The following is a 72,089-nucleotide window of genomic DNA, read 5'->3' on the forward strand; positions in this document are numbered from 1 at the left end:
AAACGTTTCCCCATGACTGCTGGGACCCACCAGCTACATCTTCGCATGCAAGGAAGTGCGTCCGAGCAAAAAAAAACGATTCGCCCCCCTAACTGCTGGGACCCACCAGCTACATCTTCGCACGCAAGGAAGTGCGTCCGGGCAAAAAAAATGATTCGCCCACCTGACTGCTGTGACCCACCAGCTACATCTTCGCACGCAAGGAAGTGCTTCTGGGCAAAAAACACGATTCGCCCCCCTAAATGCTGGGACCCACCAGCTACATCTTCACAGGCAAGGAAGTGCCTGACAGTCGGGACCCACCTGGTCGAAGTGTACGTAGCGTTGTCATTCTGGTCGCGAACGTGTACGTACATATATACTGGTCGATGTAGAGGCACGCACGTGTCGTAGTAGAGGCGTGTACGTGTCGTAGTAGAGGCACGCACGTAGCATGTACACGTACGTATAGTGGCCAGGGTGCAAGAAAGAAAATACGGCCACGTACGTACATACGGGCAGGGTCTCGAACGCCTACTCGCGCATACGTACATGGCTGGGTCGAAACGGAGAAACATCGTCGTCGTCGTGTTCATGGGGAGCTAACCGGCTGGGTCGGAATGGAACGCGTGGTCGTGTTCATCGGCAGGGCTTGGACGGAACAGGCGATGGAAATGAGGCCTGGCGTACCGCAGAACGGAGGAAACGGACCTCCTACATTCGGAACGGGGTCATGTTGATCGGGAGGGGTGTGGCGTACCACAAAACGGAGAAAACGGACCTCCTACGGTCGAAACGGGGGTCCTATTGATCGGGAGGGGTGTGGCGTACCGCAAAACGGACGAAACGGACCTCCTACGGTCGAAACGGGGGTCCTGTTGATCGGGAGGGGTGTGGCGTACCGCAAAACGGACGAAACAGAATTGTGTTGGAGCGCTACGGTCGAAACGGGGGTCCTGTTCATCGGGAGGGGTGTGGCGTACCGCAAAACGGGACTCCACGGGATACTGTTCATCTCCACCGTCGACCTCCTCCAGCCTCCACGGGCTACTGTCGACCTCCTCCAGCCTCCACGGGCTCCTGTTCATCCAGCCTCCACCGCGCGCTACTCCACCGGCTACTGTTCAACCACCCCTCCACCGTCTACTGTTCATCCAGCCCTCCACACCACGGGGTCCTGTTCAACCACCCCTCCACGGGCACCACTCCATCGTCTACTGTTTATCCAGCCCTCCACCACACCACGGGGTCCTATTCATCCAGAGGCAACGCCACTGCTCACTGTTCATCCAACCCCCCCTGCAACACCCATTGTTCATCCAATCAATCGGCTTCAGTTAGCAGCAGTAGCGAAGGAATCGCTCGATCGGGTTCAGTTAACAGCCATTGATTGATTGCTCGGGTTCAGTAACGCGTAGCCTATAGTGCAGTCGCTCGGGTTCAGTTAGAGCCCAACGCCTCGCTCGGGTTCAGTTAGAGCCAACGCCTCGCACGTGTACGAGAGAAACGTGCATCGCTCGGCCCCCGACCTCCCATCGTAACCGGGAACTCCCCGAAATTTTCCTCCCCCTCGCTTCTACCACGGTTTTTTCTGTCATGGACGGCCCAAAGAATGTCATGCAGCTACGTCTTCGGCCCGCCCAGGACGAAAAGCCCATTTTCTGTCATGATTTTTTGTCATAGAAGTAGGACCCCACCACATCTATGATGATACCGGGTTTTGTCACAATTATCGTCATAGAAGTGTCATATGTATGACAAAAAAAATTCGTTCGGCCCAAAATGTCACGGATGTGTCTTTTTTTTGTAGTGATGCCTGGGTACGAGATTTTTCGCTTTTTGGTTGGTTGCTTCTCAATCTTTTTGCTAGCCTTCATTTTGCACCAAGTATGATCACTACTTGTGCATCCAAAACCCTTTAAACTAGTTTTGCCATATGAGTCCACTATACCTACCTATATGCGGTATTTCTATGTCGTTCTAAGCAAATTTGCATGTGCCATCTCTAATGTTCAAAATAAATTCTCTTTTGTGTGCTCTACACTCGCGAAGCGGTAAAGGGTAGCCAATATTTTCCATTCTAGATGTGTTCTTCTCACGATGAGTGTTTATTCACTTGTCATTGCACGAGAGTATGGCAAAGGTACTAGGGATGCCTAGTCCCGAAATGAATAATGAATTTACTTTATGTTGTCAAATAATAAATTCCTTGTAAAGTGTTGGTCTGGAGGGCACCCGTGGATACGGTTAGCCATGGAAAGTGAAAGTTATGGTGGAAAAAGGAATAAACTTTATTTTCTTTTTGGGAACCACCTATGATGTATCTAGCATGGAAAGTGTTGGGATGCTCCAGGTCGTTTTCGTTGGTGGTAAAAGTATGCCTCTCAAAAATAATTTTTATCTCTCAATTTAAGCTTTGAGATCTGGCACCTCTACAAATCCCTACTTCCCTCTGCGAAGGGCCTTTCTTTTACTTATGCAATTTTTATTTTTGAATTTGAGTCTCCATCTTCTCTTATAAAGCACCAACTAAGAGGCACTATGATTGTATTTGAGCATTGGGTGTAGCTAATATTTGAGTGCGTTTCATGAATGGATCGATGATTGAGCATGATGGGCTAGGGATAACTTGCTTTAGTGTTGATATTTTGAAAGACATGGTTGCTTGTTGGTATGCTTGAGTATTAAAGTCTTCATGTCAAAACTAGACTATTGCTTTGAATCATATAAAAGTACATATGTCCACGCTATAAAGAAAAGAAATATGATGAACATGTTAGGCAGCATTCCACATCAAAAATTCTAATTTTATCATTTACCTACTCGAGGACGAGCAGGAATTAAGCTTGGGGATGCTGATACGTCTCCAACGTATCTATAATTTTTTATTGTTCCATGTTGTTATATTATCATTCTTGGATGTTTTACAATCATTTTATAGTCATTTTATATCATTTTTTGGTACTAACCTATTGAAATAGTGCCCAGTGCCAGTTGCTGTTTTCTGCATGTTTTTTACATCACAGGAAATCAATATCAAACAGAGTCCAAACGCAACGAAACTCTTGGAAGATTTTTTTTTTGGGCCAGAAGAAAGCCAGTGGGCCAACAAAGCACCTGGGGGGCTTCTCGAGGGGAGCAGCACCCACCAAGGCGCGCCAGGAGGCCCACCTCGGGTGCCCCCTGAACCGCCTCTTTGATCTATAAATACCCAAATATTCCAGAAACCCTAGGGGAGTCGACAAAAATCAATTCCAGCCGCCTTAGAGTCCAGAACCACTAGAACCAATCTAGACACCGTCATGGAGGAGTTCACCACTTCCATTGGTGCCTCTCCTATGATGCGTGAGTAGTTCTTTGTAGACCTACGGGTCCATAGTTAGTAGCTAGATGGCTTCCTCTTCCTCTCTCTCTCTCTCTCTCTCTCTCTCTTTCTCTCTTGATTATCAATACAATGGTCTCTTGGAGATCCATATGATGTAAGTCCTTTTGCGGTGTGTTTGTTGGGATCCGATGAACTTTGAGTTTATGATCAAATCTATGTTTTTATCCATGAAAGTTATTTGAGTCTTCTTTGTTCTCTTATATGCATGATCGCTTATAGCCTCGTATTTCTTCTCCGATATTTGGGTTTTGTTTGGCCAGCTTGATCTATTTATCTTGCAATGGAAAGAGGTGCTTTGTAGTGGGTTCGATCTTACGGTGCTTGATCCCAGTGATAGAAGGGGAACCGACACATATGTTTTGTTGCTACTAAGGATAACAAGATGAGATCTATATCTCCGCAATAGATAAACGGATCTCGTCTACATCATGTCATCGTTCTTATTGTATTACACCGTTTTCTCATGAACTTAATACACTAGATGCATGCTGGATAGCGGTCGATGTGTGGAGTAATAGTAGTAGATTCAGGCAGGAGTCGGTCTACTAATCTTGGACGTGATGCCTATACAATGATCATTGCCTGAATATCATCATGATTATTTGAAGTTCTATCAATTGCCCAACAGTAATTGTTTTCCCACCGTTTGCTATTTTTCTCGAGAGAAGCCACTAGTGAAACCTACGGCCCCCGGGTCTCTTTTCATCACATTTGCCTTTGCGATCTATTTTCCCTTGCATTTATTTTCATATCTATTAAACCAAAATACAAAAATACCTTGCTGCAATTTATTTGTTCCACGATCTATTTATCCTATCTACCACTTTTACCTCATGTTATTTGCCTATCTTGAGGCGCCGTACCCGGAAGGGATTGACAACCCTTTAACACGTCGGGTTGTGAGTATTTGTTATTTGTGTGCAGGTATTGTTTACATGGTGTGAGGAGGTTCTCCTACTGGTTCGATAACCTTGATCTCATCACTGAGGGAAATACCTACCGTCGCTATACTGCATCATCCCTTCCTCTTTGGGGAAATATCGACGTAGTTCTAGCAGACATCAGTGCCCCCCTAGGGTGCACCCTCCGAGCTTGTCGTGAATCAGTGTCCCCCCTTACCTCCTCCCAAAGGTTCCTGGGTGTCTTGTGGTCCAAGAAAAATCCTCAAAAAGTTTCGTTCCAATTGGACTCCGTTTGATATTGATTTTCTATGAAGTCAAAAACAAGGAAAAACAACAATTGGCACTTGGCACTAGGTTAATAGGTTAGTCCCAAAAAAGAGATAAAATAGCATTATAATGCATATAAAACATCCAAGGTGGATAATATAATAGCATGGAGCAATAAAAAATTATACATACATTGGAGACGTATCAATTGCATCATCTCAATGAGACCGAAGTGAAGCAATATCTTGGGGATTAGTTGCATTTTTGAATGTACTGGCAAGTCCACATCTCTAGTCCTTGCCACTCCAATCATTGAACATCCTAAAATATTTATCTTGAATAGACATTAGTCCATAATCGGGGGCACGGCTAATTATGGTCCGATTTTACCCACTAGACTCAACCCGAAGATTGAGACGAAGTCTTTCATTCACCCCCACCCACTAGCGGTCGATACACCTACTCAAAATTTACAGCTACTAGCTTTGCCTATGTGTGGCTCCCACAACCTACTCAAGTAATAAGCTAGAGCCCTTATAGCTAGTGGTTGCACATGGAAGCTGCTACTCACTAAGTCTGTCTGATCTTTTTGAACCTGGGCGTGCGTGTTCCCATGGCCTACCCTTAGAAAAGATGCAAGTCCCCGTGACGCTAACACTCTGTCGACCACCAAGCAATACCACTTCTACCCAGAGATGGATTATACCTTTAGTTACTACTCAATCATTATATAATCCTCAGATAATCTTAGTGAATACACGACCAATCCCCGTCTACCTAGCATAGCAAGAATACAACTACCACGATATACATAGGGCTATACTAAGCTGAATCTCGATAGCAATAGCATACTACCATAATATTCCAACACATGCATAATATCATATGGTGATAAAGAACTACACGCATAGAAAAATAGTAAGATGGAGTACTTGCTTGGTACGTTTGATGAAGTACTTTGCACTCACAATTCCTGATAATTCTATTATGCACGCTCCAACCGATCTATCATTAACGAAATAATCCAAATCAATAACCATGCCATACATAAGAATCAAAAGAACAACAAAACAAATATGTCAAGGTTAAGCAACAACAACTTAAACATGCTTAATATATTATTGGGCCTTTATGGCGCTATAAGGCGATGGTGAAGTAATCAACTCAAAAAGAGTTAACCGAAGAAGACTATGGCTATATAAGGTATTGGAGATAGTATGGAAAAGGACCAAAAGTATATGGAAAACAAAACACATGTTGTTTAGCAAATTGCATATGACATTATAATTCATTTGCCAAAAGAACTAATTGAAACAGAGCATTACAACTCAAGTTATAGCGAAATAAAATTTAAATTCAGATAGGTTAGAAGTATTTGAATTTGGAGTATACAAGACATAAATAGCAAGTGTATGATACAAGTGTTCTGACGCAAAAGGAATCAATTGAGTTGGATAGATGGTTCACAAGTTGTGATCAAAAAGAGGTTTGAATTCAACTTTGAAATGCTCAAATTTGGAATAGCTAAAAGAAATTTTGCATTGAATGCGTGCAAAAACTTTGTTGTGGTAGCGTTTCTGGAACCGCAGCTGCACTGGATGTAATCAGTGGCAATACATGAGCAGATGGTACCGGTTCACTCTAGATTAAACAAGAGCCTTGTGATTTTAATGAGGATGGACGACAATTGTTGTGCCACGTCCTTGGTGTCGAGGAAAGGTTTTCTCACGGAAAACTTTGCCGGGGAGGAAGAACACGGCGGTGGAGCCGCTCAGGTAAATGATAGCATCGGCTTCCGTGATCCGCGAGGCTCGGGGATCATTTTGATGGATGCGTATCAGTGAGGATCACTCGAAGGCATCCACGGGGTTCTCATGTGCGTCTTGTAGTGACGGATGTTGCGGCGATGGTTTGCTCCGGTGAGATCGAGTACTTCCGTGGCTTGATTTGGCATGTCTATGGACGAATTACGAGTTGAGGAAGGTTCGGGCGATCAAATCTGAGAAGATGTAATGCGTTGAGAGGGGTAGGGGTACCCGAGACAGTGGAATTGAGCACCAGAGTAGCTGCAAGCGGCGGAGATCTATGAGCTTCGTTCGCTCGGTTCCAAGCTCAAATTGGATGGGTGCGGTTCTGAATTGGGAGAGGAATTCGAGGGGCGTCGTGGGAGTGTGCGGGGATGCACGGACGCGTTCAAATGTTTGATAGTGGACGAATCAGATGGGATAGTATGGGATACGCGTGCATGAGTCCTGCGGGAATAGAAGTCCGACTCGAGGTTGAAGACAATTGGGTGGGGCCCAACTGTCGACGGCACATAGGAACAAGAAAGAAAAGAAAAAGAAAAAGCGGGGTGGGTTGCTTGTTGCGCTAGCCTACTACTACTGCAGTGTTGTGCTATGTGTGAGCGACAATTAGCGGATGGGCGCTGCCTCACCCTTTGCATTCGGTTTATTCGGTTTACATGGTTTGGTTTATACGGTTTTTCGGTTTGTACAGTATTAATATTTCGGTAAATACAGTATAAACATAAAATACGGTTCAGTTTCGGTATATACCAAATTATTTCAGTATGGTTTCGGTATATACCATAAAAATCAAAGTTGACGCGAATTTAAAAATAACGTATTAATAATTTGCAAATATATGACTCAAAGCACATACTATTTTACACAAATAGTATATGACTACATATATAAGTATATATGAATGCTTTGATTCATCTGTTGATGGTTATGGACGTGCTTAGCATTTTAAAAGGAGAAAATGACTATGTTACAAGAAAAAATTACACGCTTAGTAGTGAATTTAACTCATGTACAACAAAAATGACAACTGTTATGGTTGTTCATCTCAAGAAATATAAATTTATTTCTTACTTCGGTTTATTCGGTTAACCGTTAGGTTTTTCGGTATATACCATAAAAACCAAAGTTCAAATCGGTATGAAAAGTTCATACCATACCGAAACCAAAAACCATAAAAACCATAAAATCGGTTCGGTTCGGTTTATTTTCGGTATGGTTTTTTAGTTCGGTTTTCAAATGCACAGAGTGAGGCGCTGGCAGCTTGCTAGGCCAAATGACTGGGTTAGTTGAAATAGCTTTTGCTATTATTTAAATATCAAAAAAGGATTTGGCTCAAATACCTGTCCAAATCACATTATAATTTTTTTTCCAGAAAATGCATTCAATTATATAGTTATATAGAGCTCATTGAACTTTTTTTGTATGAAAACGAAATAAAATAACACATAAATTTATTTTGGCCTTTATAATTATTCCCTAAAATAATTTTAAACTCCATAGAAATATCCAAATAACATTTAAAACATTTCCAAATATTTTATATTAAAGGAGTCATGTCACCTTCTCTCGTTTCATTATTTGAGCTGCATTTATTTAAATAATGCAATCCAAATAAAAGAATATCCAATTGTTCACCAATTTACAATTTGAGGAAGTGATGCCATTCTCTTGCATATTTGGATTGGTAATATTCTAAAAAAATCAAACCCAAAATAAGATCCAAATGAATAATTGGAAAAGTCCTTTTATTTGCTCTCGATTTGAATATCATTTAACCTCAAGAGTTTCTAGCCAAAATTAACTAATAAGAAGCAACACATGCATGTTTTAAATTAATCCTATTTTAATTCATAATGAATTTTGGAATGTTACAGAAATTCACGAGTTTAAGAAAATTATACAGTATGGAAAATGTTCATGGATTTGTAAAAGCTCGTGGATTCGCAAAACTGGAAACAGTTCATTTTTTTTAAAGTTCATAAATTTGAGAAAAAAGTTGAGTTTGAAAAATGTTCATGGACTTTGTGAAATTAAAAAAAGTTCACAAATTTGAGAAAAGTGCACGATTTTGAAAAAGAAAATCATGGATTAAAAAGGTCATAGATTTCCTGAAGTTGAAAAAAGTTCATAAATTAAAAAAAATGTTCACAAAATTGAAAAATATTTGAATTTGACGGAAGTTCACGAATTTAAGAAGTTTCACAAATGTGGGAAAAACTAATATTGAAAATGTTCATATAGTTTTAATAAAATCACGAATTTAGAAAAGGTTTATAAATTTAAGAAAATTTCATGAATCCAAGAAAGAAAAATATTCATGAAAATTAAAATTAAACGAAAGGAAAAATATAAAGAAAAAAGATTAAAAAACAAGCCTAAAAATAGATTGAATACAAAATTGTCCAGGAAAAAAACGCGGGAAGAACCATACTACTTCAACTACGCAAAATGGGTCAGCTCATTTCGGTTAGAGGTGTGCCCCGCGTACAGATTAGCCTCTATTTGGCACTTGGGTTCGGGGGATTTCCTATATGGCGCCTTAGGCGCCGGTTTTTGTAGGTTTGGCAAACCAGCGCACACCCTCGATCCGAATGGGCGGGCCCATGTGAGCTATGAAGCAGGGAAGTTCAATCGGGTTTGATGAATCTTCAAGAAACTTTCCAAGCCAGTTTTGGGAAGCTTCTGAAAGCTTTCGATCGGTACAGGCTAATATTCACAAAATGGCCACGTCAAAAGAAACCGGCCAGAAGCGTACAGAAGCTTCCCAAGCTTTCAGTGGTCAACGCTTGCTGTCAACAGTGCGTGAGCAAGACGAGTTAGCGAGGGAAGCGGACGAGTGAAGTGCACTGGCGCTATATAGACCGCGACCTGGTAAGCTGGCGGACAAAATTGTACATCCGGTTAACCTAGCATCACGGTTTTTTACTTGGTTTTTATTTCAAATAATTTATGAATATATACGCAGAATTTTTTTAATACACATAGAACATTTGTAATATACATTGAATTTTTTTTAGAAAACAGTAGAAAAGTTGTAAAAAATGGTGAACAAATTTCAAATACACAACGAACATTTTCTTAATATACGATGAACAAATTTCAAATACACAAATGAGCAATTTGTACATATAGCTTGAACAATTTCTTAGTATATGATGAACATTTTTATAACGCATGGTGAACCTTTCCATAATATATGGTAAACATTCTATTAACATAGGATGAAGATTTTTGTAATACAAGGTGAAATTTTATATAGATACGAAAAAAAGAGAAGCAAAAAAAGAAGAATAAAAGAAACATAAAAAATATGAGAAAACATAAAATAAACATAAAGTGGAACAAATGAACTAAAAACCGACAAAGCAGTGAAAAACCGAGAAGGAAAAAGGATAGAAGAAAAATGAAATAAGACCCATAGGAAACAACTAAGGAAACACCAATGAACTAAAACAGTTAATTGGGCCACCGCGGGCGGCTTCAACGAAGCCACTTCTGTTTGCGCCCGCGGGCAGCAAATAGGATCCCACGGATTCGAGAGCAACTAATTAGGAAGTACTCTTAAGGAGTCCCCGCAAGTGTCACTTTTGGTGGGCTAGGAGCATGCCCCTTGGCGCACTCTCAGCTGCCACCTGTCGCATGCTTGACGCTCCCTCTGAATTTTTTTGTACTCCCTCCGTTCCTAAATAGTTGTCTTTCTAGATATTTCAAATAGACTACCACATACGGATGTACATAGACATATTTTAGAGTGTAGATTCACTCATTTTCCTCCGTATGTAGTCACTTTTTGAAATCTCTAGAAAGACAAGTATTTAGGAACGGAGGGAGTATGTGTTTCCGACTTTTAGATTGTTTTTTTGTTTTTGTGGGTTTACTTAGTTGGATAGAAAATTCGGTATAAAGAATTATGCAAAAAACGCTTTCTTTTCTTCTACGATAAACACAAATTTGTTTTCGTGAGAGGCATAATCGTGCCTATGAAAAGAAAAGAAAAGAAAATATGTTTTCTTTTTATTTCCTTCTGCGATAGTCATAAATTTACTTCTCGTGGAGGCACACCAATTTGCTTCTTCAAGAGCCATGCCTCTCAAAAAAGGTTCAAGATTTAGACGCATAGTTTAAAAGATAAATCATTTTGAATAAACGAATCTATAAAAAAAAAGAAAACTAACAGGTTGCGACCTTTCGGGCAGATCCGCTCCCCTTCGGTGTCCAAATTCTAATCTACTGTAGGAACCTGGGCTAGGCCCACGCGAATGCAGACGAGAACGAAACTGCAGTTTTACGTTTGAGCATCCAGCCCGGGCCATGGCCCCTGGTTCGCAGACGCGTTCGTTGTGTGCTTTGGTGGAAAATCCCTAACCCGATCTCAAAAAACAAAAAAAGGAGAATCCCCAACCCAGACCGCCGCGTCACTGCTCCGCTCCTCTCCATCTTTCTTCCCGTCGGCCGAGGCCAGAAGGGCCGGGCACCGTCTCCCGTCGGCCGTCGCGATCCCTACACCCCCCGCCGCTGCTGGGATCAGAGTGAGACCCCCCGATCCGTTCCCCACCGTTTCTCGGTATATTGCTCCCTGTTCAGATCGCTACATAGGATCTACGGCGTAGCTTGCTGTTGAAGCCGGGGCGATGGATAGGATATTTCCCGATGCGCAAGCGCCAAGAAAAAGTACCATAGCTAACCGAGGAGTAGGCAGAACACTGCAATTGCTCGGTGTACGCGTGATAATGCCGGGGGGAGGGTTTCTCGATTGCAACTAATTAGTACAGTATCGCTTTGTGCGCAGCAATTTGACTTGTTCGAACCGTAAAGGCGTAGCTTCCTCTTAGCTGGAACTGGGTACTATCCCTCCCGATTCAGGTTTGTTGATATTGTATCTTTGATGTCAGGGTTCATCAGTTGAAGGCTTGCGAAGATGGGTTGGGGGATATCCCGGTTGATTGGACTGAAGGCAGCTGTCTTGCTCACCGCAGCGTATTTCGTTCATGGACAGGGCATGAAAGTGCTCTCACTGCCCCTCATATACACCTGCCTGATTGCCGTGCTTATCTCCATTGCTTCCCATCCGTCGGTCGACCTCCCATTGCTCCTCGGCAAGGCATCCAATGGAAGCTTTCCCCTATGGTCATGGGTCATGTTCTCGCCCTTTCTCTTTTTCATCCATCTGTTTGTGCTTTTGCGGAGGTTTGTGAAAAATGAGCCCTTGTACACCGAGATAGCAGACGGAGTTTATGTTGGAGGCTGGCCTTCTTCAGTTGAACGCCTGCCACCTGGTGAACCCGCAGTCATCGATTGCACTTGCGAGCTGCCAAGAAGCTCAACTATATCCGAGAATTCATATTTGTGTGTCGCTACATGGGATACAAGGGCGCCTCAGCCACCACAGATTGAGTCAGCTGTGCGGTGGGCCGTGAGAAAGCGGTCACAGAACAAACCTGTGTATGTCCACTGTGCCTATGGTAAGTTTTTATCTGTTTTTCTTTCTAGATTTAATAACAGCCTTGTGTTTAATTATGTTTTGATAATAATAGTGGTCGTCTATCTGAATTCACTTATGCAGCTTACTACTTATATTAGATATTTGTTGATAGAGTAGACACATCTACTGCCTTGAGGTGGATAAACTGTTGAGCTGTATTTTAGGTGTGCAGATGTGCATTTTCTGTCCTGTGGTTATTCTTAGCATTTCTGATTTATCTTTCGTTATCTATCAAAATTAAACTGCCTCTCATACATTACAGGATAAATTTAATGACATATAACAATCTTCACTAATTGCCATCATATATGGGTCAAGATATACCCATATGCGCGTCTGCAAGATGTCCGTGGTTATTCTAGCATATATAATTTATCTTCCCGTATCTATCAAAGTTAAACTGCATTTCATACATTATAGGCTAAATTTAATATATGACAATCTTCAGTAAATTGCCATCATATAGAGGTCAAGATATACCCATATGCGCGACTACAAGGTTTGCGCATACATAACAAACATTACAAATGTAATTGTAATGTCATCTATTGTCTCAAGAGCCCGTTTGGCCTGGTTTAGGCTTAGGACTGAAAATGAAGCTTAAGCAGGAGCTGTGTGGCCAATTAATTTGTTTGTTTAGCTCATATTAATTATAAGCTTACAGCGGTTTGTACAATTGAGTTATGAATACAAAGTTGTGTGTATTGAGCTCTTAGTCCCAATAACATGCCCATTTGAATAAGCCTAGGTTAGTACAATAGTTATAGAAGGTTTGCAGCCGTCCAATACTCAGGTTTAAGTTACCTTATATCTTGATAGTTATATTGTTTAAAAAGCACCGATACGGGGACACGGACATGGGGATACGCATACGGGGACACGGAATACGCCATTTTCCAAAAACAGCCATACCGGGATACAGCATGTATATATTAAAAAAATGATGTAATAGAAACAGAAAGATAATGAGATGTGAACAAAATACTACCCCATTTGTTGCCTCCATGCCTCCCTTTTCAAGTCCTTGAATGATTGAACTGAATGATCCTCAATTTCCTCATACTGAGGTCCTTCCAACTTGCGAAATACACCATATGCTAGTATTAGAACATAAGCCCACAAAGGATATTTAGGATTTGGAATATCAGACCTCTTCACTGTCACCCACTGCCGTGCCGCTGCCCCCAGATGCCATGCTTGGTAGCCAGCAAGAGGCCAGCACCAGCAGCCACAAGACAGCAAGCTGCGGCAGGCAAGAACGGCAGGGGGGCGAGGTGAGGGGAGGCTGTACCCGTGCCTTGCTGCTGAGAGGAAAGGTGGCTGGAGATTCCTCTATTTCCTCCCTTTTTAAAATCCTCGAATGATCGTCAATTTCCTCATACTGAGGTCTTCCCAACTTGCAAAATACACCATATGCTAGTATTACAACATAAGCCCACATAGGATATTTAGGATCTGGAATACTAGGCCTCTTCACTGTCACCCACTGCCGTGCTGCGGCCCCCAGATGCCATGCTCCCTAGCCAGCAAGAACTCAACACCAGCAGTAACAAGAGCACAAGACAGCCGGCACCAGCTGCAGGCAAGAACGGCAAGAAGGGGGAAGGAGAGGGGAGAGATGAGGGGAAGACGTGCCCGTACTTTGCTGCTGCGAGGAAAGCTGGCCGGAGATTCCACATGTTAGAGGCGCCGGCGGTGGTGCAGTCGCAGGAATGTGGACTCGAGTGGAGAACAGGAGATGGGCTGCTCAATTGATGCCTGTTAGGGTTAGTATATGGGCTGACTGGACCTTCTCGTGTCCCCGGCGTATCCCACTTGTTTAAACAGTGTCGGTGTATTTTCTTTTTTTTTTACCGGAAATTACGGGATACTCCGTGACACACGTGTCCCAACCTCTCCGCGCCCCGTGTTGCACACGCATTATATGGGGATACAGCGACTTTTGCCGTGTCGGTGCTTTCTAGGTAAACAGACAGAAATATTCGAGGTCAAATTATGCATTACAGTTTTGGCATTTTTCTATATGGAAGGTAGAAATGATGTAGGACATGGTCATGTGGGATCAAGGGTTAACTGCTAAGCATCAAGCTGTATGATGGTTGCTTTTGTCCTCTTCACAACTAGGAAGTAATATTTCTTTCTTCCCTTCACATTTTTCTCCATCTAGTCAAGCAAAAGAGCATCAGTGAAGTAGCCTGTAAACTAGCTATTAGGTTGATGTAAGGCAGGATCCAAACAGCCTAATCCATGTGATAAGCTACTCTAGTACTCTATCTATCTGAGGCATGCCATTAACCATTACAGAGAGCAAAGTTTCCTTTCCTGGTGCATTAAGCTCTTAACAGCTCGTCATCTAAGTGCTTTGATAAATTGTAACAGGCCATGGCAGAAGTGTCTGCGTGATGTGTGCACTTCTAGTCGCACTGGGATTAGCTGACGATTGGAAAGCTGCTGAGCAAATGATCCGCGAGAAGCGGCCTTCTATCAGCATGAACACTCTTCATCGCAAAAGCTTAGAGGAATGGTCGAAACACTTGCTTTCTCCCTCAAAAGGAAGTGGGGAATCCGATGTGAGTTCTGTGATTCTTTCGGACTACACCCGGAAAAAGCATTGAACTTGCGAGACACGGACTTGTTCAGTAACTGTGATACTTGAGAAGACTTCATGCTTTGGTGTTATCTACTGTTGTCCTAGTAAATGTCCAAGGCATTTCGTTGTCTAAGTTACTGTCCTCGATTATGTTGTATGGATACGTGGGTATTCTATTACTGTGGCTTACAATGTTGCTCTTTTTATGCATACTGTGCAGTGATCCTTGGGGTCATTGAATGCTTTCAAGACAAATCGTTTTGTGGGATTTTCTTTCTTAAAATAGAGGTCACTGCTAGCCTGCTAGATTGTCATTTATAACGGAGTGTAGTATGTCTCTCATCTGTACCTTGCATTTTTAAGGCAGTACCATGCATTTAATATCTCTGCTAGGTACTCCTCGTTTGGTTCAAGTAAATGCTCAGCTATTCATAGCTTTCTTGTGCTGTACCACAGTACCAGCCTGTCGTGTAACCATTTCATTATGTCAAAATTGTCTTGTTTTGAAGTTTCCTGACTTACCTATGTTGATTGAGGTTATGCTGAAGTGTACTCATTTTGGTATTCTTCGATTGAGGTTATGCTGAAGTGTGCTCGTTCTGATATTTTTTGTATGCTCACCTGGTTTTTCATCCTTTTAACCATCTGTCTGTCCTTGTTAATGAGCGGCTTTCGAGTTAGAGATTGAATTCTGAGCTGCATGGTTGGAATGATCTTCATCTGATGGCAAGTTTCACGCCTGACAACAGTTCCGGCTTGATGCCATGATGGAGCTGATGGTCTGGTATTGATGGAGCATCCAGAGTTGTTTTTTTTACATCTGTTTATCAGGTGTGAACCTCCATCTTCTGTTTATTGTTTTATTCATGCAAGGTTCCTTGCGCTGTTTCGACATGTGTTGCTTAACATCGCTCTTAGATGTTACTGCTTCTTTCATGGTTTCTTTTGCTCAACAATTTGCTGATTGTTTCTACAGTACCACTGACTTGTCCTGGCATTGTTGTTGATTTTCGGTGGCACATTTTCATCGGCGGATTCAGATATTTATGGTTTCCATGTAATCTTCTCTCGTTTTCCATCTGTGATATCGGCATCATCTGTAACCTGCAGAAGCTGTCCTTAATTGTTTGTTGATATGCTGTCGTCGTCGTTTTCTTTTGATTTGACAGTTGATCTTAAATTATTGCTTGTCTCAGTTTTGTGATGTTATCTCTAAAGGTCTCCTTTTGCAAAATAAACTTGGAATAACCTAGTATAGATAATAAGGGATTGTTTAGCAAGAATATTCGAATTTGTGTTATTTTTCTGTCTGCCTTTGTAAAGTGGAATTTGTCTGCTCGGGTCCATGAGCAGCCACGCATCTCCTGCCTTTGCTTTGCTTTGCCCTGCTGCGAGCCAAAATTTGATGCACTAATAACTCTTCAGTCAGTTCAGGAGCCATGGGAACAACAGGTGAGAGCCACTCAGCATTGCACCCCAACAATTGCCACCCCTCCCTTTTCCCTAGTGATGTTGCTTTCTCAAATACTTTAATCAATGATAGAACATTACAGTCCCTCGTTGTCTTCTCCTCTCTTTCTAACATCACTGACCCCTACGTTACACCCTCCAGGAGAGCCCTCAAAATCCGGAGAACTGATTCTGTTGCGGCTGGTGGTGCTGCTGCATTCCTTGTAGTTCGGTTCCTGTTGGGCTAAGGCTCTCGGTCCCGATGAAGTTCCTGTTACAGGACAAAATAAAAGGTGCAAGTCATTGTCGGCCATGTTCAATTTATGCATTTATGTTTCTGGAAACACAAATATTGTGTGCAAAAAAATATCTCTTTGCGGCACATGTGTCGAATCCCTATAAATGAACAGCTAATAAGTGACTCGCCAAATGGATTTTACATATGTTTTTCTTCTTCTGAAACAGGGAAAAACTAAGAATACAGTGTGCAGTTTTTGCAGCTGAGCGAATGAATCTTACTCGCGAGGACGGGAAGCCCAGAGACTGCTGAGAGCTCGGAGCCGGCGGTAGTACTCCCCGATGGAGAGGAAACACCGAGCCGCCTGTCGGGTTGTTAGAATCCGGCGCATCTGATGCAACGTTTGCTGCCTCAGATTGTCAGCCTGCAACATTTGCAAGTAAGTCACCCAAAAGACAATGAGATGTCATGTTATACAGTTTTGTATCTTGGCTTGGCTAGGAATTTGACACGACGTAGAATGCCGGCATTATATATACTTAGTGATGGGGCATTATCAAGATTGTGCGAGCGCATATTTTAATGCTAGGTTGTTTTCACTGCTATATTCTGCTTTGGACGTTGGTTCAGATCTTCTTGCGAGAGTTTATTCTAATGTGACTTTCTTTTCTGATCGTGTGGGACTTAACATTGGCATAACAGAAAAAGTTGAGGAGAATGAAAACCAAAGGAAAAGGAGAAACAACAACAACAACAACAACAACAAAGCCTTTAGTCCCAAACAAGTTGGGGTAGGCTAGAGGTGAAACCCATAAGATCTCGCAACCAACTCATGGCTCTGGCACATGGATAGCAAGCTTCCACGCACCCCTGTCCATAGCTAGCTCTTTGTCGATACTCCAATCCTTCAGGTCTCTCTTAACGGACTCCTCCCATGTCAAAATCGGTCGACCCCGCCCTCTCTTGACATTCTCCGCACGCTTTAGCCGTCTGCTATGCACTGGAGCTTCTGGAGGCCTGCGCTGAATATGCCCAAACCATCTCAAACGATGTTGGACAAGCTTCTCCTCAATTGGTGCTACCCCAACTCTATCTCGTATATCATCATTCCGGACTCGATCCTTCCTCGTGTGGCCACACATCCATCTCAACATACGCATCTCCGCCACACCTAACTGTTGAACATGTCGCCTTTTAGTCGGCCAACACTCCGCGCCATACAACATTGCGGGTCGAACCGCCGTCCTGTAGAACTTGCCTTTTAGCTTTTGTGGCACTCTCTTGTCACAGAGAATGCCAGAAGCTTGGCTGATGTGATCATGTTTATTTTGACTCATTCTTTTATCTTCCTGTAGTACCCCTAACAAGTTGTTATTATTATTATTATTATTATTGTTATTATATATACTACTTTCTCTCATGCAACTACATCTAAATCCATTCACCATCTTTTCGTAGAAGACTTTATGCAGAATGATTGCCCCAATCATGACCCTAGTAGAATTATTAATTGCCTGCATACATTAATACCTTTTCAAATATCTACGTCCACAAACCGCAATCAACATATCCCAAAAGGAATGAGGGCTCAGAAAAGGTAGGAAAAAAACAAAAGCACAATGGAGGTCTCAATCTTCTATTATCCCTTGAGGCCTTGAGAGAGAGAAGATAATCCATAAAAAGTCTAGACGATTGTTTTTCCTACACTTGTGATGGAACAGCAACACGGTATCCACCTTTCTTCAAGGCTCCTGTCCGCGGAGCTGAAAATTAGGTGGCTGTGTCCTTTCCTGATGATTTTTTTGTAGAGGACCCTATTCATGGGTAGGAACCCTTGCAACTTTTGCAAGGCATGGAACATCATAAATGAGGCCTCCAAGGATACGATTTTTCTTGCTATGATTGTGGGCCTCAGCTGTGGTACTACCAGCAAACAGAGGAGGGAATAAAACAGGAGAGGGGATATGTGGCTGGCACAAGCACAACACAGCACAAGAGAGGGTAGAGAGGCACAAGGAACATAGTTTATGCACAGTCGCAACCGTATGTATTCGTCCATTGACTTTATGTAGAAAGGGACATGTGTCTGTCTGTCTACATGTATATATTGTAGTACTAGATATGCAGGTACACGTACACATGTGTGATCAGGAATAAACCTTTCCCGCCCTAGGGTAGGGCCCCCACCAACTTGTCTAGAAAACGTACAATAATTGGTAGTAGTATGGTTTTATAATAACAGGCTGATTATGCATGCTAGAAAGCGCTAATGGTGCTTATCCACAAGTTTAATCCGCTGGTTTCTGACAAAAAGTTGGCCTGTCATTCATCATGGAGAAAGTAGGACATGGCTCCGTAGCCAGCAGCTAGCGTTTCTGACAGAAAAGGACCACTTGTACCACATACTGTAGCATGAATTTTATTTCAGTATATTTTTGTATCGTTCGATCTTCGATTCAAGAGAGGTTAATTATTACTGGTGTAGATCATGATCTAACCGCAGCAAGTTTGATGATGCAGTCCATGTCCAAGAAGAGGAGGAATTGATGTGGTGCTGAGTGCTGACCTGCTGGTAGAAGCTCTCGAGGCTGGCGAGCTTCTCGAGCGCGATGGCCATGATGGCCATGTAGTTGGGGCCGGGAGTGCCGTCGTTGAGCGTGCCGGCGGCGACGGTGTCGGCGAGCGACTGGTGCAGCTGCTGCAGCCCCTGCGCGAGCGCCTCCTCCGCCTGCTCCGACGAGTGCTGCAGGCCGCAGATCCCCATCATCTGCTGCTCCGTCAGCGGATCCAGCTGCCCGATCAGGATCTGCATTCCCATGCATTATGGCAAGCCGGCTTCTAGCCTCAGTCAGTACGGGACACAACAGCCGTACGTGCACGGACCATTCTTCATGGACGCCGTTCGTGCATGCATGCAATGCAATGCATGGGAAGAAGATGATAAAATATACTTGACCTTGAGGAGCTCGGATGGCCGGAAGCCGCCCATCCAGAAGAAGCAGCGCTCGGCGGGGGTGGCCCAGGCGCCGGTGAGGAGGTGGAAGACGTCGGCGTGCGCCAGCTCCGCCTTGAGCTGGAACAGCTCGTCGTAGTGCTGCATGCACTCCTCCACCGCGGCGCCCAGGTTGCTGTCGGCCAGGTGCGCCTGCAGGCCGCCCCGGAGCTCCGCCAGCCGCTTGCCGTCGTCGTCCAGCCACCGCGCGTACTCCATGTCGAACATGGCGGCCCCTACGAGCGCACGGACCACGGTTTTACATGCAAGTTATTATTACTATGAAGGGTAAAAGTAAAGAAAACAAGACAAATGTTTCAGGCTTTTGCAGTCGGAGTAAAAAAAGTTAAAGGCGGGCGGCGCTGATTACCAGGACTCATGTCACCGCCTGCGCCGCCCCCTCCGAGAAATATCCCCTGGAACAAGCAAGCAATCTTGTGAGAGGAAATTATTTTTTAAGGCATCAAATGGACTGCACAGAGAGAAGACGAGCTGTAATAACAACCTGTGACCGTGCTCTCTGGAGCTCTTGCTCCATCTGCTGAAGCCTGACCCTGCTGGTCTCCAGATTCTGCACATAAGCCTGTGAAAAAGAGGGCGCTCAAATTTAGGCAATCAATCGTAAGCACCAGTGTTTGACACAATCATCATCAGAGGTAGGAGTATGTTTATGTATGGATCTTGTGAGTGAGCACCTTCTTCCTCAGCCTGCTCTTCTTTGCGGCCTCCCTGTTCTGCGCTAATCGCCTTTCGGTCTGCCAAACCAAAACCAAACCAGTCAGTTTAACCATGCAAGATGATGGCGCAGATGTTACAGTTCCAAGAGACATGAACCAAAGCAATGAGTGGATGAAGAAGCAAACAAACAGTAGCCATCCCACCTTGGAATCTACCAACTTGCCGTCTTTCCTCGTGGATCCATGTTTCCTCTGTGCAAAGGACACCAAGGGGAAAAGAGAGGTACGGAGTTAGAGCAAGGTGTGTATAGTAGCATAGTTCCTTCCTCTCCTATAGACAGCACAGTGCCACATCTCAACATCAACATCAACATCCACACCAAAGAAAGCAGCAGCGGCAGCTACAGAGAACAGGATAGTGCATTGGAGCCAAAGTTGCTGTCCGTTGTTCGATCCACAGCAACCTCAGTAACCTTTTTGGCTGTAGCTGTCCGTCCCTGATGACACCGATGGCTCGGACAGCGAGCTAGCCACGCCATGCTGCTGGCCATCGCAGCCCGGTGAGTGACCATCACTGCCGCTTTGCCAAGGCGCAGGACGGCAGGAGGGAGATAAGATGGGGGTTTATCAACTTATCATGGTATGATCCTGCCTTTATGTCTGTCTATCCACCCTGGGAGAGACAGAAAGGCAGTCCAAGGCTACACGTTCCATCCATCATTAATTCATTATGCATTGTCTTGTGTCCTCTTAACCAGGTGCAGCATCGACCAGATACCATTAGTCCAATCAGTCATCATCTATCATAGAGAGACATCCGGCTGTTCCCTCCCAAACAAGCATGGCCTTTTCTCCTCTATCATAGGTCATAGCCTATGCAAAGGGCACATGTCTTGTGCTTACTGCTGGAGGAGTACCACTGGTACCTTAAGACACCATCATAGAGAGACATGATCTAGCCTGATAGCCAGATAGGCTTTGCGCCTGTCCGTGACTACACAAACACAAACGGACGTACTACTCGGCCGTGGGACGGTGACGGGACGGGGCGATGCTGCATGCTCGCACGACGAATTCCCAACAGTTTGGCATCCTCTGTCGTCGACAGGCCAAGAGTTGTTTTCTCTCTGGAGATTTGATTTGACGGTATTATTCTGGGGAGTGAGAAGGACGAGCTGGTGAGTGGCGAGGCGATGTGTCCTGCGCTAACTCCTTTGGCATGAGATGGGGCGGTGGTACTGGTGGTCTGGTACTGGTACGACTAGCTAGCTAGCTGGTCTGGTACGTACTGAATTATGATTGATAGGAAAAGGTCAAGAAAGGGGGAAGGAGGGGGCGTTGTACCTTGTCATGGTCTCCTCCTCCGTGCAGCTGCAGCTGCTGGTGCTGGTGCTGCGGCTGCTGAAAGCTTGGCGCGGCAGCGGCGAGGCCAGCGGCGGCAGGTGGAGGGAGGCCTGGCTTGTGGCTGTAATCATCAGTGGTCACCATCATGACCTCCTGCCGTTGCTGCTCGGAGGTGGTGGAGGAGGGGGAGGGCCTGACGCTGCCGGCCGGGCCCGGGGACACCAGCTCCATCTGCGCCATTGTGTTCCGGGCTGAGCTCGAGTCAGTGGTGCTCCCGACTGACTGCGAATTCCCCTGTTCAGCAATTAACGCAGGCAAACAGTGAGTGGTCACGCACGCATGCATGCATGCATGCAATGCAGGGTTAATGTGCCTCTGAGACGAGCGGGGGAACACGTTTTCGCCCCCCCTCGCTCGCCGTCGCAGGCTCTCTTTACTCGTGGCCGGCCGGTGGCGGTACGGCCACGGGAGCTACGCCAAGGAACATCGGCCTCTTTTTCCTCGGGTTCAGCGACGGCGACGACTGAGCGAGCCAGTGAATTAATGCATGGGGTGAATGATCATGGGAAGCGGGTCCTTACAGCACTGTGCAGCTGCTGTGGGTGCGGCATCGGCCACGAAGGGAAGATCTCCAGCGTGGGGGGCCTGCCCGCGCCCGCCAGGTACCCTCCTCCTCCTCCTGCCGCTGCGGCTGCATGCATAGATAGATACAAAGAGGATTCAATTATATCGATTTCATGTTGGTGTTCCTGTTCCCCTTGCTAACAGCTGTTCGTGCGTCCTCCCGGCCGGACCTCTCTCTCTCTCTTCCCCCCTTACCAGAGAGAGAGAGAGAAAGCTGTAGCTGTAGCTAAACATGGTGGAGGGAGGAAGAAGCTGCTGCTGCACTGTTGGCGACGGATGGAGGAGGGGAGGTCAACCGGACCCAAGGACGACGACATGCCTTCCTTCCTTGTCTCACCATTTATGCCGCGCCGAGCTGCTGCATGTGGCGACTGTTTGTGGGAATGCAAAAGGCGAGGCATGTCTTCGGTCTCCCTCCCCCTCGCCATGTGCGCTGAGCAACAGCAGCAAACCATCCTTTTTTGGTAGGTGGCTAAGGTGCATGGAAGAAGAAGAAGAAGGGTACGTACGTAGCTTACACTTGGCTTGCGCGTCGCCTGCGATCATGCCGCCGGGGTGTGGGTGGTGGAGGTGGTCGGCGACGCTGACGCCGGCGTTGGCGCCATGGATGAGGGCCTCCTCCAGCTCCCCGAAGTAGGCGGCGGCCGCGGCTGCGGGCTGGAAGTCCCTGCCCAAGCAGTGGCGCACAGAGCTCGTCATCTCATCAATCACCAGTGCTACTGATACGCCAACTTACTGTGCTGTAGAAGCTATAGGAAATCAAACAGGATAAAAGCTTTTCGAGAATGGAAAGGCAGGCGGAGGCTACTAAAGATCGACCGCGCTGGACAGATAAGTAGGGATTCCCTCAAAAAAAAAGTATGAGGCCGGGGAGGCAGAAAAGATGGTGCCCGGATCACTCTCGTAGTACGGTTCAGGCCTTAGGCATTAAGAAATGGAGCTGGTGCGCCCGCGCGCGCGCGGAGGTGTAATCCAATGGAGCGAGCATAAGCATATCTGTGTGTGCGTGGAATAAGTAAGTTTGTTAAAAAGATGGATGGATGGATAAAAGCATGCACACGATCGAGATTAAAAAAGGAATTAATTAAACAAGTAGCCCTGCCCACTGAGGGATTTGCAAACTACTGGCTGCAAGAAAAAGTTGGTCTGGTGATCTGATCTTGCTAGCAAGGTCCTCTTGCATGAGCTGAGCTAGGGAGGATTTTAGGCTAGCAGAAACCTCAAAAAAGAAACAAAAATTTTGCAAGGGAAATGGGTGGAGGGGGAGTACAAGAAGCTGGCAGCAGGCGGCGCGGCGGCGGCGTGGTGATGGGGTTGGAGCTGGAGTCCGCCATGGTAGGCGAGCGCCGCTTGGTGGTTGAGGTGCAGCACTGCCCTCTCGTGGTGGTCGTGGGCGGCGCTGGCCATCCTCCACGAACAGCTCGCCTCCTCACCTTGCACCATGATCACCACCTCTGCTGCTGCTGCTGCTGCTGCCAACGAGAGACCAGACCAGAGGCCAGAGTGAAGTTAGTGGTGGAGAGAGAGGGAGGACCAGAGAGAGAGAGGGAGAGGGAGAGAACATGTGTACATACCATCCTGGAGCAAGCATGCGAGGGGAGGCAGAGGCAGAGGCAGAGAGAGAGAGGAGGGGGGATGAATGAATGAATGAATGAGTGATGGGATTGGCGCTCCTCTGCCTCTGCGTCTCGGTTCGCGCACACTGGCAAATTGAATCCGCCTTGGAGTTTCGTCCACTGTACTGCAAAGAAGATCTTGTCCTCTTCAACACGTCCCACGACCCTGTCTTTCTTTTTCCTCACACTCACATCACAGCCTAGGCTAGAGACAGAGAGAGAGAGAGAGAGTCTGTGTGAGAGCTGGACTGACCGAAGAGGGTTAGAGAGATGGAGGTATAGATAGAGAGAGAGAAGAGAGATATGTGTGGTAGGCCTTTGCTGTCAGCGTTTCTGTCTCCTCCTGCTCCGCTCCTCGCAACCACCTTTCACCCCCCATTGGCCGCGCTCCTCTGAGACGGCAAGTACTCGACCAAAAGGGGCATTGAATAGAGAGAGAAAAATCGTTTCAGAAAAGGAATAATAGAGGGAGAAAGGCTCACAAGCTTTTTAAAAAGAGGGAGGCTTGAGAAGTTGTTCTACCCCATCTATCTATTCTCCTGAAAGCAGAGAGAGAGAGAGAGAGAGAGACTGGGAGAGACACATTGACACACAGAGGGGCTGATTTGTCAACCATATGTCCTCTCGCTCCACATATCACCAACAATTCTAGTTTACTCGCGTGGCCACTCCTAACCAGAGCACCACCGGGTATAAACATATCAGATATGGTGCACCACCGATCCAGCGTGGGAGAAAAAAGAAACCACTTGCGTCGAAAAACATGGAATTTAGTTTCGGGGGCGCATGGAAAATGGGTTGGTTTCGGGACTTGTCTTCTCTGTGCGTTTCCGATTCTTCAATCCGGGGGTCGGCATCGGTGCCTCGTCATGCACCAAATACATATTGGAAAGATTCTTTCCTATACGAGAAAATATGTTCGATGTTGAGAAGAGCCTTTGCTTTGCACCCCCTGAGATGGATGTAGTGGATCCATCTAGCTTGGTAGGGGGCACGGGACACTTGTTGCGACCTGATTAGTGGCCAGGTTTGTTTAGGTTGATATGAGAGGCCAAGTTGCTCGCTGGCTAGATACTGCTAGTGCTTAATCCTCTTTGCCTCAAGTAGGGCCTCCAAGGGTGGTAGTAGTATAAACTACCGCACAGCTGAAGAAGAACAAAGTGTTCGTGGCGCAACGACGAGGGAGAGAAGATGCGTTCATACTCGCTGCCCACAAATTGATACTCCCACCGTCCGGGTTTATTAGGGCCCCTTTTATTTTGGGCTAAAGTTTGACCTATAAATTTAATTAGTAAAACGCAAACTAAATGTCATAAAAATTATATTGTCGGAACACTCATTCAAATACAAATCCAACAGTACAATGTTTCATAGCATGTATTTTGTATTTTAGTAGTCTATGGATGGTCAAAGCCTGGCCCAGAATACGAAGGGGCTCAATAAACCCGGATGGAGGTAGTACTCTGGTAAACTTTTTTATCTCTCACTCGTAAGTCTTGTTGTGCTACGTGTGAAATAAACAAATAGTCTTGTTATACACTAGCTGGGGTTGGTCAAAGCTGAGATGAGAAAGAGTCTCTGGTTCATGTGCCGGAGCCTGCCCACTGCCCGGTCCACTCCAGCGAAATACGGAACAGTACACAGCCTAGGAAAAGAAAAATGAACTCCAGTACGTACTACTAGTACTGTACTGGCCAAGGTCAGCAGTTGGAGTATTTTATTTTGGGAGAGAGATTCGGTAGGTTTTGATTGATAGATCTCTCGGGAAGGATGGACCTGCCCTGTAGTAAGTGTCAAGTCGTCCCAGCTTTTTTCTAAGAGGGGAGAGTGTATAGGCAGATCGCCAAGTGAACTGGCATCCATGATTTGGTGAATGGTTCTTCATTTTCTTCTGCCGTGCTACCATGGTAAATCACTGAGGTAAAAATGGCGCGTCGCAGAAAACCAGCACTCTCTCTCTCTCTATCTATCTTTCTTTTTTTTTTGAAATTCTGTCGCACCGCTTGTTTTTCTTGTGGCATTTGTTTCGACAGAATGGCAACGACATGGGAGACCTGGCCCTCTTTTGTTAGCACAAAAGGTGATGCGGTTCGTTTCACATATATAGACGCGCCAAGGGTTAAGATTGCTTAGACTAAGTAAGCCACATTTTTAGTTAAGTGGCTTCGAGATTATCTTTTTTTTTCTCAGGGAGAGGTGTGCCTTTAACAAAGATGCAGATTCAGATTTTTGATCCACTCGAGAACGAAAAGAGACGCTACATAAATAGACGCTGGCGATCCAAGACAACACGAAAGTCTCACCTCCAAACTTTAAAGCAAAGGCAGGGCAGCTGCAGCAGCAACAGAAAGGTCAATGATCTCAACTTTTTTGATTGATCGTGTCCGCGGTTGCGTATTTCACAGAAGAGGTCCAACCTTTTGTTTATTTCACTCCGTGCTTCAGCTGATTAATCCGCCACATTCGGATACGTTTGGCTACCATGAGTTCCTCACCTTATAACCACCCAACTGTTAGTTTATTAGCACTAGTGAAGATATGAATGGCAATTAAAAAAAATGAAGATATGAAGGAGTGCAAGCAGACATTTGATACATGCCGCCAAAAGAAATAACAGAATCAAAGCAAGTTTTATTATATAAGAATTTCTTAAAAGTATTGTTCATTTGCTGAACTAAACCAAGCAACCGAATCGGCTCTTCATTTTGTTAATAAGAAAGGGAAAGCGCATATGACGAGTGGAGCCGTATTTACAGAAACGAATGTCAATTTGGCAAGCCAACCCGGAGCCCCAGTTTGATATGATCGCTGCGCGGAATATGGTTCTGTTATTGTAAAGAACTGTAAATAAAATGTAAGGCCGGATGGAATAATACCAGAGATGCTACCCTCAGATTTTATAACATTCGGCTTGGGTGATAAAAGATTAGGCAGTGATGCTGCCATGCAGTGGAGATCACCCTGGGCAAGGAATATCGAGGCATAAAAAGTGGCACAGTGGATACTGGACACCCATTTCCGAGGAGAAGGTCCACTAAGGGCATGCAACTGTAAGCTTTAAATGGTATAGTTTACAAAAACTTGCACTCTGACAGCATATATCAAGAGAATCTCGAACCAAATTCTAATCTCATGAATATCCAAAAGATGTTTGACATGATGTGCACTTAAATCTCAACTGAATCATTCCACTACAGCTGAACAAATGAAGCAGGAGAGAGGGAGAGGGTTTCTCAGAAGAAGGAATAGCATCCGGTTCTGCCATCCGTGCTATAATGCGATGGGCAAATACAGGAATCTGCAATTTTGTGAATAGGTGGTCTCGAGCTTTCTTTAACCATGTCCGATGGTATAAAATATATATGCTCGTCACGAAGTAGGATCAGAAGCAAAGCTGCAAGATGCATAAAAAAACATTAAGCATAAATTTATCTATGTTGGACTGCATGATGAGAGGCGCTAACACTACTAGATTAGATCAATATAAGAACAAAACTTTGCCCTATCAGTTTATCCTGTTGTATTTAAGTCGAAACGATGAGGTGATATTCCTACAAAAAACATAAGAAAGCAAAGTATTAAAAAAAGTGAAGCAATGATAGAAGCCTAGAACTGTCACAGAATAGTTCATCTAAGAGTTGCTAGATTCCAGGTACATGGTTAATAAGTGAAACAGCACAACACAGTTGACAGGGGGCAGTAATAAGACATCTACGCTAGGAAGCTACTAATCCTTTAGAGAAGGGTGAACGTAAAATCAAGATAATGTTGGTTTGTCTGCCACCATTTCCTTACAGAATCAGTGCTTCAGGATCATGTTACCACGAAAGACGGCTAGATCTGACATAACCTAATGGTTTCCCTTTTTACTGAATTAGCATATTGATTGTTCACAAAAGTAGACACACGAATCGCTTGTTATTCCTAAATCCAATAAAACCATTAATTCAGTAAGTGATAAATTCCCAGTGTCATTCTAAAAAAAACAGCGCATCTCCTCGAAACAATAACATTACAATACCCATATATCTTTGGGCATGCATAACGGAACTATGCATGTGACTATGCTAGTACAAATTATCTAGTTCATAGCCACATCCAAATGACACTTTACCTTAACTTGTTTACACCATGGCATTGTGTTTAACCAACTAAATGTTCAAATAGATCTAACATGATTCTAAAAAACAGTTCTAGCAGGAAATACTCCCTCCATCCGGTGAACTGTACATTTGGCTTTAAAATTTGTCCACAAAAGAGTGTACTTCTATCTTCCTAATGCACTTTAAAGTAGAAAAAAATGTTTCTCTCTCATCACAAGGTAATCAAGACCAATAACATTCTACACATGGTCTCCTTAATTTCTACATGCACTTAGCTCATTGGGGTTGGGTAATTAAAGAGGAGAGAGATGGTGGCTTGCGCCTTTCCAATTGCATTTTTTACTCTAATTTGTCCTAAAATTTCTCTATGTGGACTTTTCACCAGACGGAGGGAGTACGTGCTTTACTGACAAGTGGATATAATAGCATTAGTGGGCATTAGTGAGCTGCTCGATGAGTCGACGAGTCGTTCTAGGGTAGCGACTTGGAAAAAGTCGAGCCTGCAGTTGCGACTAGTCGCGACTCGAGGCATGAGTCGACATTTTTTTGCGACTCATCGACTAGTCGCGTCACGCGACTTGAAATCCATGGGCAGTATCCACAATTTTCTGGACTGAGTTTCATGTATGTGTAACCTCTCTAGTTTTATGTCATCTGCAGCATAAACTGAGCAGATTGCCGTTTTTCCCATGGAAGGTAGGGTGAGCAACCAGAAGGTAGCAAAGAGTTCACGACATGGGAAATCAGAACACAAGCTCTAAAGCTCAAAAAACTTTGAAAGTGGCTGTACATCTTAGCATATGGTAAACTGGAGTGGATTCGTTAAAGGCAGAACTAGTCAAAGCTTCAAAAACCCATAAACCTGATTGTGTGTCACGTCCCTCCCGAGGCTCTTCTGTGATAAAAATCAGTATACACTGATTGAACTGACTAACATCTATTCAAAGCCCTCTGTCCCTACCGGTCTAGAATTGAGCATTAAAACAAAGTAACAAACATAAGCTAGTATAGGTGCGCTAGTATAAGCACGTCATGGGCAAGATTTACCAAATGGAAAGAGCATAAGTGCACGCCTACTGAACTTTATAGCTGTTTGCTAGTTACTAATGTATCAGCACGTAATTACATCAAATTTCCAAGATCTCGGATAGACAGATACTTTCTCATGTCTTCAAAGGGTAGTATTTGTCTACTTAATATACAAACTTAATGGGAAGGTAGAAAAACTTTCTTTTATCTTCAAAATGGTAAAAAACCACCATATAGTACATCAACAAATTAGATATGACATGTTATAAGGGAATCATCTATTCTCTGGAAGCATGTGTTGCAATTTAATATTCTATCATGAGACACAATACGAATCTGAATCCTACAGGTGACCAGATTATACCGCAAAACAATGCCCTTGTATCGAGGCAGATATGCGCAAGGAAGTGGAAATGTGAAAAGGCAGCCTCTCTATTACATGGATGTTCAAGTAACCATTGATGACTACATGGATAGCAGATTCATAACAACATATGCCAACAGCTACAACTATGTCACTCTCAGCAGGAGCTGAAGAAGCCTGTTATGTTGTACCTATTTATAATATACATTAACTTTGCTTCAACACAGCATGATTCTGAAGGTTCCAAAGTTTTTTACGACTCATGTGACTGACTCGGTGAGGAACCAAGACTTCACAGAGTAATTATTTAGATAAACAAATTGACAAGGCAGCACCAAAATATGCAACATATAATAGCACCAACCAAGATTAATTTTACACAAAGATAGCCAGAGATGAGCCATTTCTATAAGGCATTTAAAAAGGAAAGAAATTGCAGAAAGTAGAATTGCAATGAGGCTATGCTGGAATACATGCCGAAGTCAAACCCCCCAAAAGATTACCTGATGGCAAGAGTTGAACGGAACAAGGATGATGAATGCCCACTTGACCTAGTGGCTGATCACTCATACTCAAATTGCACATCCACATGCACATACTTCCTCATGAGACAAACTATAAAAGAGGTGAAGGTTGCTAACATCTTGCGCTCTTCGCGTGTTTTTGCCTCAGAAAGAACACCATGAATGACAAGTTTCTTGAGATTTGGACACCTTTCAATCATTCCAAACACCCAGGGTCCAAAGTGCTCACTTATTACTGTCCAACCAAGTTCCAGAACCGAAACATTCTCCAGTGGTGATAATCCTTGCAGTAGCCCATCTCGTAATTCATAACTTAGTGAAAGATGCCTTAGAAGAGGAAATGCAACAGCAACAGTCTCCAAGTCCACAATCTCATCATCATCATCAAACGCAACACCCCAGAAACGTAGCATCCGCAAGTTGCATGCTCTAGATATCATATTGTAGAACTTTGGCCAGACTATCATAAAGTTACTCACATCCACAACCTCCAGATGATCGGTACTCTCCCCAATATCCAAATGTGTAACACTCACATCATCAATCTTGAGATGCTTTAGTGTACCCTTCCCAGAGAGCTCAAAGAGATCAAGGTTCAAAGCATTCAGGTGCAGGACCTCCAGATTATCTGCATCAAGTATGATCTTATCCACGCCAACTGTTTTTACAAAGATGCTTTTCAAGGTATGGCTTGTTAATTCCATTGTAGACTGCGAATCAGAAGTGACAATCTCAAGGACATCAAGTGCCAGTGACTCGATCTTGGGGCAAGCAGCAACTAGAAGGCTCAAATCCAGGGCAGAAATGCTAACATGCCTCAAATAAAGGGATTTAAGACAAGTGAACCTCTGGTAGCTTGGTTCAACACCGGTGATTGTGTTATGGTCCAAATCCAACACCTCCAGCTTCTGTCTACCACACTTCTCCAGGATGTTTACATTAGGGTTGGTTTGAATGTTGTAATACAGGCACCGGAGCGTCTCCCTGGTATACATTAGCCATGCAATCACAGGCGCTGCGGAGAACTCATGTGTGTTATCTATATGAATAGAGAGGCATTGCAGTCCCATCGTCTGGAATATAGTCTGTGTGATGATGATCTCCAGTTGACGTGTGGTCATGTCCCGAGGAAAGTCGTCTGAATTGAAGGACAGTGAATGGAGATGCTTCCTGCAGGCCTCCCGCCACTTCCGGCAAACCGCAGAGGAAACCATGACATCTCGTGCAGCACTAAGATGTGCAAGAATGTTGCCAATAACTTCAACCGGGAGGTGCTCCATAATTTGCAGACAATTGATGTCCAATTTTATCAGCAAAATCTAATGCAGAATTTGCCCAATCACAGTCAACATGTATAGTACTCAAACGGAATTCACTGGGTTGCAAACATATCAGGATGTGCGGTCATCAATATATAAATCCTATGAATCATAAATTTCAATCCAATCACCTTCCTTCCCTGTGAGACAACAATAATAGGCAGTGATTAGCGCGGGGCGGATCTAGATGGCACCGGCACACCCAGAAATTATGGTGGTAAGTGGGGTTTAACAAATCACTGGATGAAAACATGCTCATACCCCAAAACCAATCGCCAAAGATTGTAGACGGAGTAGAGATAGCAGGAACTCGACAAGGAAGAACGGGAACGACGGTGGCGACGACGCCAACGAGAACGGCCTCCTCCTCTCTCCCGCCGGAATTAGTCGACCGCCGCCCCGCGCGCCGTAACCGATTTGTCGCCGCCGCCGCCGCCCGTGGAAGGGGTTCGCGACCCCGACCAGCGGCAACGACGGACTTGGAACTCCCACGGCGCGGACGAGGACGACGATCAGCGAGATCTCGGGGCGCGCTTGGCACGCTCCTGGATACCGCCGTCGGTGACCCGGCCGCCGGGATCTCGTTGTCCGCGCGATGCGACTGAAGGTGGCCGTAGGGTCTCTTCCTGTTTTTTCTCTCTTCCTATCTCTTTCCGCTACCAGTACCAAAACCGATGGTGTGGCAGAGCGTAACCTAAGGTATTACGTTTGCTCGTTTCGAAAACGGGTTTCCATTCGTTTCCGTCTTTCATTCAGGAACATGTCATCAGCAAAACAACACGTATGCCCGCCTAGGTAAAAGATCTGCCTTAATAAATTCTTTTAGAGCTCCCGAGCACACACACACCTTTCCAAGGCTGACCATAGTGGTGGCATCATAGCCGGTATCATGCACTCGAAAATAGTAAACATGCTGATGTAGCAAATAATTAAAAAAAAGAGGGTTAGAGTAACATAAGTAGATACCATATCATGTTAAATGTTATACTATTTTGTGTTATGCATGGCAATAAATATGATCATCTATAATACTACTCTATAATACTATTTTTTTATTTTTTTTTGCATGTTAATACGTGTCTCATTCATATCATAAAGATCAAATTACAAGTCACGAAAAGACCAACATGACAAAATTGAAAAGATAACATAACATTGCTAAGCTTGACACCAACGTCCGTCACTTGCCTCCGGCACCACCACCACAGCAGCCACCAAAGAAAAAAATGACGGATCACCTCCTCACCCGAGCTCGACGCGGCTCCATCGCTGATATGCAGCTTTGCGGACCTCCAAGGTGGCTCACCAAAGATGAAGCCATTGCTGTTGAACGAATCAGACCGGGGCAACACCCCGGACACGCTATCGAACTCCAGATCTGAGACCCCACAACGACTAAGACGCCGAAGTAGGAAACCATACCTGCCATCCATCAACCACGAACCCATCACACGTTCTGTCTTCCAGATGTCGTCGATGCAGATCACAATCTGCATCTGCTCCCGAACTACCTCCCAAGCTCCGCGCCGACGCTGGAGCAGACGTCGTCGCAACGGCGGAGCCCGAGGACACAAGTCCACCACAAGGATGCCGTCGCCGCCACGATATCCCCACTTGAACAGACTGGTTCCCAAATCCATCACCGAGCAAAGAGACGATCGCCTCGGCCGAGAAGAACCTGGAGCTTCTTTATTCAGCATCGCCGTCGCCGCCGTCGAAGCCAAGACGTCGGACGATCTAAAAACCTAGGCTATTAGGGCTCTAAACCTAAAGCAAAAAACGATCTGCACGCACGGGATCCGGCGACCCCCCTCACGACCGACGACCAATAGGTCGCCGGCGGAGGAGAGCCGTCGGAAAACGGCGCCGGAAAGATGGCTCTCTTGGCGGCGGCGGCTAGGTTTTGGTCGCTAGCCAAACCCGCCCCCCACGAAAAGAGAATACTACTCTATAATACTATGCACTATGGAGATAGTATCATACACTAGTATTATACGCATGATACTAGTATAAAATACTCCCCACTACTATGAGTAGCCTAAGCCACAGGATCTTGATCTTACGCTCTTAGGTGTTGTTTTAACATAAAACGGGAGGCAAGATGCACAGATGTAAAAGTGAACAGTCGTTGTAAAAGTGAACAGTCGTCTTTATTGATGATTGATTACAGGTATATATAGCCTCGAGGGGAGGCTAAATTTCGTGTTTTGACCCTTTTGCGAAACTTAACCTAGATCTGACCCTGCCTTGATTTTTTTTCCGGATCTAACCATTTTCTTACCGCCAAGATCCATGGCGGTAGGTTATAACAGCCTACCTCCAAGGTCCTTGGCGATAGGGTTGCATGATCTACCGCAAATTCCTCCTAAGTATGGAACACAGTGCATGCTCGCAACTATCGCCGGGCACTTTGGCAGTAGGGGTGTACAGGATACCGTCAGCCTGTTTGGCGGTAGGGATGTTTCCTACCACCAAGGTCCCTGGCGGTAGGCTGTTACACCCTACCGCCATGGACCCTGGTGGTAGCAAAAGGATCAGATCCCGAAATTTTTGCAAATTAGGGTCAGATCTTGATTAACTTTCAGAAAATGGTCAAAACACGAAATTTTGCCCCGAGGGAATGCATCAAACAAACGCGATGGTCCAGAGAGACGCGAGTGAACAGTCGCGTCCCTTGTGCATGGCGGTCAGGGATAGTGGAGATTCTCTTTAATTAACACATGGGTTAATTAAATCTCAACACTCCCCCTAATCTATGCTATCCTTGTAGACATTATCATCTTGACAAATTCTCCTCCAAAAATCTTGTGGGAAAAATGTGAGGAGATAGGTGTTTGATATGTTGTTAAAACTCCTTCAAACCCAATGGGAAAATAAGGAGAAAAATGATGCAACATATAATGGTTATTGTCTCTTTCAACTCAATATGAGAAACTCATAGAATTTAGAGGACAATAAATATGCCATATATACTTTTCCTAAAAAACCCGGTGGGGAAAACAAAAAGTATGACATATGATCTTGCGTTGATGTTACCTCATTAAAAACCTTGATGAGAACCTGTAAAAGTAAACTCGTGAACGGAAAAAGAGTATAATATGATGCATTGAACATGAACAATTCAGAAAGATACTCCCCCTGATTCTTGCAAACATCGAAGCCGTCGAATACCAATTCCATGAACATGTTTTGAAATGTTGTAGATGGTAGAGACTTCATGAATAAATTAGCAAGGTTGTCGCATGATTTGACTTGCAAGATGGGCAATATAGTGATATTGCTTATTATATAGCATGTTTGCATCCGAGCAACATTGTCTTAGAGATAATGGTTGGTAGATGTAGTCATGTCTGTTTCAAAGACTTTCATGGGATGGCTATCACACCTAGTAGGAACACAAAGCCTGTATACGATCTCACATGATAGGGATCTGATCGATGTATCCAACGATATTGGTATCCAGATTTCTATGAAAATGAAAGATTAGGACAAGATGTTTGATGCATTGGAGATATCAAAAGATATTCTTGAGCCTCAACCAATTGTGTTTGGTGAATCCAATGCATGCACTGTGATATGGAACCTTAGGTCCCAACATCTTATTTCCATCTCCTTATGGTCTAGATGAATCTTTCTCTACATCTAGAGAATAAATAACCATGAAAATTACTGATGGATAAGACCTGTCCACAATTAATTTCTCCAATATAATCTGGATATAGACGACGTGGTGTACCATAATGTATGGGTGAAGATGCTCGAGGTTCTACCCAAATCCTTCATCTCAAATTTCGTCACTTAGATGATCACATGCTTAACATGTATGGGTAATCATCAGTGTAGGAGTAACCTTTGTGAATAAGGAACTCACTACGTCGGTTGTACCAAAATATATCGATAACAATAAGACGTATAGTGACATACTAATTTTACACAATGTATGTTGCGTTTTGCATTTCGATTTAGAAGTGGGGTTCCAATGGGAACCATCTATGTCTGAATCTAGTGATCCACATGGATATGTAATCACTACATCTATCAACTGCATAGATAGATGATTTGTACCACCAATGATATAAGTTATCGGAATGAGACTCCGCCTCTAGAGAATAGTTGGGTGTCTGCATGAACCCATGTGCTACAATACTTGCTCTATGTTTCACCACCTTGTTGTTCTCAATTATGTTTCCAGAACAAAACTAGTGTAGGTATTGCTTATGTGAATACCCTCCCTTTATTGAGCAAGATTATTTCTACCTATATTATACCCTTTGCCCGAGTTCAGTCTGAGTATTGTTCGCACTTTGCCATGGCCATGGTCTTTGGATCTGAATCATTTGAAAGGCAATCTAGTTGAGAAATGTATGTCGACAATTGTAGACTTCCGTGTTTCTCCAAAATCTATATATGTATATATAGTTGATGGAAATATCATTACTCATGGTGACTGCCCGTGATTTCCCAATGCAGTTGAGTCTGGTATTCTGATGTCTCGGTCATTGTGTGCACTATGACCTGGGTTGCTGGAGGTTTCCCATCCACTAGGTGTATACTACCCATTGGGTGTCTGTCAATGTGAAGTTGACTTGCATTTACTGATTCAGAGGCCTCGATATCCTTGCTTGCAAGAAGCTGAATCCTGATGTACTTTTTCCATACATCTCCCCATGTTGTTTCGAATGGGGAGTGGAGTGGATTGTGTTGGTACCTTCACTCTTTCAGGCCTTTTTGCAGGATTGTAGGATTGTGTGAGACCATTATCGTCAGTAAATGAATCCGACAGGTTATTTGCAATGTGTTGCAAATGTTCTGAACGCATGGTTCAGATCTTTGAGTACGTGGATTTGAGGCAGAAATGTGTTGAACATTCCACTAGTTTCCTAACATTCTTTATGGTACATGAAATCTCCCCCTAATGCCCAGAAATGTTCCTCACTGAATCAACATACTGACCTTGAATAACTCCCCATCTGAGGGGCTTGAGGTATTGGCGCAAATACAATTATTCCTCACATAGATCCCAACTATATGTTGAGGGGCCAATGATGTATGTCAGGGTGGTGATATCAGTATATAACTGAATTACTGCAGATGGGAAACACTTGGTAGATTTCCACGTATCAAAGATAGAGGGGAATAATATTATGCAGTTTGGTCACGAGCGTGTAAAACTGCATGACTCCAACATAAAGTTGGTAAGTTGCAATTCCAAAGTAAAGATAATGCAATGAGCTTAATTCTTTGGATAAAGGATTCCACCAAACCAGTCTGAGTCTAGACATTAAGACAAAGTTCTAAACTTCTATCCTAGGGCCATATTAAAGGCACGAAGGAGAATTTTGCAACATTGCCCATTTGATTTGCTTGAAATCAATGGTCATTATAATCAACAATGGTTTTCGTGTGGATAAAGACACACTTGAGACCATCATGTAGATGTGTATTTTAAAACCATGGAATACCTGAATAGTCTAGTCAGTGCTTGGGAAGAGCCACTTACCTCGACTTGATGCATTCAAGGAGTCTGAGTGGTTCAACGTAGACTTTAAGGTGCGCGAGACTTAAAATTGGCTTCCTTGTGTCACATGTAGTGTACATATCACGATAATCATAAACCAATGGAATTCCAGATAGTTTCGATTTCAACCCAATGTTTGGATGACCAAGGCGAGTATGCCAAGTTTGTCATGCAACAAACATTCTGGAAAATTATCTTGTACGCAACATGTGTTACGGGTTTTGTAGTATGTGTAGTACTATCCTGATGATACATAGAGAATGTGCTTGTCATATCCATTGCATATAGTAAAGAGAAGATATTCCTCTTTCTTGTCATCATAAGTTTTGCTATGGAAACTATTTTAACAAATATCTCTATAGTTTATTAGGGTATGAGTTGACCCGGACACACTAAGCATCCTTGATTCTACTCGAATACCCATAGGGATAGTAAATATGACTCGAGTTGAGCCAACAATTACATCATCGCATCTAGGGATTTTAAAATATATCCTTTTCTCTCAATGAGAATAGAAACATTTCACTTCCCTGAATATAGAGTTCGTGGTGCATATGTCCACAAGGCACATATCATCTTTCACCAGATTGACCCCCGCAGAAATCTATATATAGACTTGAAGATCCTCAATATGAAAATCACTGTCAGATATATAGAATACATACAAATGTGTTGTACCAAAGTGATGATACAATATATTGTAATATATAATATATGATGACAACAATACTTATGTTCTTATTAGAACATCACAAATGGACATAAATTATATTGACCACTCAGGAGATTGAGAGACTAGACGAAGTCTTCAACCATGTTAGTTGAGTTGGTTTGAAGGTTGAAGTGACCTTCAAACCTTTGCCCTTGAGGTCCTTTGCATCCCAGAGATTGCTGATACAGAAGAGTCAAATGTTGAGATCTGGATCGATATAATACCTTACGATGTATAAGGCAACATTTTGTTCTATTAGCGGTGTGCCTCCGACTGGACGTGAATCCACGGGTCTTGGATTGCACACATTATCCCACGAGACACAAGAGTGGTCATGATGTCCATGGCCCAGGTGGAGCAGTGGTGGCCATTAAGGGTGTATGCCTCAAATTCTCCAGCCATCGATTACCAGAGATAATTAATTTACTGTTAGTAAATTAAAGACCACCATGGTTAGTGTTTAATGAATTTTGCAAAATTTAATGGATATTTCAAGAAGTTAGCTTGAAACCATTAGTGTGAATCTCGAATTGCTAAGTATGACACGTTGAAGATAATCTCCAAATTGGAGTAGATCTTGTAGCACTAAGGAGTATAATTTGATGAAATCAATAGATACTCACTCGTAATGCCTTATGTCATGGCTTAGTAAAATATGTGGGAGAGCACTTCGTAAAGCAATCATGATGTCAAAATGACAAAATGTAGGCTTTAACAGTAGTGACAATAATCTGCGTATGAAGTAGATCCATATGACTATCTTGTGATCCAAGCATCAATTTGAAGAAAACCACTTTGAATTTTGCATATCAATTATTACTCGTATTAAGCCAAAAGTCTCAATTAAGATGAATTGGTTTTTATTTGCAAGATTTTTTTTAAAAAAAATCTCAATTGCAAATAGTGGATGTATAATTTCAACATGTAGGCCATAGAAATATATTACATCACACATATGTTCTGGAATACAAAATACTCTATAGAAACACAATATTTAAGACAAACACTGAAAATAACAAGGTCCAAAACAGAGTAATACTAGTAAGTAGCACTATTAACAAGACCAATTTGCGAAACCCCTAAAACTGTAGGATACTCTGCAAATATTGGCCTGGACCACTAATTTCACCTATTTTGCTAAGTCCTGCAAATGCTAACATCTTAATGCAAAACTAGCAAAGAGATAATGTTCTCTCTTTGTTTCTCCCATGCGGTTCCAATGGGGGGTGTCGTGGAATTGTCACGTCAGATGTCCTAGCGTAAGGACTTAGTCGTGGAGCCATCGCAACTAGGAAGCTAAAGGGGTTAAACGGGACAAAGGACACGAGGTTTATACTGGTTCGGCCCCTTGCGGTGAAGGTAAAAGCCTACAATCCAGTTTTGAGTGGGATTGCTTATGACTCGTTAACCAGAAAGCGAATCGCTTGACCTAGCTCTCGAGTTGATGTTACTTGCCCTGAACCGCCGCCGGGTCATCCCTTTATATACAGAGGTCGACGCCCAGCGGCTCACGGAGTCCCGGCCGGCTCATAAACAGTGTCCGGCTCGGTCTCTTAACTATTCTTGCTTTACAATACAAGTCACATACATATGGCGGTTTATCACTACGTGCCTTAAGTTGCCTCTGGGCTTTGGGCCCTTTCTTGAACCGCCATCTCCATCCTGGGTCTTGGGCTTCAAGAATACTTGCAAGTATAACCCGGCCCCTCCTGGGCGGGTTATACCAATAGTTATATCCCCAACATTAGGCCCAGATTGATTTGAACTGGTTCATGTCAATCTTCGACACTTAAGAAAAATCTTCTGCCCTGAAACTTTCGTAACCCGCCATGACGTCATCCTATGGATCTGGGGTAACCCGCCATGATGTCACCTGCCATAAATGCATGTTTTGATCAATGTATCCAACGGATCTTTATCTTAATGATCATCCCAAAAATCAAGGTGTCATTGTAGTTGTATAACTTATGTTTTTTGGCCTCCCCGTTTTTCGCGCTCTTTTGGTGGTGTTTCCTTATAAATAGACCCGACCAGGTCTTTCTTCATTCTCTCCCTTTGTCTTCTTCTTCCTCTCACACCCCCACTATCGCTCGAGCCCCGCCGTCACCGTAGCGCACCTCGTCTCCATCAACCTTGGCCACTGCATCGACCTGAATCTGACCAGAGAACAGCGGCGCCCTTCCGCAACAGATCCAACGCTGTAAGCTTCCCCTTTCTGCATCTTAGATCGATATTTAGGGTTTGGCGAGTTCTTCTGTACAGTGCATAGTTCATCCTTGTTCTTTGTGTTCCCCCTGCTATGGCTTCTTTTGATCCAACAATAGCATAAATCTCGTGCGGTAGATATTCCGCATCCATTTTATACACTAGCAGATCTTCTTTTTCTGCAAATAATCCTCATTAGGGTGCATGAACTCCTCTGTGCCATGTTTTTAGGTCTAGAATTTTTTTATTTTCGAACAACCATTTGATCGAAAATAATAACTGCAGTTTGTGAAACCTGTTTATGCAACACTTAGGAAAAAATGTTCACTTTGTTAGATACATCTAACCATGGCGACTCTTGTCACCGGCTTTTTAAAGAGACAAATCTCACTTGATAACCTTGACCACAGATGGCGGTTTAATTAATCCCATGGCGGCTTAAATAGCTTTGATATAATTATCCTTATACCATTAGACCCCTTCATAAGCCGCCATATTGAATCTATACTGTAATGTTTCTGTCCGGCTTAAATTTGAACTGGGAATTTTTACTCTTTAGGCTTTGTCACAATGGCACCCAAAGCTCCCACTTCCTGCAACTGGGTCAAATCGATTGTCATAGAAAGCACGTTTGACAATTTTTGTGAAAACCGGATATTTGCCGAAGAGAGAAATCATGTCCTATCATGCCCCAGACCCGGAAGAAACATTTCCCCAGCCCAAAGAGGGGGAGGTTATCGTGTTCACGGATCACATGAACCGGGGTTTCTCTCCACCCGGCTCAAAATTCTTCAGAGATGTGTTGCACTTCTTCGATCTTCGCCCACAAGACATCGGACCCAATTCTGTGTCTAACATATGCAACTTCCAAGTATTAAGTGAAGTATATCTTGGAGAAGAACCCAATATGTTGCTGTTCAGAGAGTTATTTTACTTGAACCGGCAGAATGAATGCGCCAGCGGCCAGAGCTTGGAACTTGGTGGTGTATCAATCCAGCGTCGAAGGGACGTGGTCTTTCCTTATGCCAATCCACCGAGTTATCCCAAAGACTGGAATAAGACCTGGTTTTACTGCCAAGACACCTCTCCGGCTGGTGAAAATCCTCTGCCCGGCTTGCGTGCTCTCCGTCCGGACTCCACACATCCGCTCCCTAACAAGATAACAGCCGCCGAACGTAAAATGCTCGCCCCCACCCTGGCTAAGATCAAGGCTCTTCTGGGGAACGGGCTGACCAACATTGATTTAATCCAGGTTTGGCTCGCCTGGTGGGTTATTCCATTGAGCCACCGCCCCGGCTTGATGTGCACCTACACTGGCAAAAAGGATGACCCTCTGCGACACAGTCCTGATGACTTGCCTGACCATGTCATCAATGATATGACAAAGTCTCTTTTAAATGAGAGTTTAGCAAACTGCGGTAAGGTGGGCTTAGCTCCCTTCCGTGAACCTAATCCGGCTCCAGTGGTAAGCCGCCCAACTCAATGTATTACTTTGATTCTATGATGTTTCACCCTTACTCATATCTCTGTTTAACTTCTCCCAGGCGGGTGATAAATTCTGGAAGGCCAAATATGATCATGAGGCCGCAAAGAAAGCCAGAAAACTGAAGAAAGTCGTCAGGAAAGAGGCCGCTAAGAAGAAGGGCAAGAAAGCCAGCGCCTCCAACTTACTTGGGCTTGAAGATTCTTCTGAGTCGGAGGTAGCCCTTGACTCTCTTGGCTCATTTTTTAATTATCTTATTGCCACTAATTATCAGCAGGAGGACACAGGGGCAAGCCGTAACAAGGCTGATGAGGTAACTATCCTTTCCTCCGACTCCGAGCCTTCGCCAAGATGGAAAATCCGTGGAGTGACCCGGAAAGTAAGGTTTTCCCATCCTTTAGCTTATCACGATCCTCAATTTCTTTTGAAGCGGCAGATTTATGAAAGCCGGAGACATACTCGGACTAGCAAGGATGCAGAGCTCTCCTCCGGCTTACCAAACACGCCAAGGAAGCACCGGAATGAGGTCACCTCTGTTTTAAATATTGCTTACCCTTTGGCGGGTCTTACCCGTCAACCACTCAACTCTTCTGATTCGGATTATCAGGAAACTTCTCCTTCCTCCGGCGACTCAATGCAATCCAATCTGCCGGCTTTCAAGACTGGACCAGGGTAACAATAATTCCCTTACTTGTATTTACGTTAATCCCTTGCTTCTGTATTAACCTTTGTTCTGACGCAGTGGACAAGCAAAACCCAGCAAGCGGGTTAGAAAGAGCAAGCCGGCTGAAGACACAATCGTGACTGAGCCGGTTCTTAAAACTGCTGCCCCCAGCTCGTCAACTCATGACCCGCCATCTGAGCCAGCTCTTGACACTGCTGCACCCAACTCGTCAACTCATGATCCGCCATCTGAGCCAGCTCAAAACATACTGACTCCCACTGCTGACTTGCCTGCTGAATGTGCCGTTGATGGCTCTGAGAATCCAGAAGCCACTAGCCCAATCCGCACAGATGAGCAACAAAATACTGATGTTGAGATTACTGGCACTGGCTTTGTTGAGCCGGGAAGGCCAAATATACTGGCCAAGTGTTCCGCCAAAGAAGAACTTCTGAGCCATCGTCGGGTCAAGCTTGACGTTGCAAATTATGCTCATATGAGTATTGTGGACATCTATTCCGGCTACATGAGCCAAGTCCATAGTAGCCGCGACGTTGAAATTGACATGGTGAAACAGATGCACCATAAAATTAAGGTATGACTTCCTCTTTCCCCCAAGTCTATTGCTTTATGAAGAATATACTGTAGACTTAGAAAAATATTAGACACTCATTAGAAACCTGTAAAAAATCCGACTTAATCCGTAGCCCCCAAGGGTCGGTTTAATCAAAATGAATGAGCTGGTCCTTCACATGCTTGCATAGGTCATGTTTAACTGTGTAATTTTGAATTGCAATATGCATTAGCCCCCAAGTGCCAAGTAGTCTTGCTTGCAAAGTAGTTGGGACTTAAAATTTGTGAATCGCCAATCTTTTATGAATCGCCACTGTAAATAGACTTCCGCGGTAGACATTAGCCCCCAAGTGCCAAGTAGTCTTGCTTGCAAAGTGCTTGGGACTTTTGAATATAAGATGCTTAATGACCATGATTTTGATCCGGTCCTTATGCAGGTTAGCACTAGTCAATTGCAAACAGAAATTACTGACTTGAAGAAACGCCTGCAAGCTTAAGAAACAGAGACCCAAAAAGCTAACTCCAAGTTTGAATTCAGTGTTTCTGAACAAGAGAAGCTGAAGGTCGATTTTGAAGCAGAAAGAAAAACTTGGGCTGAGGAAAAGAATGCTTTAACTCAACGGGCTGCTGATTCGGAGGCGGCTCTTGAAAAGGTAACCAATGAATTGTCCGGCTTAAACTGCCGTGACTCAAATGGTTACTGCAATCTTTGGTAAGTCGCCCTGCAAGTTTAGAGAAGCTCTACTTTTTTAATGATCATAATTTTTTTGTCTCTTAACGCACCTGATATTGGTATGTAGGGCCCAGGAGCTCAAATCTGAACCAGGACTCTCTGGTCAAGCTAAAGGCGGTTTATACCCTGGTGGAGCAACTCTACACCGGGTCTCAGCGCGCTTTAGCCAGCATGGCTTCAGGCAATCCAGGGAACTAACCCGTCCGGCGGCTCATATTTGTAACCTTGCTGAAAAACAATGCTTAATTATTTTGACTTGGGGAGTCATGTAATAGGAGTAGAGACAACTTTGCTGCGCCGTGCCTTCGTGCATGTTTTGATGCCTTAACATTGCTTTAAATCGCCATCATATTTGTACTCTGTCTTTGCTTTTTGATTTCCTTTATGCATAAGAAATCCTGTAATGAACTCTGCATAGAAGTAGATCACAAAGACCCTCGGCGGCTTACCGCAGGGCGGGTTATAATTATCCCACATAATGTAAAATATGAGTTATAAATAATTCTGATCAGAATTGTAATATAACTAAAAACATCATACCTGAGGTATCAAGCTTCTTACTGTCGGTTTAATTGACCTGGTCAATAAGGGTGATGTCTCAGTTTTATGAACCATGACTCTTTTGAAATTTATCATAAGTCGGGCCACCGATTGCTTCAAAGTTAAGCCGGCTCAAAAAATCTTATATGTCTTGAGTCATGGACAAAAAAGATTATAAGACAAATCCAAAATAGCATTTCAAAAAATACTTAAGCAAAAACATAGGAAAAACAAACTTAAGGCTTCTGATTCAAATACGATCAGTAAACCGTCCCAAAGGGGTTAAGCTAGGGTTCGAATACAACCATGTAGCCCCGAGTGGCTTTGGCATTGCGCCGATCAAGAGGGTACCGACAACTATGTTCTCTTTGGTTCGAATACGACCTATGTTTGAACAGGAAGCCCCCAAATGACCTTAAGAATATTTAACGACTCTGATTTGAATACGATATGGGTCAGACTTAAGAGAGGTTAATCTATGATTCGAATACGATCAAGAAGCCCCCAAGTGAGTTTTGGCATTGCGCCGATCAAGTGGGTACCACCAGCTATGTTCTCTTTGGTTTGAATACGACCTATGTTTGAACAGGAAGCCCCCAAGTGACCTTAAGAATATTTAACGACTCTGATTCGAATATGATCTGAGTCGGACCAACATCGGGTTAAGCTAGATTTGAATACGATCAGCCCCCAATGGTCTTTGTACAATTATGAAAAATGAAGACATATAATCTGTGGGGATGAAAAGGACAGAGGTCCTGCTTTATTACTGATAATATATACATCACCAAGATATGTACATCATGTGAGCCGATGGCTCAAGTGTAGCAAGCCTGAAGATGAGCTATGTTCCACGGCCGACGAGTCTCCTCCTCCGACTTACGTGAGTCTTTGCGCTCTCGAACATCGATAAGATAGTATGACCCACTGTTCAAATTCTTGCTGACCACAAAGGGCCCTTCCCAAGGTGGGGATAACTTGTGTGCATCAGTCTGATCTTGGATGAGCTGGAGCACCAAGTCGCCTTCCTGAAAGGTTCTTGATTTAACCCGGCGGTTGTGATAACGCCGCATGTCCTGTTGGTAAATCACCGAGCAAGCTGCTGCTAAGTCACGCTTTTCATCCAACAGGTCAAGTGCCTCTCGTCGTGCTTGTTCATTGTTAGCTTCCACATAAGCCGCCACTCGGGGCGAGTCATGGCGGATGTCACTAGGAAGAACTGCCTCTGCTCCATAAACCATAAAGAAAGGGGTATAACCCGTAGATCTATTGGGGGTGGTATTGATGCTCCACAACACTGATGGTAACTCCTCCACCCAACAACCCGTCGTTCGTTGCAAAGGAACTAAAACCCGGGGTTTGATACCCTTTAAAATCTCCTGATTGGCTCTTTCTGCTTGACCATTGGATTGGGGGTGAGCTACTGATGAGACATCGAGCCGGATATGCTCACGTTGACAGAAATCCTCCATAGCCCCCTTGGACAAGTTAGTGCCATTATCAGTTATGATGCTGTGGGGGAAGCCAAAACGAGAAATCACCTTTTTCATGAATTGAACCGCCGTTGCTGCGTCACACTTACTGACTGGCTCTGCTTCCACCCACTTTGTGAATTTATCCACTACCACCAAGAGGTGAGTCTTTTTTGTCTTTGGATCTTTTGAAAGGTCCAACCATGTCAAGATCCCGTACCGCAAACGGCCAAGTAATCTGTATCATCCTTAACTCTTGAGCCGGCACATGAGCGCGTCATGAAAATTTCTGACACCCGTCACATTTACTGACCAGATCTTCTGCATCTGCATGATCCGTCAGCCAATAAAACCCGTGATGGAAAGCTTTGGCCACAAGGGACTTTGAAATGGCGTGATGGCTGCAATCCCCTTCATGGATCTCACGAAGAATCTCTTGGCCTTCTTCAGGGGATACACATCATTGAAACGCCTCAGTGACACTGCGGTGATGTAACTCGCCATTAGTAATCGTCATTAACTTAGACCGCCGGGTTATCTGTCGAGCCAATGTTTCATCCTCAGGCAGTTCTCCCGGGGTCATGTAAGCCAAATATGGCACCGTCCAATCTGGGATGACGTGAAGAGCCGCCACCAACTGTGCCTCCGGGTCAGGCACAGCCAAGTCTTCCTCTGTAGGTAACTTGACAAATGGATTATGCAAAACATCCAAAAATGTATTCGGGGGTACCGGTTTACGTTGAGACCCAAGCCGGCTTAGAGCATCAGCTGCCTCATTCTTCCTGCGATCTATGTGTTCCACTTGATAACCCTTGAAATGTCCAGCTACAGCATCAACTTCACGGCATAAGCCGCCATGAGAGGATCTTTGGAATCCCACTTGCCTGAGACTTGCTGGGCTACTAAGTCTGAGTCGCCAAAGCATCTTACCCAGCTTAAGTTCATCTCCTTAGCCATCCGAAGACCATGGAGTAAAGCCTCATACTCAGCTGCATTATTAGTACATGGAAACATCAATCTTAGCACATAACAAAATTTATCACCTCGAGGGGAAGCCAAAATAACTCCAGCCCCCGAGCCTTACAATTGCCTGGATCCATCAAAGTGAATTGTCTAGTATGTGTTATCTGGCTTCTCTTCAGGCGCTTGTAACTCTGTCCAATCATTGATGGAAACCACCAGTGCTTGAGATTTGATAGCAGTGCGAGGTACATACTTTAAGCCATGAGGCCCAAGCTCAATAGCCCACTTGGCGAATCGTCCTGTAGCCTCTCTGTTCTGGATGATATCCCCCAAAGGAGCAGAACTGACCATAGTGATGGGATGACCCAGAAAATACGGCTTAAGCTTCCGACTAGCCATGAACACCCCATAAACAAGTTTCTGCCAATGTGGATACCTTTGTTTGGACTCAATGAGCACCTCACCGATGTAGTAAACTGGACGTTGAACCGGATATTCTTTACCAGACTCCTTTCGCTCCACCACAATAGCTACACTGGCAGCGCATGCATTAGCAGCCACATACAACATCAACGGCTCTTTGTCAACGGGAGCAGCAAGGACCGGCGGCTCAGCCAATTGTCTCTTCAAATCCTCAAAGGCAACATTAGCAGCATCACTCCAGATGAAGTTATCTGTCTTCTTCAACATTTGATACAGTGGTATGGCCTTCTCAACCAACCGGCTTATGAACCGGCTTAAGGCACCAATTTGACCCGCCAATCGCTGAACATCATTGATGCACTTGGGTTTTGCCAAAGAGGTGATAGCCTTGATCTTCTCCGGGTTAGCCTCAATGCCTCTGTTAGAAACCAGAAAGCCCAAAAGCTTACCTGCTGGCACACCAAAGATGCACTTCATCGGGTTAAGCATCATGTTGTACACCCGGAGATTATCAAAGGTCTCCTTGAGATCATCTATCAACGTTTCCTTCTTTCTGGACTTCACCACAATATCATCCACGTAAGCATGCACATTGCGGCCGATCTGAGTATGAAGGCAATTCTGCACACAACGCTGATAAGTTGCCTGGGCACTCTTAAGCCCAAAAGGCATAGAAACATAGCAGAAGGCTCCAAAAGGAGTAATGAACGCTGTATTCTCCTGGTCCTTAACCGCCATCTTGATCTGATGATATCTAGAGTAAGCATACAGAAAACTCAAACGCTCACATCCCGCCGTAGCATCAATAATTTGATCAATACGCGGAAGAGCAAAAGGATCAGCCGGACAAGGTTTGTTTAAGTCCGTATAATCCACACACATACGCCAAGTGCCGTTCTTCTTAAGCACCAACACCGAGTTATCCAACCACTCTGGATGAAATACCTCAATGATAAACCCGGCCGCCAAGAGCCGGGCCACCTCTTGTCCAATGGCCTCGCGCCTCTCTTCGTTAAACTGCCGACGGAACTGCTTGACCGGCTTAAACTTTGGATCAATGTTGAGAGTGTGCTCAGCGAGTTCTCTCGGTACACCCGGCATGTCAGAAGGTTTCCATGCAAAGATGTCCCGATTCTCACGGATGAACTCGATGAGCGCGCTTTCCTATTTAGCATCCAGATTGGCGCTGATACTAAACTGCTTAGATGAATCGCCAGGAACAAAATCGACCATCTTGGTATCCTCCGCCAATTTGAACTTCATCTCCGGCTCATGCTCTGTGGTGGGATTCTTCAAGGATGTCATATCTGCCGGGTCAACATTGTCTTTATAGTATTTTAACTCTTCTGCGGCACAGACCGACTCAGCATAAGCCGCATCACCTTCCTCGCATTCCAGAGCCACCTTTCAACTGCCATGAAGACTGGGTCCGTAACTTGAGGGTTATCCTCATTGCTGCACAGAAGAATTATGTCCTTGACGCACCGCTAGGCGTGGCACCCCCTCCAGCAACTGCAGACATTGTGAATGCCTAGCAGGCGCGTGTTTATGACTACTTGATAGTTCAGTGTCCCATGCTTTACGGCGTAGAATCGGGACTTCAAAGATGTTTTGAACGTCATGGAGCATATGAGATGTTCCAGGAGTTGAAGTTAATATTTTAAGCAAATGCCCGAGTTGAGAGATATGAAGTCGATCTCCAACAAGTTCTATAGTTGCAAGATGGAGGAGAATAGTTCTGTCAGTGAACACATACTCAAAGTGTATGGGTATCATAAACACTTGACTCAGCTGAGAGTTAATCTTCTAGATGCTAGTGTTATTGACAGAGTTCTTCAATCACTGCCACCAAGCTATAAAGGCTCTATGATGAACTATAATATGCAAGGGATGGAAAAGACTATTCTCAAGCTCTTCGCAATGCTCAAAGTTGCGGAGGTAGAAATCAAGGAGCATCAAGTATTGATGGTTAAAAAGACCACTAGTTTCAAGAAAAAGGGCAAAGGAAAGAAGGGGAACTTCAAGAAGAATGGCAAGCAAGTTGCTACTCTCGGGAAGAAGCCCAAGTCTGGACCTAAGCCTGAAACTGAGTGCTTCTACTGCAAAGGGATTGGTCACTGGAAGCGGAACTGCCCCAAGTATTTGGTGGATAAGAAGGATGGCAATGTGAACAAAGGTATATTCGATATACATGTTATTGATGTGTACCTTACTAATGCTCGTAGTAGTGCCTACGTATTTGATACCGGTCCCGTTGCTCATATTTGTAACTCGAAACAGGGGCTATGGATTAAACGAAGATTGGCTAAGGTCGAGGTGATGATGCGCGTTGGGAATGGTTCCAAGGTCGATGTGATCACCGTCGGCATGCTGCCTATACATCTACCTTCGGGATTAGTTTTAGAACTGAATAATTGTTATTTGGTGCCAGCGTTGAGCATGAACATTATATCTGGATCTTGTTTAATGCGAGACAATTATTCATTTAAATCAGAGAATAATAGTTGTTCTATTTATACGATTAATATCTTTTATGGTCATGCACCCTTGAAGAGTGTTCTATTTTTGTTGAATCTCGATCGTAGTGATACACATATTCATAATATTAATGCCAAAAGATGCAAAGTTGATAATGATAGTGCAACATATTTGTGGCACTGACGTTTAGGTCATATTGGTGTAAAGCGCATGAAGAAACTCCATGCAGATGGACTTTTGGAATCACTTGATTATGAATCATTTGATGCTTGCGAACCATGCCTCATGGGCAAGATGACTAAGACTCTGTTCTCCAGAACAATGGAGCGAGCTACTGACTTATTGGAAATAATACATACAGATGTATGATGTCCGATGAGTGTTGAGGCTCGCGGCGGGTATCATTATTTTCTGACCTTCACAAATGATTTGAGCAGATATGGGTATATCTACTTAATGAAACACAAGTCTGAAACATTTGAAAAGTTCATATAATTTCAGAGTGAAGTGGAGAATCATCGTAACAAGAAAATAAAGTTTCTACGATCTGATCACGGAGGCGAATATTTGAGTTATGAGTCTGTCCTTCATTTAAAACAATGTGGAATAGTTTCACAACTCACGCCACCTGGAACACAACAGCGTAATGGTGTGTCCGAACGTCGTAACCGTATTGTATTAGATATGGTGCGATCTATGATGTCTCTTACCGATTTGCCACTATCGTTTTGTGGTTATGCATTGGAGACAGCTGCATTCACTTTAAATAGGGCATCATCTAAATCTGTTGAGATGACACCGTATGAACTGTGGTTTGGCAAGAAACCTAAGTTGTCATTCTTAAAGTTTGGGGTTGCGAAGCTTATGTGAAAAAGCTTCAGCCCGAGAAGCTCGAACCTAAATCGGAGAAGTGCGTCTTCATAGGATACCCAAGAGACTGTTGGGTACACCTTCTATCACAGATCCAAAGGAAAGATCTTTGTTGCTAAGAATGGATCCTTTCTAGAGAAGGAGTTTCTCTAGAAAGAAGTGAGTGGGAGGAAAGTAGAACTTGATGAGGTAATTGTACCTTCTCTTGAATTGGAAAGTAGTTCATCACAGAAATCAGTTCCAGTGATGCCTACACCAACTAGTGAGGAAGCTAATGATAATGATCATGAAACTTCAGATCAAGTTACTACAGAACCTCGTAGGTCAACCAGAGCATGTTCCGCACCAGAGTGGTACAATAATCCTGTTCTGGAAGTCATGTTACTAGACCATGACGAACCTATGAACTATGAGGAAGCGATGATGAGCCCAGATTCCGCAAAGTGGCTTGAGGCCATGAAATCTGAGATGGGATCCATGTATGAGAACAAAGTATGGACTTTGGTGGACTTGCCCGATGATCGGCAAGCCATAGAGAATAAATGGATCTTTAAGAAGAAAACTCGCGCTATACCTGGCCATAACTCAGGCTGGGCCGTGCTTCGGGCCGGGCCTAGCCAAGCCCGACGCAAAAAACCCAGGCCCGAGCCCGGCCTGGGGCGGCCATCGGGCTTGTTTTCTGGGCCCGAGCCCGACCCAAACACGTAAAAGCCCATTGGGCTTCGGGCCAGCCTGGCCCGACCTTTAGAAAATCGTGAAAACGACGGGCCCAAGCCCGGCCCGGCCCGGGCTTCGGGCTCAAAATCTAGGCCTAAGCCCGGCCCGGGGGCAGCGTTGGGCCGGGCTGGGTTGGGCTTTTTCGGGCAGGGCCAGCCGGGTCGGGCTTCCCATGGCCAGGTCTAACTGGCGCTGATGGTAATGTTACTATCTACAAAGCTCGACTTGTCGCAAAATGTTTTCGACAAGTTAAAGGAGTTGACTACAATGAGACTTTATCGCCCGTAGCGATGCTTAAGTATGTATGAATCATGTTAGCAATTGCCGCATTTTATGATTATGAAATCTAGCAAATGGATGTCCAAACTGCATTCCTAAATGGATTTCTTAAAGAAGAGTTGTATATGATGCAACCAGAAGGTTTTGTCGATCCTAAAGGTGCTGACAAAGGGTGCAAGCTCCAGCGATCCATTTATGGACTGGTGCAAGCCTCCAGGAGTTGGAATATACACTTTGATGAGGTGATCGAAGCATATGGTTTTATACAAACTTTTGGAGAAGCTTGTATTTACAAGAAAGTGAGTGGGAGCTCTGTAGCGTTTCTAATATTATATGTGGATGTCATATTGTTGATTGGAAATGATATAGAATTTCTGGATAGCATAAAAGGATACTTGAATAAGAGTTTTTCAATGAAAGACCTCGGTGAAGCTGCTTATATATTGGGCATCAAGATCTATAGAGATAGATCAAGACGCTTAATTGGACTTTCACAAAGCACATACCTTGATAAAGTTTTGAAGAAGTTCAAAATGGATCATTCAAATAAACGGTTATTGCATGTGTTACAAGGTGTGAAGTTGAGTCAGACTCAATGCCCGACCACTGCATAAGATAGAGAGAAAATGAAAGTCATTCCCTATGCTTCACCCATATGTTCTATCAAGTATGCTATGCTGTGTACCAGACGTGATGTGTGCCTTGCTATAAGTATAGCAGGGAGGTACCAAAGTAATCCAGGAGTGGATCACTAGATAGCGGTCAAGAACATCCTGAAGTACATGAAAAGGACTAAGGATATGTTTCTCGTTTATGGAGGTAACAAAGAGCTCGTCGTAAATGGTTACGTCGATGCTAGCTCTACACTGATCGGAATGACTCTAAGTCACAAACCAGATACGTATTTATATTGAATGGTGGAGCTGTCAGTTGGTGCAGTTCCAAGCAAAGCGTCGTAGCGGGATCTACGTGTGAAGCGGAATACATAGCTGCTTCAGAAGCAGCGAATGAAGGAGTCTGGATGAAGGAGTTCATATTCAATCTAGGTGTAATAACTAGTGCATCGGGTCCAATGAAAATATTTTGTGACAATACTAGAGCAATAGCCTTGGCGAAGGAATCCAGATTTCACAAAAGAACCAAACACATCAAGAGATGCTTCAACTCCATCCGTGATCAAGTCAAGGAGGGAGACATAGAGATTTGCAAAATACATACGGATCTAAATGTGGCAGACCCGTTGACTAAGCCTCTTCCACGAGCAAAACATGATCAACACCAAGACTCCATGGGTGTTAGAATCATTACATTGTAATCTAGATTCTTGACTCTAGTGCAAGTGGGAGACTGGAGGAAATATGCCCAGAGGCAATAATAAAGTTGTTATTTACATTTCCTTATATCATGATAAATATCTATTATTCATGCTAGAATTGCATTAACTGGAAACTTGATACATGTGTGGATACATGATAACCCACATGTATAGGGCATCGCAACAGTTTTTGAGGGTAGAGTATTCAACCCAAATTTATTGATTCGACACAAGGAGAGCCAAAGAATTTTCTCAAGTATTAGCAGTTGAGTTGTCAATTCAACCACACCTGAAAGACTTAATATATGCAGCAAAGTATTTAGTAGCAAAGTAGTATAGAAGTAACGATAACGGTGGCAAAGGTAACAGTAGCAATTTTGTAGCAATAGTAAAAGTGGCAACGGAGAAGGAACTAAGCAAAGATCAATATGTGAAAAGCTCGTAGGCAATGGATCAATGATGGATAATTATGTCGGATGCAATTCATCATGCAACAGTTATAACATAGGGTGACACAGAACTAAATCCAGTTCATCAATGTAATGTAGGCATGTATTTCGAATATAGTCATACGTGTTATGGAAAAGAGCTTGCATGACATCTTTTGTCCTAACCTTTGTGGCAGCAGGGTCCTAATGGAAACTAAGGGATATTGAGGCCTCCTTTTAACAGAGTACCGGACCAAAGCATTAGCACTTAGTGAATACATGAACTCCTCAAACTACGGTCATCACCTAGTGTGGTCCTGATTATTGTCACTTCGGGGTTGCCGGATCATAGCACATAGTAGGTGACTATTGACTTGCAAGATAGGATCAAGAACTCACATATATTCATGAAAACATAATAGGTTCATATCTGAAATCATGGCACTCGGGCCCTAGTGACAAGCATTAAGCATGGAAAAGTCATAGCAACATCAATCATAAAACATAATGGATACTAGGGATCAAACCCTAACAAAACTAACTCGATTACATGGTAAATCTCACCCAACCCATCACTGTCCAGTAGCCTACGATGGGATTACTCACGCACGGTGGTGAGTAGACCTGGCCATGGGAAGCCCGGCCCGGCCGGCCCGGCCCGAAAAAGCCCGAGCCGACCCGGCCCGACGCTGCCCCCGGGCCGGGCTCGGGCCTAGATTTTGAGCCCGAAGCCCGGGCCTGGCCGGGCCCGGGCCCGTCGTCTTCACATTTTTCTGAAGGTCGGGCCGGCCCGGCCCGAAGCTCGATGGGCTTTTACGTGTTCGGGCCGGGCTCGGGCCCAGAAAACAGGCCCGATGGTTGGGCCAAGCCGGGCTCGGGCCTGGTTTTTTGCGTCGGGCTTGGCTAGGCCCGGCCCGAAGCCCAGCCCGGCCCGAGGTATGGCCAGGTATAGTGGTGAGCATCTTGAAATTGGTGATGGAGGATGGTTGATGATGACGATGGCGACGGATTCCCCTCTTCGGAGCCCCGAACGGACTCCAAATCAGCCCTCCCGAGGAAGATTAGGGCTTGGCGGCGGCTTCGTATCGTAAAGCGCGATGAATCCTTCTCTCTGATTTTTTTTCTCCTTGAACGTGAATATATGGTGTTGGAGTTGAGGTCAGTGGAGGTCCAGGGGGCTCACGAGGCGCAGGGGGCGCGCCCTACACCCTTGTGGACAGGTTGTGGGCCCCCTTACGTTGATTCTTTTGCCAATATTTTTTATTAATTCCAAAACGTGTCTCCGTGGATTTTCAGGTCATTCCGAAAACTTTTATTTCTGCACAAAAATAACACCATGGCAATTCTGCTGAAAACAACGTCAGTCCGGGTTAGTTCCATTCAAATTATGCAAGTTAGAGTCCAAAACAAGGGCAAAAGTGTTTGGAAAAGTAGATACGTTGGAGACGTATCAACTCCCGCAAGCTTAAACCTTTGCTTGTCCTGAAGCAATTCAGTTGACAAACTGAAAGTGATAAAGAAAAACTTTTACAAACTCTATTTGATCTTGTTGTTGCAAATGTGTAAAGCCAACATTCAAGATTTTAGCAAAGGTTATGAACTAACCATATTCACAATAACACTTAGGTCTCATGTTTACTCATATCAATGGCATAATTAACTAGCGAGCAATAATAATAAATCTCAGATGACAACACTTTCTCAAAACAATCATAATATGATATAACAAGATGGTATCGCGCTAACCCTTTCTGAGACCGCAACATAAATGCAGAGCACCCCTGAAGATCAAGGACCGACTAGACATTGTAATTCATGGCAATAGAGATCCAGCCACAGTCATACTCAATGTAAATTAATAGCAATGCATGCAAATAACATCGGTGCTCTCCAACTGGTGCTTTTTAATAAGAGGATGATGACTCAACATAAAAGTAAATAGATAGGCCCTTCGCAGAGGGAAGCAGGGATTTGTAGAGGTGCTAGAGCTCGAGTTTTTAAATAGAGATAAATAATATTTTGAGTGGCATACTTTCATTGTCAACATAACAACCAAGAAATCTCGATATCTTCCAGGATACATACATTATAGGCGGTTCCCAAACAGAATGGTAAAGTTTATACTCCCCCACCACCAACGAGCATCAATCCATGGCTGGCCTGAAACAACGGGTACCGTCCAACTAACAACAATCCTGGGGGAGTTTTGCATTTATTTTGATTTGATTTGAGCATGGGACCGGGTATCCCGGTTACCAGCCAGTTTCTCGTGAATGATGAGCGGAGTCCACTCATCGTGAGAATAACCCACCTAGCATGGAAGATATAGACAACCCTAGTTGATACATGAGCTATTCGAGCATACAGAACAGAATTTCATTTGATGGTTTAGAGTTTGACACATACAAATTTACTTGGAACGGCAGGTAAATACCGCATATAGGAAGGTATGGTGGACTCATATGGAATAACTTTGGGGTTTATGGAAGTGGATGCACAAGCAGTATTCCCGCTTAGTACAAGTGAAGCCTAGAAAGAGATTGGGAAGTGACCAACTAGAGAGCGACAACAGTCATGAACATGCATTAAGATTAACCAACAATGAGTCCAAACATGAGTAGCATATAAATCACCGTGAACATAAATATCGTGGAGGCTATGTTGATTTTGTTTCAACTACATGCGTGAACATGTACCAAGTCAAGCCACTCGAATCGTTCAAAGGAGGATACCACCCTATCATACCACATCACAACCATTTTAATAGCATGTTGGCACGCAAGACAAACCATTATAAACTCCTAGCTAATTAAGCATGGCATGAGCAACTATAATCTCTAATTGTCATTGCAAGCATGTTTCATCCATAATAGGCTGAATCAGGAACGATGAACTAATTATATTTACAAAAACAAGATAGGTCGAGTTCATACCAGCTCCTCTCATCTCAATCATTTCATCATATATCGTCATTATTGCCTTTCACTTGCACGACCGAACGGTGTGGAAAATAATAATAGTGCACGTGCATTAGACTAAGCTGGAATCTACAAGCATTTAATTCAAAGGAGAAGACAAGGTAATATGTGCTCTTGGTTAGATCAACAATAATGCATATGGGAGCCACTCAACATTTTCATCATGGCCTAAGTTGGTCTATGCCCACGGCTGGCCTGGCGGATATCCAAAGTCGTAGTCGGGGTTGTACTGAGATGCAACAGCTATTGCCTGAAGAGATGCTGCTTGGAGGCGAGCTGCCTCCGCCCTCCTCTCATATGCATTTGCCTCCTCCCTGGTTATAAAATATCTCCTTTTACCTGAAAGTTAAAGAAAGTAGGAGTAGGGAGAGTAACATGGACAGTACGCCGTTTGCCAAACATTAGTCGGTACTGGAGGAACTGTTCATTCCTCTAAAGAAACTGATGGCGATCCACAGTGCTATAGTCTAGATAAGCAGGTGGCAACTCAAAATCATTTCCATTTATGGTTATACTAAGATAATTAGCTACACGAATTGTGTAAATTGCACCAAACAAATCTCCACTATTACCATAACCTCCATGCAACAATGGCCCCCAAGTTATATTGTTTATCACCTAATACTGCACTCTTGAGGACACTAAGATCTAGAACGCACATGTGGCAAACCTCATCTTTACCGTTAATGCATCTACCTATAAAGAGAGCAAATTAATGTATAGAAAGGAAATGAATGCTCCCTATGGTAGCTTGTGCGATTTCTCTAGTTTCTCCCACAGTGATACTACCAAGAAAATCTTTATATTCAAATTTGCGGGGTTCACTAAAGTTGCCCCACTGCGGGATTTTACAAGCAGTATTAAAATCTTCAAGGTCCATGGTATATGATTTATCATAGAGATCAAATAGAACAGTGTGAGTATTGCGCGTGGATGAAAATTTAAACCTCCTCACAAAGGAATCAGTGAGGTAGTAGTACCGTCGGCACTTATCTGACACGAAGTCCTCAAGGTTAGCATTATGTACATACACATCAAATTCATCTTTGAAGCCTGCTTGGACCATGAATTCTTCTGACGGCCATTCACAAGGCCACACTTGAGCTTCCCTTGGTGGTTTAGAGTCCGGCTCACGTATCGTGAGCCTTGGTTCTTGCTTCCTTGAAGAACCACCTTGGTACATTTTCCTAAACATTTTTCTTCCTCTGAAAAATTTCTTGAATTTTTTAGTGACTCAAAATGAAAGTGAACCAAACTCAACAAGATTGATAGCAACTACTCCCACAAGTGCCTAGAGACTAGATCACACATTAAAACTACTTTGGACCATATAAATTTGACATGTAAGCTCAAGAACAGGGTCACTTCAGCAGCAAAAATTTACAATAAATAAAGCGCTAGAACAAAAAACTAATTGGACCATCGGAGGAATCACATACCGAAGAACAATCCCCCAAAGCAATTTTGTGAATGGAGCTTTTAGCAAGGAGATCGAAAATAGCAGCAAAACGAGCTAGAACACGGGTTTAAGCTACGGGATGATTTTTTCTGGAGGAAGACGAAGTGTGTGGGTGCTGGAATAAGTGGAGGGGGCCACGTGGGCCCACGAGGCAAGGGGGTACGCCCTGTGCCCTCGTGGCCAAATGGTGGGTCCCCCTGGTGTGTTCTAAGTGCCAGAAATTCTTAAATATTCTACAAAAAATCATGCTCCATTTTCAGGGCATTTGGAGAACTTTTATTTTTGGGGTATTTTTTATTGCAAGGAAAATTCAGAAAACAGACAGAAAATACTATTTTTACTTTATTTAATCTAAATAACAGAAAGTAGAAGGAGGGTACAAAGAGTTGTGCTTTCTAACTTTATCCATCTCATGCTCATCAAAAGGAATCCACTAACAAGGTTGATCAAGTCGTGTTAACAAACTTCTTCTGAATAACATGAAACTGGAGAATTTTTGAATAACACTAGGTTCCCTCAACGGGGATATGCATGTCCCCAATAATAAGAATATCATATTTCTTTTTGACACTAGGAAGAGGGAATTCAAAACCTCTAATAGTAATCGTTGAAAATTTTCCAATAGAATTGATACTATGAACTTGAGGTTGTTTCTTCGGAAAGTGTATCGTATGCTTGTTACCATTAACATGAAAAGTGACATTGCCTTTGTTGCAATCAATCACAGCCCCTGCAGTATTTAGAAAAGGTTTACCAAGGATGATCGACATAGTGTCGTCCTCGAGAATATCAAGAATATCAAAGTCCGTTAAAATAGTAACGTTTGCAACCGCAACAGGCACATCCACACAAATACCGACGGGTATAACAGTTGATTTATCGGCCATTTGCAAAGAGATTTCAATAGGTGTCAACTTATTCAAATCAAGTCTACGATATGAAGAGAGAGGCATAACACTAACAACGGCTCCAAGATCACATAAAGCAGTTTTAACATAGTTTCTTTTAATGGAGCATGGTATAGTTGGTACTCCTGGATCTCCTAGTTTCTTTGGTATTCCACCCTTAAAAGTATAATTAGCAAGCATGGTGGAAATTTGAGCTTCCGGTATATTTCTTTTGTTTGTCATAAGGATTCATTTTAAGCATATCAGTCAAACGCATACGCAAAAAGATAGGTCTAATCATTTCAGCAAAGCGCTCAAAATCCTCATCATCCTTTTTCTTGGATGGCTTAGGAGGAAAAGGCATGGGTTTCTGAACCCATGGTTCTTTTTCTTTACCGTGCTTCCTAGCAACGAAGTCTCTCTTATCATAACGTTGATTCTTTGATTGTGGGTTATCAAGATCAACAACAGGTTCAACCTCTACATAATTATTATTACTAGGTTGAGCATCAACACGAACATAATCATTAACATTATCATTAGGTTCATGTTCATTACCGGATTGTGTTTCAGCATCAGAAATAGAAATATCATTGGGATTCTCAGGTGTGTCAACAACAGATTCTCTAGAAGCATGCAAAGTCCTATCATTTTTCTTTTTTTTCTTAGAAGGACTAGCTGCATCAATATTAGTTCTCTGAAAATCTTGCTCAACTCTCTTAGGATGGCCCTCAGGATACAAAGGTTCCTGAGTCATTCTACCACCTCTAGTCATAACTCTAACAACATTATCATTATTCTTATTATTTAACTCATTGAGCAAATCATCTTGTGCTTTAAGTACTTGTTCTACTTGAGTGGTAACCATGGATGCATGTTTACTAATAAGCTTAAGGTCACCTTTAACTCTAGACATATAATCACTCAAGTGTTCAACCATACAAGCATTATGTTTCAATTGTCTACCAGCATAAGCATTGAAGTTTTCTTGTTTAACGATAAAATTATCAAACTCATCCAAGCATTGACTAGCAGACTTATTACGAGGAATATCACCTTCATCAAATCTATAGAGAGAATTTACCTTTACTACCTGTATCGGGTTATCAAGACCATGTATGTCTTCAATAGGTGATAAATTCTTAACGTCTTCAGCTTTAATACTTTTTTCTTTCATAGATTTCTTTGTCTCTTGCATATCTTCAAGACTGAGAAATAGAATACCCCTTTTCTTCGGAGTTGGCTTAGGAGTTGGTTCAGGAAGTTTCCAATCATTATAATTACTCAATATATTATTCAATAGCAATTCAGCTTACCCAATAGTTCTTTCCTAGAGAACACAACCAGCACAACTATCCAGGTGGTCTCTGGAAGCATCGGCTAGTCCATTATAAAAGATATCAAGTATTTCATTTTCTTGAGAGGATGATCAGGCAAAGCATTAAGTAATCAGAGAAGCCTCCCCCAAGCTTGTGGGAGACTCTCTTCTTCGATTTGCACAAAGTAATATATTTCCCTTAAGGCAACTTGTTTCTTATGAGCGGGAAAATATTTTGCAGACAAGTAATAAATCATATCCTGGGGACTACGCACACAACTAGGAGCAAGAGAATTAAACCATATCTTAGCATCACCCTTTAATGAGAAAGGAAATAATTTAAGGATATAATAATAGCGGATTTTTTCCTCATGGGTAAATAGGGTGGCTATATCATTCAATTTAGTAAGATGTGCCACAACAATTTTAGATTCATAGCCATAAAAAGGACTAGATTCAACCAAAGTAATTAACTCGGGATCGACAAACAAATCATAATCCTTATCAGTAACACAGATAGGTGAAATAGCAAAAGCAGGGTCATATTTCATTCTAGCATTCAAAGACTTTTCTTTCAACTTAGCTAGCAGTTTCTTAAGATCATATCTATCATTGCAAGCAAGAAAGTCTCTAGCAGTTTCTTCATCCATAACATAACCATGAGGCAATTCATATCTAGGGGGAGAATCTTCATCATCACTTTCATCAATATTATCAGTTCCAATAAATTTCATTCTCTCTAACCCTAGCAAGTTGTTCATCCAGAAATTCACCTAATGGCACAGTATTATCAAGCATAGAAGTAGTTTCATCATAGGCATCATGCATAGCAGAAGTGGCATCATCAATAACATGCGACATATCAGAATCAATAGCAGGTGCAGGTGTAGGTGTCGCAAATTTACTCATAACAAAAGGTGAATCAAGTGCGGAGCTAGATGGCAGTTCCTTACCTCCCCTCGTAGTTGAGGGAAAAATCTTGGTTCTTTCATCTTTCAAGTTCCTCATAGTGATCAACAGATATAAATCCCAAGTGACTCAAAGAATAGAGCTATGCTCCCCGGCAACAGCGCTAGAAAAGAGTCTTGATGACCCACAAGTATAGGGGATCGCAACAGTTTTCGATGGTAGAGTATTCAACCCAAATTTTTTGATTCGACACAAGGGGAGCCAAAGAATATTCTCAAGTATTAGCAGCTGAGTTATCCATTCAACCACACCTGAAAGACTTAATATTTGCAGCAAAGTATTTAGTAGCAAAGTAGTATGGAAGTAACGGTAATGGTGGCAAAGGTAACAGTAGCAGTTTTGTAGCAATCGTAACAGTGGCAACGGAGAAGGAACTAATTAAAGATCAATATGTGAAAAGCTCATAGGAAATGGATCAATGATGGATAATTATGTCAGATGCAATTCATTATGCAACAGTTATAACATAGGGTGACACATAACTAGCTCTAGTTCATCAATGTAATGTAGGCATGTATTCTGAATATAGTCATACATGCTTATGGAAAAGAACTTGCATGGCATCTTTTGTCCTACCCTCCCGTGGCAGCAGGGTCCTAATGGAAACTAATGGATATTAAGGCCTCCTTTTAATAGAGTACCGGACCAAAGCATTAGCACTTAGTGAATACATGAACTCCTCAATCTACGGTCATCACCGGGAGTGGTCCCAATTATTGTCACTTCGAAGTTGCAGGATCATAACACATAGTTGTGACTATTGGCTTGCAAGATAGGATCAAGAACTCACATATATTCATGAAAACATAATAGGTTCAGATCTGAAATCATGGCACTCGGGCCCTAGTGACAAGCATTAAGCATGGCAAAGTCATAACAACATCAATCTTAGAACATAATGGATACTAGGGATCAAACCCCAACAAAACTAACTCGATTACATGGTAAATCTCATCCAACCCATCACCGTCCAGCAGCCTACGGTGGGATTACTCACGCACGGTGGTGAGCATCATGAAATTGGTGATGGAGGATGGTTGATGATGACAATGGCGACGGATTCCCCTCTTTGGAGCCCTGAACGGACTCCAGATCAGTCCTCCCGAGGAAGATTAGGGCTTGGTGGCTGCTCCGTATCGTAAAACACGATGAATACTTCTCTCTGATTTTTTTCTCCTAGAACATGAATACATGGAGTTGGAGTTGAGGTCGGTGGAGGTCCAGGGGGCCCATGAGGCAGGGGGCACGCCCTGCACCCTCGTGGACAAGGTGTGGTCCCCCTTACGTTGATTGTTTCGCCAATATTTTTTATCAATTCCAAAACATGTCTCCGTGGATGTTTAGGTCATTCCGAGAACTTTTATTTCTACACAAAAATAACACCCTGGCAATTCTGCCAAAAACAGCGTCAGTCCGGGTTAGTTCCATTCAAATCATGCAAGTTAGAGTCTAAAACAAGGGCAAAACTGTTTGGAAAAGTAGATACGTTGGAGATGTATCAATACATAGACAAAACAGTGTCCCTAGTAAGCCTCTACTAGACTAGCTCATTAATCAAAGATGGTTAAGTTTCCTAACCATAGACATGTTTTTTGATTTGATGAACGGGATCACATCATTAGGAGAATGATGTGATGGACAAGACCCATCCGTTAGCTTAGCGTAATGATAATTAAGTTTTATTACTATTGCTTTCTTCATGACTTATAAATGTTCCTTTGACTATGAGATTATCCATCACCCGAATACTGGAGGAATACCTTATGTGCTATCAAACGTCACAACGTAAAAGGGTGATTATAAAGATGCTCTACAAGTATCTCCGAAGGTGTTTTGTTGGGTTGGCATAGATCTAGATTAGATTAGGATTTGTCACTCCGTGTATCAGAGAGGTATCTTTGGGCCCTCTCAGTAATGCACATCATAATAAGCCTTGCAAGCAATGTGACTAATGAGTTAGTTACGGGATGATGCATTACGGAACAAGTAAAGAGACTTGCCGGTAACAAGATTGAACTAGGTATGAGGATACCGACGATCGAATCTCGGGCAAGTAACATACCGATGACAAAGGGAATAACATATGTTGTCATAACGGTTCAACCGATAAAGATCTTCGTAGAATATGTGGGAACCAATATGAGCATCCAGGTTTCGCTATTGGTTATTGACCGGAGAGGTGTCTCGGTCATGTTTACATAGTTCTCAAACCCGTAGGGTCCGCACGCTTAATGTTCGATGATGATTTGTATTATGAGTTATCTGTTTTGGTGACCGAAGATTGCTCGGAGTCCCGGATAAGATCACGGACATGACAAGGAGTCTCGAAATGGTCGAGAGGTAAAGATTGATATATTGGACGATTGTATTCGGACACCGGAATGGTTTCAGAGTGTTTCAGATATTTATCGGAGTACCGAGGGGTTACCGGAACCCCCCGGGGAAAGTAATGGGCTACATGGGCCATTGGGGGAGAGAGGGCAGCCCGCAAGGGGGTGGCGCCCCCCCATGGGGAGTCTGAATTAGACAAGGGGAGGGGGCATGGCCCCCCTTTCCTTCTCCTTCTCCCTCTCCTTTCTCCTTTCCCCCTCCGAAAGAAAGAAGGGGGGCTGACTAGGACTAGGAGTACTAGTGGGTTTCCCCCCACTTGGTGCGCCCCCTAGGGCCGGCCTCCTCCCCTGTCCTCCTTTATACGGGGGTAGGGGGCACCCCAAAGCACATCAATTGTTTCTTAGCAGTGTGTGGTGCCCCCCTCCATCGTTTACTCCTCCGGTCATATCGTCGTAGTGCTTAGGCGAAGCCCTGCGCGGATCACTTCACCATCACCGTCACCACGCCGTCGTGCTGACAAAACTCTCCCTCGACACTTTTCTAGATCAAGAGTTCGAGGGATGTCATCGAGCTGAACGTGTGCAGAACTCGGAGGTGATGTACGTTCGGTGCTTGATTGGTTGGATCGAGAAGACGTTCGACTACATCAACCGTGTTAAGCTAACGCTTTCACTTTCGGTCTACGAGGGTACGTGGACACACTCTCCCTCTCTCGTTGCTATGCATCTCCTAGATAGATCTTGCGTGATCATAGGAATTTTTTTGAAATTACATGCTACGTTCCCCAACAGCTAAATCATGGATACTAGGTTAAACATATTTATAAAAACAGAACAAGTCGAGTTCATACCCGTTTCTCTCTGGCACGGCCAGTTCATCAAATGTCATCATTATTTCCTTTCACTTGCATGACCGAACGATATGAAAATAATAATAGTGCACCATGGACTAAGCTGGAATCTGCAAACATTTTATTCAATAGGAGAAGACAAGCCAAAATGAGCTCTTTGTTAGATCAACAATAATGCATATAGGAGCCACTCAACATTTTCATCATGGTCTTCTCCTTGGTATGACTCAATAAAAAGAAAAGAAATTCAGAGAAACACACTGAAATATTTTTGGAGTTTGGGTTTTTCCTTGAACGAGTAAATAAAAGGGAAAAGTAAAAATGAGAAAACTATTTACACGGGGAAGCTCCCAACAAGTAAAAGAAGAACAAGGAAATCTTTTTGGGTTTTCTTTTTAGTGATACAACAATTTAAACTAGGAAGAAAAATAAAAAATAAGCAGGAAATATATTTTTGGATTTTCTCAAAGTTTTTCAAACACACAAGAAGAAAGCAAGAAAATAAATTTAGCATGGATAATACAATGAAAGAGTGTGGACACTGACAACTAGAGGGAAATGTGTGAACATGAATGAAATGTCGGTGGAAATACGTACTCCCCCAAGCTTAGGCTTTTGGTCTAGCTTGGTAATCAGTAGTCGCCTACATAATGGTCGGAGTGATAGCTCACGGAGGTTCTCGGTGTGGATGCCCCAGCCTGCCATGCGGCCACAACCGCCGCGTTGTGGGCTTGGGCCTCGCTCTCAAGAACAAAATATCCTCCCTTGTTGTGATAATCAAAAAGAGCAGGCGCATACAAATATGTGTACACCACAGAATCTTGGTTAAACAACAATTTATAAATGAAGTTATCGGGATCACCTCTAAGGATCTTATGGCGTTTCATAGCATCAAAGTCTAAATACTGCGTGGGTAAAATAGAGTCATAAGGCAAAGGTGAAACACCCAACTCTCTTGCTAAGCGCGTGGTATAAATTCCACCATAAAAATAACCACCATTAGCGTTGTGTTGCAACCTGTGTGCAATAGTCGCTCAAAGATTATAACTTCTGTCACCGGTGAGAGCGGTGCATATGAGACTCAGCACAAAGTGTACTACAATCTTGTTTGCCTACAATACATTTTCCATTAAATAATGTGAAGTACTGAATTGCGGGAAAATGAATGCTCTTTATTCTACCCTATGTCACTCCCCTAGTCTCGCCATAGCAAAGACTAGTCAAGAATGTCTGAAATTCAGATCTTGGTGGTTCGTCAAGCGAACCCCAGAATGGGATTTTGAAGTGGTGAATCTCTTTAAGGATATGGTAAATGGATATTCATATAGTTTAAATGACAGCCTAGACTCACGGGGATGGAATTTAAATCCTTTGACAAATGATTCAGTAAAAGTGTGGTGTTGATTGCACTTATCAGGAATGTAGGGACCGAGATCAGCATTGTGAACATATTGCTCAAATTCCTCCTTAATTCCCACACTCACCATATAATCATCGCATGGCCATAGGCACGTTTTGGTGGCGGCATCTCGTATGGAACTTTCACTTGGTTCAACATAAGACCGACGAACGGAACTATCACTACAAGATGCCTCCGAGGATCTCCTCCTTGAAGACCTCTTTACAAAGAGGTTCATCATATTTGTGTACAATTTTCTGAAAATTTTTGGGTGACAAAAATTTATCAAAAAAAAACATTACAAGGTTGATAGCAATTACTCATAGGGATGATGCCTAGAGGCCATAGCAAGCATTCAAACTACTTAAAACTCTAAGAATTCATCATGCAAGCTCATCTACAGTAGCACCAAGAATAGCTGATTATTCAAAATATAAACCACTAAAGCAAAAACTAATTGGACAAATGGAGGAGTCACATACCAAGCAACAATCCCCCGAAACAATTTCAGAAACGGAGCTTCAAGCAAATAGATCGAAATCCACAGGTTTGAGAGCAAGAACACGAGAGAGAGAGAGAGAGAGAGAGAGAGAGAGAGAGAGAGAGAGAGAGAGAGAGAGAGAGAGCAATGGTGATTTTTTTCTGGAGGTAGGTGGTGATGTGGTATGAAGAGATAAGTGAGCGGGCCCACATGGGGACCACAACCCGCCAGGGCGCGCCTGGGGGGTCTTGGCACGCCCAGGTGGATTGTGCCCACCTGGTGCACCTCCCTCTGATGTTATTTGCACCAAAAATTCTTAAATATTCAAAAAATTTGTATTGAATTTTCAGAGCATTCTGAGAACTTTTTTTGGGGTCATTTTTTATTGCACGGGAAATTCAGAGAACAGACAAGACATGGAATTTTATTCTATTGAACTAATAAGAACAGAAAATAAAAGGTAGAGACAGAAAGTAGTGCTCACTAAATTCATCAACTTCATACCTCTCAAAAATGATCCATTAATAAGGTCGATCAAGTCTTATTAACAACCATTTTCGATTATCATGAAACCGAAGAACTTTCGTGAATCACTAAGTTACCTCAACGAGGATATGAATGTCCCCAACAATAACCATTTCATATTTCTTTTTAACAACATGTAGAGGTAGATGAAAACTCCCAATAGTGATTGTCGGAGATTTTTCAATAACATTAATACCATTCACTTGGAATTGTTTCTTCGGAAAGTGCATCGTATGCTTATAACCATTAATATGAAAAGTGATCTTGCTTTTATTGCAATCAATAATAGCCCCTGCACTATTCAAGAAAGGTCTACCAAGGATAATCAACATGTTGTCGTCCTCGGGCATCTCAAGTATAACAAAGTCAGTCAAAATAGTAACATATTAGCAACAACAACGTACCGTTCCTCACAAATACCAATGGGTATGGCAGGTGATTTGTTAGCTGCTACCTCTTGAGCTTGCGTTGGTTTTCCCTGAAGAGGAAAGGGTGATGCAGCACAGTAGCGTAAGTATTTCCCTCAGTTTTTGAGAACCAAGGTATCAATCCAGTAGGAGGCTCCTCAAAAGTCCCACGCACCTACACAAACAAACAAGAACCTCGCAACCAATGCGATAAAGGGGTTGTCAATTCCTTCACAGAAAAGTGCAAAAGTGAGATCTGATAGAGATAATATGATAAGATAAATATTTTTGGTATTTTTATGATATAGATTGGAAAGTAAAAGATGCAAATAAAAGTAGATGGAAAACTTGTAAGATAAAAGATAGACCCGGGGGCCATAGGTTTCACTAGTGGCTTCTCTCAAGATAGCATAATTATTACGATGGGTGAACAAATTACTGTCGAGCAATTGATAGAAAAGTTCATAGTTATGAGAATATCTAGGCATGATCATGCATATAGGCATCACGTCCGCAACAAGTAGACCAACTCCTGCCTGCATCTACTACTATTACTCCACACATCGACCAACTCCTGCCTGCATCTAGAGTATTAAGTTCATAAAGAACAGAGTAACGCATTAAGAAAGATTACATGATGTAGAGGGATAAACTCATGCAATATGATATAAACCCCATCTTTTTATCCTCGATGGCAACAATACAATACGTGTCGTTTCCCTTACTATCACTGGGATCAAACACCGCAAGATTGAACCCAAAGCTAAGCACTTCTCCCATGGCAAGAAAGATCAATCTAGTAGGCCAAACCAAACTGATAATTCGAAGAGACTTGCAAAGATAACCAATCATACATAAAAGAATTCATAGGAGATTCAAATATTTCTCATAGATAAACTTGATCGTAAACCCACAATTCATCGGATCTCGACAAATACACCACAAAAAGAGTTACATCAAATAGATCTCCAAGAAGAGGAAGGAGAACTTTGTATTGAGAATCGAAGAGAAAGAATAAGCCATCTAGCTAATAACTATGGACCCAAAGGTCTGTGGTAAACTACTCACAACTCATCGGAGAGGCCTTGGTGGTGATGGAGAGGCCCTCCGTGGTCGATTCCCCCTCCGGTGGAGCACCGGCGAAGGCTCCAAGATGGGATCTCGCGGATATAGAAGGTTGCAGTGATGGAGTTAAGTTTTCATGGTGCTCCTGGATGGTTTCGGGGTACGTAGATATATATAGGAGGAAGAAGTAGGTCGGTGGAGCCACGAGGCAGGGGGGCGCGCCCACCCTTACTGGGCGCGCCGGCCACCCTCGTGGCCGCCTCGTCCGCTTCTTGACGTCCACTCCAAGTCTTCTGGTTTGCATTTGTTCCAAAAAGATCATTCCCGAAGGTTTCATCGCGTTTGGACTCCGTTTGATATTCCTTTTCTTCGATATACTGAAATAGGCAAAAAAACAGCAATTCGGGCCGGGCCTCCGGTTAGTAGGTTAGTCCCAAAAATGATATAAAAGTGTAAGTAAAGCCCATAAACATCCAATTCGGGCTGGGCCTCCAGTTAGTAGGTTAGTCACAATTCGTACTTCTAGGATGAATGGATAGGAGGGAATTGTGTGCCTCGTTCATGATGACTTTCCTTAGATCACCTTTAGGAACCACAATTCGATCCTCGAAGAAAAGAGTATCTTTGTCATCCAAGTGATAGCACTTGTATTTGGGAATGCCCTTGTCAATACCACGTTTCACCTTCTTCACCATGGTATCCAGGAGTTGTGCCTCACGAATTTGATCTTCCAAAGTAGGAGAGACTATGAGGTTGGCAAGAAAGCCTTGAGGAACAACTTGAAGATTCAGCTTGCGGAAAGCTTCACAAAGATCCAGTTGAAATGGCTTGAGAATTAGACTGTTGCAAGAAGCCTTTCTGCTCAGAGCATATGCAATCACATTCGCCTTGCCAGGAGTATATTAAATACTCGGATTGTACTCTTGAATCATTTCGACCCATCGAGTTTGCCTGAGGTTGAGGTTGGGTTGAGTGAAGATATACTTGAGGCTCTTGTGATCGGTGAAAATGTCCACTTGCCTTCCCAATAAGAGATGTCTCCATGTTATCAATGCATGTACAACTGCCGCCAACTCAAGATCGTGAGTGGGGTAGTTATTTTTGTTGGGCTTCAACTGACGAGAGGTATAGGCCACAACTTTTTTCTCTTACATTAACACAGCACCGAGACCTTGAAGAGAAGCATCACAGAAAACTTCGAATGGCTTGGATTCATCAGGAGGAGTCAAGACAGGAGCTGTGACTAGCTTCTCTTTGAGGGTGTTGAAAGCAACGTCACACTCAGGCGTCCAGACATACTTGACATGCTTCTGGATGAGGTTGGAAAGAGGCTTTGCAATCTTAGAGAAGTTCTCAACGAATCTTTGGCAATAGCTTGCAAGACCAAGAAAACTGCGGAGCTGCTTGACATTCTGAGGAGGTTCCCAATTCACAACTGCAGACACCTTCGCGGGATTAACTGCAATGCCCTTGGCGGAGATGATATGACCAAGGTAAAGAACTTCATCAAGCCAGAACTCACATTTGGAAAACTTCGCATAGAATTGATACTCTCTGAGCTTGTCGAGGACCAATCACAAATGTTTGGCATGATCCTTCTTATTCTTGGAGAAGACCAAGATATCATCGAGATACACCAGAACGAATTCATTGGTGTAGGGGTTGAAGAGAAAGTTCATCATTCGAGAGAAAGTTGGAGGAGCATTGACAAGGCCGAAAGACATGACAGTATATTCATAAGAACCATAGCTTGTTCTGAATGCTGTCTTGGGGATATCTTGTTCACGAATGCGAATCTGATGATAACCGATACGGAGGTCAAGCTTGGAGAATACTTTAGCACCTTTGAGTTGCTCGAAAAGCTCATTGGTGTTGGGAAGTGGATACTTGTTCTTGATTGTCTTCTTGTTCAATGGACGGTAATCGACGCAAAGTCGGTCCGTGCCATCCTTCTTCTGGACAAAAAGAACTCCACAACCCCATGGAGATGAACTCGGTCTGATCAAACCCAGACGCTCTTGTTCATCGAGCTGTTTCTTCAATTCCTTCAGCTCCTTGGGTCCAAGCTTGTAAGGACTCTTGCAAACGGGTTCAGTTCCAGGCTCAAGATCAATAACGAACTCGACTGGCCGATGAGGAGGCATACCCGGAAGCTCTTCTGGAAAGACATCTTGGTACTCACAAACGACTGGAATTTGAGAAATAGCATCCAACTCGCCCTTCTCATTGAGAGAAAACAACCGAATAGTTTCATCACGAGCGGCATAGATGATAACATCCTCAGAAGAGTGTGTCAATTGAATCTGCCTGGCAGCACAATCAAGCTGAGCCTTGTGCTTAGAAAGCCAGTCCATCCCAAGAATTAGATCAATATCAGAGTCGCCAAGAACAACTGGAGAAGACAGAAATTTATAGTCGCCCATCTTGATACCGACATTTGGAACCATCATGCTAGAGCTCAAACGCTTAGCCAGAGAAATAACTTGCATAGCTTTAGGTAACTCCTCTATGTCAAAATTGTGCTTCAATGCAAAAGGATATGACATGAAAGAATGCGATGCACCGGTATCAAATAAGACTTTTGCAGGAATATCATTAACAGGAAGATTACCCATTATCACATCAGTAGATTCCTCCGCTTGCGCTGCATTCATCATATTCACCTTTGTAGACTTTGGATTATGCTTGACCACAGCATTGCTTGAAGATCTCACAGGAGGAGGAGGAGGAAGGCGCCTTTGATTGAAGCATTTGTTCGCATAGTGACCTTTCTGCTGGCACTTGTTGCAAGTCACTTCTGAGAGCGGACGATGATAAGGAGCATTTGACCTTGGAGCTTGAGGCTGGGACTTGTTCTGATAGCCTGGGTTGGGTGGGTGGGAAGATCCACGACCACCTGAGTTCTTCTGTTGGTAAGGCTGACGAAACGGAGGAGGAGGAAGGTGGAACTTTTGCTGCTTAGCTGCCACTTGTGAGGAAGAAGAAGACTGCACTGCATCCCTGATTCTCTTCTTAGAAGCCTCACGCTTGAGCTGAGCACCTTCTTGCTTGAGGGCCATATTGTAAAATTGATCAAACTGAGTAGGCTCGACAAGAACGAGAGCTAACTGCAGATCCTCTCTAAGACCACCTCTGAATTGATAGATCATACTCTTTTCATCAGGAACGTCTTGTTTAGCAAAGCGAGCAAGTTTCTGAAACTGCTTGTTGTATTCGTACACTGACATGTTGCCTTGCTTGAGATTGCGGAACTCCTCACGCTTGCTCTCAACAACACTGGTAGGAATGTGGTGAGCTTTAAAGTCCCGACAAAAGTCAGTCCAAGTAATCACTTGACTTCTTCTGGAATCCTTGTATTGCTGGAACCAATCAGCTGCTTGATCCTTGAGCTGAAAAGAAGCGAACTTGACGTAGTCCTCAGGCCTAACATTGCTGCATTCAAAATGCTTGTTGATATCCACGAGCCAATCATCGGCGTTTGTGGCCTCGGCACAATAGCTGAAAGACTTTGGCTGATTTGCCAGAAACTGGTTGAGGGTAGGAAATTGAGGCTGATGGTTGAACTGCCCTTGACCTTGATTCCCTTGGTTGCCTTGGCCTTGGTTGCGCTCTTGCATGAGCTGAATCATCATCTGAGCATTGGCGTTTGTGGCTGCCATCAAAGCTTGCCATGCCTCCGGAGGCGGAGGTGGAGGTGGAGGGTTCGCCTGACTCCCATCATTGCGTTCCGGATTCTGACGCGTTGGCGGAGCCATCCTGAAGAGGGTGACATCCGTTAGCATCTTGATAGACAGATAGACAAGTTGAATCAACACATAGAAATTGCAACATATAGTCTTCACAATAAACATTCGAACAAGGATGAACGAATGAATTCCCAAAGCTAACATCACACATCCATTAAGGTGAGAAGCCACTTGATAAGAGATTGAAGTATGAAATAAACAAGGTACAACTGGAACAAATAAGTGGTAAGGATTACCCAATCACAAACCAAATATCTGCGGGAAGAAATGCTAGAGCTACTTGAATCCCACCTATAAACTCCCGAAACTTTCTGGTTATGCAATCAGGTGTTGGGGATACATGGGAAGCAATATATCTCACACAAACTAACAATCCCTACATCTAGCTGTTTCCATCCGTCAACACATAACCAAGAAACCATCGGAAATCATGTACCTCAACCTTCGAAAAGCATCCGTTATACGAGTTATGGCAATACTCCTGAACTCCCGCCCCAGTACTGGGTGGCGTCGAGGTTATCTCACCAACAACTGCATAAAAGAGATTTTCGATGTCGGCAAAACTCAGGTATTCCAGAACTGCAACGATAAAATTGTGACAACAACACCTCGGAGCTCAACTCCCCGGGTCAATGCCACATAATAGACAGGAGGCACCAAGAACAATGTTCTCGTCACAAAACCATCGGAACGATTCCAAGATACCCGCATGATCCTAATTTTTTTTAGTGAAATTTGAGGAGAGGAAAGTCAAAACATCTACGTCAGGAGACCTCACCAGAGCGACGAAGGGACTGAGGAGTAAAAAGAATCATACTCTCCGATATATATAATCCTAAGACTCAACACATTTTTGTTCTAGACTCAACAATGCCAGCAAACAAACAAGCAGGGGGCTCCTAAGTCGGGGATGGCTCTGATTACCAACTTGTAACACCCACGATGCGGCTATATCTCCCACGTGTCGAAGCACGACTTAGAGGCATAACCGCATGGTGGTTTTGTCGCAAGAAGGGTCATCTTCACGCAATCCCATGTAATGAACAAGAATGGGATAAAGAGAGTTAGCTTACAATCGCCACTTCACACAATACATAATTAAGATCATACATCATTCAAAATACACTCATAGACCGACTACGGTTAAATCCAAATGAAAAGAAGACAACCCCAAATGCTAGATCCCCGATCGTCCCGACTGGGCTCCACTACTGATCATCTGGAAACGATACATAGTAACGGCCAAGGTCCTCGTCAAACTCCCACTTGAGCTCGGTTGCGCCATGTGCGCTGGTATCCTTGGCACCTACATCTGTTTTGGTAGAATCTGTGAGTCACGAGGACTCAGCAATCTCACACCCGCAAGATCAAGACTATTTAAGCTCATAGGTATGAAAAGGGGTAATATGGTGGAGCTGCGGCAAGCACTAAGCATATATGGTGGCTAACATACACAAGTGAGAGCGAGAAGAGAAGCAACACAACGGTCGAGAAGCTAGAAGTGATCAAGAAGTGATCCTGAAACTACTTACGTCAAGCATAACTCAAACCGTGTTCACTTCCCGGACTCCTCTGAGAAGAGACCATCACGGCTACACACACGGTTGATGCA

At 43.6% G+C, this 72,089-nt stretch overlaps 3 protein-coding genes across 7 annotated transcripts; 1 reads left to right on the plus strand and 2 right to left on the minus strand.

The window, feature by feature from the left end:
- Window positions 1-10,708: 10,708 nt before the first annotated feature.
- On the plus strand, window positions 10,709-14,798 carry LOC119277676 (uncharacterized protein YnbD-like). The gene is made up of 3 exons (XM_037558972.1): window positions 10,709-10,870; window positions 11,234-11,803; window positions 14,203-14,798. Exons 2-3 carry the CDS (start codon window positions 11,260-11,262, stop codon window positions 14,436-14,438), a joined length of 780 nt encoding a protein of 259 aa, XP_037414869.1. The 5' UTR covers window positions 10,709-10,870; window positions 11,234-11,259; the 3' UTR covers window positions 14,439-14,798.
- A 1,044-nt stretch (window positions 14,799-15,842) lies between these two features.
- On the minus strand, window positions 15,843-23,650 carry LOC119277677 (transcription factor LG2-like). Of its 4 annotated transcripts, none has more exons than XM_037558977.1 (13): window positions 23,312-23,650; window positions 23,008-23,206; window positions 22,256-22,404; window positions 21,695-21,804; window positions 21,114-21,407; window positions 19,974-20,021; window positions 19,788-19,847; window positions 19,598-19,675; window positions 19,463-19,508; window positions 19,057-19,328; window positions 18,667-18,906; window positions 16,382-16,524; window positions 15,843-16,133 (listed from the first exon to the last, which is right to left on the minus strand). In XM_037558977.1, the coding sequence occupies exons 2-13, from the start codon at window positions 23,178-23,180 to the stop codon at window positions 16,034-16,036; spliced, it is 1,713 nt and encodes a 570-aa protein (XP_037414874.1). In that variant the 5' UTR covers window positions 23,181-23,206; window positions 23,312-23,650; the 3' UTR covers window positions 15,843-16,033. The 4 variants fall into 4 exon arrangements, with proteins under 4 accessions (XP_037414874.1, XP_037414872.1, XP_037414873.1 ...); XM_037558975.1 differs by having other exon boundaries at window positions 22,247-22,404; window positions 23,008-23,209; XM_037558976.1 differs by having other exon boundaries at window positions 22,247-22,404; window positions 23,008-23,203; window positions 23,312-23,649.
- A 2,741-nt stretch (window positions 23,651-26,391) lies between these two features.
- On the minus strand, window positions 26,392-31,333 carry LOC119277678 (F-box/LRR-repeat protein At1g67190-like). 2 transcript variants are annotated; one of them, XM_037558978.1, is made up of 3 exons: window positions 30,954-31,333; window positions 29,353-30,832; window positions 26,392-26,747 (listed from the first exon to the last, which is right to left on the minus strand). In XM_037558978.1, exon 2 carries the CDS (start codon window positions 30,651-30,653, stop codon window positions 29,412-29,414), a length of 1,242 nt encoding a protein of 413 aa, XP_037414875.1. In that variant the 5' UTR covers window positions 30,654-30,832; window positions 30,954-31,333; the 3' UTR covers window positions 26,392-26,747; window positions 29,353-29,411. The 2 variants fall into 2 exon arrangements, with proteins under 2 accessions (XP_037414875.1, XP_037414876.1); XM_037558979.1 differs by lacking the exon at window positions 26,392-26,747 and adding an exon at window positions 26,765-26,904.
- Window positions 31,334-72,089: the final 40,756 nt, after the last annotated feature.

This window comes from Triticum dicoccoides, chromosome 3B (genome assembly GCF_002162155.2).
Source record: "Triticum dicoccoides isolate Atlit2015 ecotype Zavitan chromosome 3B, WEW_v2.0, whole genome shotgun sequence".
Taxonomy (NCBI): Eukaryota; Viridiplantae; Streptophyta; class Magnoliopsida; order Poales; family Poaceae; genus Triticum; species Triticum dicoccoides.

What these genes read in the sequence shown, in the direction of transcription:
- LOC119277676 (XM_037558972.1), top strand. Translation starts at nt 11,260, where the DNA reads ATGGGTTGGGGGATATCCCGGTTGATTGGACTGAAGGCAGCTGTCTTG. An exon ending in GTATGTCCACTGTGCCTATG is followed by an intron (nt 11,804 to 14,202) that starts GTAAGTTTTTAT and finishes AAATTGTAACAG; the next exon opens with GCCATGGCAGAAGTGTCTGC.
- LOC119277677 (XM_037558975.1), bottom strand. Translation starts at nt 23,180, where the DNA reads ATGGTGCAAGGTGAGGAGGCGAGCTGTTCGTGGAGGATGGCCAGCGCC. An exon ending in GAGGAGGAGACCATGACAAG is followed by an intron (nt 20,022 to 21,113) that starts GTACAACGCCCC and finishes TCCTTTGCACAG; the next exon opens with AGGAAACATGGATCCACGAG. An exon ending in GGCCATCCGAGCTCCTCAAG is followed by an intron (nt 18,907 to 19,056) that starts GTCAAGTATATT and finishes ATGGGAATGCAG; the next exon opens with ATCCTGATCGGGCAGCTGGA.
- LOC119277678 (XM_037558978.1), bottom strand. Translation starts at nt 30,653, where the DNA reads ATGGAGCACCTCCCGGTTGAAGTTATTGGCAACATTCTTGCACATCTT.